Source organism: Hyperolius riggenbachi, chromosome 12 (assembly GCF_040937935.1).
Source record: "Hyperolius riggenbachi isolate aHypRig1 chromosome 12, aHypRig1.pri, whole genome shotgun sequence".
NCBI lineage: Eukaryota > Metazoa > Chordata > Amphibia > Anura > Hyperoliidae > Hyperolius > Hyperolius riggenbachi.
This window is the reverse complement of record NC_090657.1, coordinates 32,643,477-32,715,565: the sequence shown is the minus strand read 5'-3', so window position 1 is coordinate 32,715,565 and position 72,089 is coordinate 32,643,477. Positions and strand designations below refer to the sequence as shown.

At 44.5% G+C, this 72,089-nt stretch overlaps 1 protein-coding gene across 1 annotated transcript; it reads left to right on the top strand.

Annotated features, from left to right (window-relative positions):
• The first annotated feature begins 18,493 nt into the window (after positions 1-18,493).
• On the top strand, positions 18,494-54,242 carry LOC137542133 (keratin, type I cytoskeletal 47 kDa-like). The gene is made up of 8 exons (XM_068263818.1): positions 18,494-18,968; positions 22,842-22,924; positions 26,152-26,308; positions 28,363-28,524; positions 37,514-37,639; positions 39,383-39,600; positions 45,943-46,082; positions 53,996-54,242. The coding sequence occupies exons 1-8, from the start codon at positions 18,534-18,536 to the stop codon at positions 54,088-54,090; spliced, it is 1,416 nt and encodes a 471-aa protein (XP_068119919.1). The 5' UTR covers positions 18,494-18,533; the 3' UTR covers positions 54,091-54,242.
• Positions 54,243-72,089: the final 17,847 nt, after the last annotated feature.

Here is a 72,089-nt window from a genome sequence, read left to right as displayed (position 1 = left end):
CCTCCTCTTTCTCCTCCTCCTATCCATCCATCCATTTGTATCACCCTGTAGGGAATTGCAGTTTTTCAAAACAGCTTACATACCTTAGCCAGGATTTGAACCCAGGTCTCAGTGTGTAGTAGACCCCCTAGACCACCAACCACACTACATGCTAAAGCTGGCCTAGCATGTACCATTATGATCAATTCAATAGAAAAAGTAGCATGATTAAGGATTTGTAGTTTTTTTTAAAAGCCAGCTTATATACCTTAGCCAGGATTTGAACCCAGGTCTCAGTGTGTAGTAGGTATCTGTCTTACCCCCTAGATCACCAACCACACTACATGCAAAAGCTGGCCTAGCATGTACCATTATGACCAATCCAATAGAAAAAGTAGCATGAATGGACACTTTGCTAAGAGGTTGGTAAAGTCAGCTGTTTTGAGCATTACTGCATGGGAATGCTTTAGGAATAGAGGCCAATGGGCTCGATTCACAGCTAACTTAGTTAGCACGCCTAAAAGCTTTGGGCATGCTAACTACAGTGCTAAGTAGTTAGCACAGCCAAAGGTTTTAGTTAGCGTGCACAAAGTTTAGCGGGAGACCGCTAAAGACCTGGGTTTAAATCCTGGCTAAGGTATGCAAGCTGTTTTGAAAAACTGCAATTCCCTACAGGGTGATACAAATGGATGGATGGATGGATGAATGGATGGATGGGGGGGAGGAGGAGGAGGAGGAGGAGGAGGAGGAGGAGAAGGAGAAGGAGGAGGAGGAGGAGGAGGAGGAGGAGAAGGAGGAGAGAGAGAGAGAGAGAGAGATTTTTCTGGGTGTTATTCCGGAAAATTCCGCGGAAATAATAGAATTTCTGCGGAATTCCGTTTGAGAGGTTTAGCAATTCCGTTCCGACTACCGGAATCGGAAATGACCTAATTCCGGCCGGAATCACGTAATTAACAATTCCGCGGAATTTACCGAGCATCCCTACTCCTCACGCTGCCTGCTGTTGTATTTCCTCCTGCTGTCTGTGTCTCCAGTGCCAGAAAACACATTACAAGGTGGTGCTGCCCATGCACCACCAGCTATTACGCTCAAAAATAGCTGCATCAATTTAAAAAAAAAATTGTAATTAATTTAGAGGTGTCCGGGTTGAAAACTGTGCTGTCCCAATTGTGCATTGGACACAATGTGGGCTTCACGACCGCTGTCTGGAACCTCATGCTGTTTATTTACGGCCCTGGTACCACCGCTCGGAACCAGGGCCTATTATGTCAGTCACATCACACTGCCTGACACACACTACTCCTCCTCCTGTAGCTGCATTGAGCTTCTGCTGTCTGTGTGCTGCTACCACTGCCAGGGAGAACAGAAGAAGAACTATTTTCTGCTGCCACCCACTCTCCTACCAGCTATTACCACACTACAACTTGCAACTACTTCCTCCTCCTGCTGATGTCTGTGTTTTACCACCGCCAGGGTACACAGAAAAAGGCGCTGTGGCTTGCAATGTGCCACTACCTATTATGCCATCAACACAAATATAACTATGGTGTTGTTATTAAAATAAAATATTTCCACAAACGAAGTAAAAAAAAAAATATTACAAAAGAAAGGAAAACCCAGACACATAATATAATGATAGAGAAGAAGATGAAGAAGAAGAAGAAGAAGATGAAGAAGATGAAGAAGATGAAGATGAAGAAGATGAAGATGAAGAAGATGAAGAAGATGAAGATGAAGAAGATGAAGAAGAAGAAGATGAAGAAGATGAAGAAGATGAAGAAGATGAAGAAGATGAAGAAGAAGAAGAAGAAGAAGAAGAAGAAGAAGAAGAAGAAGAAGAAGAAGAAGAAGAAGAAGAAGAAGAAGAAGAAGAAGAAGAAGAAGAAGAAGAAGAAGAAGAAGAAGAAGAAGAAGATGAAGAAGATGAAGAAGATGAAGAAGAAGAAGAAGAAGATGAAGAAGAAGAAGAAGATGAAGAAGAAGAAGAAGAAGAAGATGAAGAAGAAGAAGATGAAGAAGAAGATGAAGAAGATGAAGAAGAAGAAGAAGAAGAAGAAGAAGAAGATGAAGAAGAAGAAGAAGAAGAAGAAGATGAAGAAGAAGAAGAAGAAGAAGAAGAAGAAGAAGAAGAAGAAGAAGAAGAAGAAGAAGAAGAAGAAGAAGAAGAAGAAGAAGAAGAAGAAGAAGAAGAAGATGAGAAGATGATGATGATGAAGAAGAAGATGATGAAGAAGAAGATGATAAAGAAGAAGAAGATGAGAAGATGATGAAGAAGAAGAAGAAGAAGAAGATGAAGATGAAGAAGAAGAAGAAGAAGATGAAGAAGAAGAAGAAGAAGATGAAGAAGATGAAGAAGAAGAAGATGATGAAGAAGAAGATGATGAAGAAGAAGATGATGAAGAAGAAGAAGAAGATGAGAAGATGATGATGATGAAGAAGAAGATGATGAAGAAGAAGATGATAAAGAAGAAGAAGATGATAAAGAAGAAGAAGAAGAAGAAGAAGAAGAAGAAGAAGAAGAAGATATAGAAGAAGAAGAAGAAGAAGATATAGAAGAAGAAGAAGAAGAAGAAGATATAGAAGAAGAAGATATAGAAGAAGAAGAAGAAGATGATATAGAACTGGGGTCTCAAACTCAATTTACCTGGGGGCCACAGGAGGCAAAGTCAGAATGAGACTGGGCCGCATAAGGGATTTCACTAAAAAAAGTCCTCAAATGTCATTATTAACAGTTTTAATTATTTCTTCTGAACATGAAGTGTCCTACCTTACAGTTCGCTTCAGTGCTCCCATTAAAAGTAATCCGCTGTTTTCCCGCCGCAAAACGAGGGCTGCAGAGCCCCCTAATCGTCTGGGGGGCAATCCACCGGCATTTCCTGGAAGGGGCAGAGCTTTCAGGTTCAGCTTTGCCCCTCCTGACGTCAATCGCGGCGGATCGCCGCCTCTGCCTGCCCCTCTCACTCTTCCTTCACAGAGAGGGGCGGGGAGAGGCGGCGATCCGTGCAGCGATTGACGTCAGGAGGGGCAGAGCTACAGCTGGAAGCTCTGCCCCTCAGCGCAGTCATAGATGTTTGCCCGGGGGATTTGGGGCTCTGAAGCCCTCGTTTAGCGGCGGGGATGCGGCGGATTACTTGAGAGCACTGAAGCGAACTATAAGGTAAACTAGTTAGCTTCCGTGTCTCTTTTGCTTTTGCCAGCGCGGGCCACAAAATATTGTACCAAGGGCCGCAAATGGCCCGCGGGCCCCGAGTTTAAAACCCCTGATATAGAAGAAGAAGAAGAAGATATAGAAGAAGAAGAAGATATAGAAGAAGTATAGAAGAAGAAGAAGAAGAAGAAGAAGAAGATATAGAAGAAGAAAAAGATAATTGAAGAAGATGAAGAAGATTCGAGTAGAAGAAGATATAGAAGAAGAAGAAAAAGAAGAAGAAGAAGATGAAGACGACGTAAATGAAGACTTCCAACTTACAACCATTTTGGACACACCTTCTCATGCAAACACTTTTCATGAAGTTAATTTACTATTTTTGATACCTTTTTATAACTACTACATCACCACATAATCACTTGATGTTTTTCTTCATAAAAAAGGTGGTTTCATGCATCATTGACCTCCAATACAAGTTTTACAAGCTATTTAAGGCCAGCTCGAATATTTTACTCGAATACAGACTCGGATAGTGACGTCGGATATCCGAGGTCGAATCAGATTTTTGATTAATTTGAATATCGAACTTCGAGTGAATTCGGATAGTTTACTATCCGAATTCGACCAAACTCGAATAGGATAATGAGGTATCCGATCAACATTGCACGTAGGTAGGTAGGTGCACTGAACAGGTGGGTATGCAGTGATTGGTATTACAAATGTGCAGCTGTCACACACACAGGTACCGTCAAACAGGTGCAGCGACTGGTGGTATATAAAACTGCGTACGCTCACGTAGGTAGGTAGGTGCACTGAACAGGTGGGTATGCAGTGATTGGTATTAGAAATGTGCAGCTGTCACACACACAGGTAGTCACTGAATGTGCTGGGCCTGGCAGTGGCACAGTAGGAATTACCAAGGGGCCAAGGTCCAGCAGCTGCGACTGACTGACAGGGCTGTATATGCAACACAAGTGTCTGTGGGACACACACACACAAAAATCACAAGAACAACATTAGTTCTCAAAAGAGTTGTTGAGGATGAGGAGTGCTTTTTAGCAAGAAGTATCAGCAAGAAGGAGCAACCTAATAAGCCTAACTAAGCTTTCCCTACGTCAGAAGGTTCTCTCTCTTCACTAATTACTGCAGCGACACGAGTGAGTGAAAAGGCTGATGCTTCCTGTATTTTATAAGGGGGGTTGGGGGGGGGGGGGGTTCCAGGAGGGAGTGTAGCCTGATTGGCTACCCTGTGTCTGCTGACTGTGATGTAGAGGGTCAAAGTTGACCCTAATGATGCAGTATAGAGGGGGCGGGTTGAACTCGCATATAGTTCGCGGTTCACCGCAAATGCGAACCACTGAAGTTCGCGTACAAACCGTTCTGGCCATTTCTAACTGGGGACAGCCGTGTGACACGGAGAGCGATCGGCTCTCATACACTGAAGCCTATGACAGCCGATCGCCGTCATTGGCTGGCTGGGGGGAGGGAGTAAGTGAAGTGGGGAGAAAATGGGGGGGGATCACTTGTGTGCTGCAGTGAGGCCTTAAAGTTGCAGGGGCCTATTTAGAAAAAATGGCCTGGTCTTTAGGGGGGTTTAACACTCCTCAAGTGGTTAACATACCCATCAAATGTGATGATTCTTTGTCAAATTTGTACAGGTTTGTCGGGTTTATCTGAACGGAATTTTATTTATAGACTTGGCTGGTTGATGCAGTGGCTGACAGGTCTACATCAGTTGCCTTGAAAAAATTGTAATAAGCCCCCTTTCAGATGTCATGAATGATTTGGTAATTTATGGGAGATCTGCACATACAGTAGATGCATTCATTGGATGACCTTGGTCAAGTTGACAGAAAGCGTGTTCAGGTCTTTAGCTCATAAATCTCTGTTGATTCGATTTCTCAAGACAAAGGAGCTTCGAAAGATGCCTATGCCTAGAGCTAGGCATTGATGCCTATGAGCCAGGCATTGATGCCATTGATGCCTATGCCTAGAGCTAGCCAGCCAGTGATTAACTTAAGTTATTTGTAGTCAGTGTAGTCGTCAGTGACAGTCTGCTAAAATGATTTATGGATAGCATGCTGCAGTTTCCCACAGCATGCATCTGAGTCACATAGCGGTAGTATTGAGCCGTGCCGCCAGGGCCGGATTTAGGCCAAGGCCGCCTAGGCCATGGCCTAGGGCACCACAGGAGCAAGGGCACCAAAGCAGCAGGCTAAACTGGTGCAGCATTTGCAAGCTTGCAAATGCTGCAATGCACGGAGATCAGGCAAGCGCCTGACTGCTGTACTCTGCTGCTAGCTGCCTGCCCATAGCCGCTAGCCACAATGCAAGGTGCAGCAGCCACCTTGCCCTCTGTGCACGTTTGCATTGTGGCCGGCGGCTATGGACATGGGCAGCATTGGAGATGGAAAGGAAGAGGAAGCTTCTGCACTGGAGACGAGCATAGAAATGAGCGACACTGATGGCTGTTGTGGTGTGAAGGAAAGATGGCTACCTATACTTAAAAGGGGGGTTGGAAAAGGAAGGATTAAGGGAGTCATCTGGCTACCGATACTGGAGGGAAAGGGGGAGGAATCATCTCGCTTCCTATACTGGAGGGAAAGGGGGAGGGGTCATGTCGCTACCTATACTGAAGGGGGGCGGATGGTGACAGTGGCTTTGGGCAGTAAAGAGTACAAATCCGGCCTTGCCGGTGCCGCATTACACCGTGAACAGATGCAGCGCGATGCAATGATTGCAATGCGGCCAGTGGAAATGGGCCCTAAGGCTTCAAAGTACTGCATAAAAATATTCATAAATAAATGCTGGTTAGCAATTTGTTTGTGACAGTAGTGTAACTGACAGTAACCGAGCACATGCTCTAATATATCATCTGAAGGTCAAAAGATAGCCGTGTTTAACATGACAGGATTGTTTGTAAGACATCTAGCACAGCTGTGTGTTATGAACATGTGACTGCAGAACAGCTCATCTGCGACAGCAATGTAGACAGTCTGTGAAAACTAGATAGCTCTTTATAGAAGCATTGGAGAATGGGTTACACTGACCTGGCACCAGCAGAACTCCCATTACAATAAGTATCAATATAATATCGTGGGTTAGTCAACTGCAGATTTACACTTTGCACTTGCCTACGCCAAGTCGCCAACTTTCTTGTAGCGCTAGGGGATGGCATAACCTCAAATAAATATTAAATGAATACTTGTTCCAACCACAAATCAAACAAACACAGAACATTTATATTGTGCTTTTCTTCTGGCGGACTCAAAGCGCCAGAGCTGCAGCCACTAGGGCGCGCTCTATAGGCAGTAGCAGTGTTAGGCTCCCTGCACACTGCATGCGATTCCAATTTTTAATCGTTACTGCATGCTGCATTTTTTACTCCGTTTTTTTTCTGTTGATTGCATTCAGGGAAAATCGGAATCGCGAATCGGAATTGGAAAACGGGTTTGCAGTGTGCAGGGAGCCTTAGGGAGACTTGTCCAAGGTGCTGGCTTACTGAACAGGCAGAGCTGAGATTTGAACCCAGGTCGCCTGTGTCAGAGGCAGAGCCCTTAACCAGTGCACTATTCAGCCACCACCAATGGCCAGCCACAAAAAGTTGGATTCAGTTTTTAAAAAGATCTTGGGCCTATTAATTATTAAGTATTTATATAGCGCAGACATATTACGCAGCGCTGTACAGAGTATATATTGTCTTGTCACTAACTGTCCCTCAGAGAGGCTCACACTCTAGTCCCTACCATAGTCGTATGTCTATGTATGTATCGTGTAGTATATGCATTGTAGTGTAGTCAAGGGCCAATTTAAGGGGAAGCCAATTAACTTGTTTTGTATGGTTTTGGGATGTGGGAGGAAACCAGAGCGCCCAGAGGAAGCCCACGCATACATGCAGAGAATATACAAACTCCTTGCAGATGTTGACCTGGCTGGGATTTGAACCAGGGACCCAGCGCCGCAAGGTGAGAGCAGTAACCACCAGGCTTGCCCAAATGCTTTTCACTGCTAAATTTGGCACGAAATTATGCAAATATTACGCGAAAATGTACGGAAAATTAAGAATGATTGTAATGAAATCTATTAAAATTTTAAATAAAAATTACATATAGGTGTAATTGTGAAAATTTACACACAATTTTGCATAATCGTAATTAGCTGATTTCGATCATCACTACACATTAGGACCAGAGGTTTCCCTCTTTAGATAAGTAGTGGTTGGTAATTCGGGAGATACCCGGATAGTTTTATCTAGAGATGAGCGTAATGACTTAATTACGATTTCGCGAAATTTCGCGTAATTACGATTATGGCCGTAAGTACATAATCGTAATGAAGAAGGATTTCGCGAAATTCCGCGTAAGTGTAATTTTCGCGTAATTTTCGCATTACAGTGGGTATCCAAAAGCAAAGCCCCTATACATGCTACTAACACCCAAATGGCTACCTACGTTAGGGAGAATAGTGGGTACAGTTCTAAAATAATTTTTGAAAAAGCCCTTGTAGTTTTTGATAAAAATGTTTCTGCGGTTATGGTTTGGAATTATCGCATACCTTAGGAGCACTAGCTTTTTAATTGCCATTGCCAAACAGTTGCATGCTGGGGGATCTTTTTATCTATAATATACTCCTCCTCTTCCCTTTATTTACCCCTCTTTCTAAAGACACAAGACAGTGCACTTCCTAGAATAGACCTCAGTGGGAGTGTCTGAAGACTCTGGGAGGTGGGCGGGTTATGATACAAATGAACAATTAGCAAGAGGAGAACAAAAAAGAGTGAGAGAGGAAATGATGTCAGGATTAGCTTCATTCAAAGGTAACCAAGGTGGCAACTGTCTAGAACAGGATACTCGGCTTTTCCCTTATAAAATTCACAGTAATAATAACGTGGACAATACAAATACAGCGCAATACATCTGTTATGTAAGTAGAGCTAGTATTTATCTACTTATATATATGTTTTTTATTTCTAGGTTCGCATGGGTGTTACTTGCTCTTTAACTCTTCCTGTACTGGAAACAATATGAAGCTTAGCTGTACTACACATACAAATCATTAAATCATAAGTTTATTTTTACTTCAGATTCCCTTTAAACAACATTTTTCATTTGCAATTTTTAAATCAATTTTCTCAAAAACTAAAAGGTATTTTTGAAAAATTCATTTTTTGACTTGTTCCCAGCATTCCCCTAACACACATAGCCATTTTGGAAATGATAGCATATATGGGGGCTTTGTTATTAACCGCCAAATTCGTCACAAAATGCCATGTAATTACACAAAATTACGGATGGATTATGTTTATTTGCGAAATGAATTTTTTGCATCATACTTGCGAATTACAATGCAAAATGATGATTGTGAAATTTGTGCTCATCGCTACTACTGAAGCTTCACTCACTGTCCTCTGGTCCCCCGTTGCTGCTCAAGGACCTTCCGGCTGATCGGGGGCCGTACTCCTCTTCTGACAGGCGCGGGGCCATGCTGCACAGCAGGTCTACAAGCGGCTCTAGCTAACTGCGCAGGCGTGGCCATACTCACACAGGAGCAATACAGACATGCTTATGATTAAAGAGGTGCGCTGCCCTGACTCCCCCCATGACTCAGTGCCATTGGGATTTTATGCAGTGGCAGCACCAGCTTTAGATTTTTGGGGGCACACGGAAGTCCAATGCCCTGTAAGGTAGCAGCTGGTGGCCTGGGGCGTGGTAGTGAAACATTTATCTCCTCTCTGACTGTGGGCCAAAGACAAAGCTGGATTAAGACCACACAAGACCTATTTAGAGCAATGGATTTGGGGCCCCCTTTCCGCCTCCCATTTTTTGGGGTTAAGTGAGAGCTCAAGCAAGTTGAAAGATCTTAGGCTAATGGGCAATGGGAGGCCACAATTCATTATAATGATGCAGAGGCAGCTTGGATTTTATTAGACAGCTGTGTGTTCCCCAAATACCATTATGCAGTTGGAAGGGCATAACTAGAAATCACTGGACCCTCTGTGGAACTTTGAATGCCCCCCCCCCCAGCTGTCGTTGCTGGAGGGGGAGCGCTGATGGTAGCCTGAGGTGAGGGAGGGGGGAGTAGGGTCCCCCTCCCTGCTGCTGTTTGTGCCTGCTGCTCCCCCTCCTGCGCTGTGCCCCCTCCTGCCCCTAAAAATAGCCCTGGAGGGCCCTAGAGCCCGTGTGCAGTTGGTTTCCCCAGACAAGCAGTTGCCACACAGATTCATAAATGAAATAAATATGCCTCCAAGTATTAGGTAGCCAAAGATGCCACCCAGTATTAGATAACTGGACGTGTCTTTCCCCCGGTATTAGGTAAACATAGGTGACTTCCAAGTATTAGGTCAGAGGTAGCCCCCCATCTCCCAGTATTTGGTAGCCAGGGGTAGCCTCAAGTATTTGGCTTTCTCCCAGTATTTGGTAGTCTCCCCTCGGTGTCAATTTCCATGGCTCTTTCCATAGCGCCATCATTCAGTCATGAGTCACATGATGTGAGATGCTACTACAGCATACATGTCAAACTCTGACCAAATCTGGCCTTAAGAGCCATTCAATTTGGCCCTCAAGTGTTTTCACCAATCTGCATTGTTTTTGGCCTACTCTAGACCACGAATGAAGCTATATTGGAGGTAAAGCCCTAGAACACCAGGGAAGCCTTATGGGGGAGGGAGGGGGAAGGCATTAAACACCAGGGAGCTATTTAGGGAAGGGAGAGGGGCCCACCTGGGAACTTCATAAGGGAGAAAGGTGACCAGTAGACATTGAGGTTGGCCCGTGACATGGTCTCAGTGTACAATTTGGTCCCACTTTGTATTTGAGTTTGCCACCCCTGCACTAGAGCCTTGGAAACCGGAACGCTGGATGAGGCTGAAGGGAGATTGTGTCGCAGGAGCATAGAGAGGTGTGCTACTTCTACACTCCATTTGCAACTCAGGGCACCCACTTTAGGCCTTCATGAAGCCTGCGGCAAACCCCTTTTTTACCAGATGGTCCAGCCCTGACCATGCCAGGGGAAAGGGCATTCGGGGAGCACAGTAATACCCACTGTGGCCCATGCCCTAGCTGGGCCCAAAACAGCACCACCACTTATTTTAGGTCATCTCCTAAATGGAAATGTTCAGCTTAGAGGAACTCGGCATGCAAGGGACAAGGACTTACTAGATGTGATAAGTGCAGCTGTCACAATAAAACATTACGCAGATAACCTTCACAAAAGCATTTCTGCTCTTCCCCAAGACAAACATCAAAGTAAAATATTCGGAGAGTCAGGAGGCTGGGTGTGTGCGAATAACAGCTGCTGGCACCTGTCAATGTAATCATCATACAACCAGGCTCTAGGCAAAGTAACAGACATTTTTAATTATTTTTCGTACTTCTTAACAGGTTCAATCTCTTAGCTTTATAAGGCACTGTAAACCCATTGGAGTAAAGGTGCACGTAATGTAGATAGACCAAGAGACTGAAAGCTCAGTGATGGAATCTGATCAGAGAGAGATTTGTCAGCTGCCTCTACACCGCAGACCGATTCCCGATCATTGTTCTCAGCATGAAATCTCTTAGGAATCGGCCTTTTGACGCTGCCCCCCCCCCCCCCCCCCCCACAAATGTTAATGACCCCCTCTACCTGTTCCTATGCGTTAAAATTTGTCACCTGTTCAGCTTCCACGAGTGTCCAGCTGCTCCTGCTTTCACATTTGCTCCCCACGTGGCTACTGCACAATCAGGGCCGGCTCTAGACTTTTTGCTGCCTGAGGCTAACTTGTGAGGATGCGGCCCCTCGCCGGTAGTAGAATTGCCCCCAGGCCCCAACACACACACCCTATATATTAGTGCTTTGCCCAGTGCATAGTGATTAATGCTTAGGCTTGTAGAAGGTAGCAGCACCCCCTTTATACTTACTGCTTACTGCCAGCTTGCAGAGCAGGGCATTGTCTTCTCCCACTAGAGGCTTCTCTCCAATAGATGTTGATGCTCCCCTCACTTAATGTGAACAGCTCCCTCCTGGCCAGAATGGGGGGGGGGGGGGCACGACAATGACAGATGTTTAGTGCCAGGTGGGGTGGCCTGGGAGGTGAGTTTACAACTAATACATTTATTACATTACCTAGAAGTTGCCTGACGCCAGCTTCCCTTGGCTACAGGCCCCACAGAAGCCAGTGCCAAAAATCAATCAAACTGATAATCAGGCCAGCATTTTGGGGTATCGATTTGCAGCAGATCTGTTTGATCCAATCTGCTAAGAACATCAGTGCGTGTGGCTATGTTTAGCCAGCTGGCTAAAGAGTGTGTTATACAGCTAATTGGCTAGCATTGGAAGAGCAAAATAAAATAAAAAAGTAAGTCAAACTACAAAGATCATTTTTATTGTATGCCCAATCCAAAAACAAATAAGGTGCCCATCTACTTTACAATCTTGATCGTATAACCTTGTCCAGTTTTACCAAATCTATGCAGCAGAAAGTTAAATCGGCTGAGTATGTATTGAAGCAATAGCAATACTTTAGTAGAGATGAGACACAAATCATTTAGTCAATGAGATGCCAATATTTTCAAGTTGATGCAAGATTATGCAATTGTTGAACGCAAATTTACTTCAAAACAGACCAAATCTCAGAGCTGGGTTTTGATTGGTCCATATTCACTTCTTACTAGTAATTTTTATACTTTAGGTAGTTCCCCATGTTGCACAGCTGTAGTAAAATTGAACAATCAACAAGATTGTGCTGTTGGGGCTTCTGTGACTACCTGTCTCCTCTATTAGGGAGGAGGGGTCGCATCTGTCTGCCTAATACTAGGGGCTCCTCTGCAGGGGCGTATCTGGGTAATATAGCGCCTATGGTAAACACTGAAATTGTCCCCCCAGTAAAAGTCGCTAGAGTTAGCCCCCCAGTATAAGTACCCAGAAGTAGTACCCTAGTATAGGTAGCTAGAGGCTGTTTACCCAGTATAGGTAGCCTCCCAGTTTTGGTTGCCCTCCCAGTATTGGTGGTTAGAGGTGTCTCCCCAGTATAAATAGCCCCCTTTAGCATAGGGAGGGCAGCCAATAAGCAAAAAACCCCTCCCTTTTCACTCACAAAAACCATTTGCTGGCTGTCGATCACATGACCCACATGGGGTTTGGAGACCAAGGGGGCCCCATGCTATCATTTTTTCAAGGGGTCCTATTAAGTCTAGTTATGCCCCTGCCCCAGTATAAGTAGTTGTCCCCCAGTATAGATAGTGAGAGGCATCCCCCAGTATTGCAGTGCAGCACGAGGGAGGAGGGGGCAGGCATGGCACCCATGGCATGATCCACACCTGCACTCCTTTAGATATGCCACTGATCCTCTAGCTACCCATACTAGGAAGAGGGGGCTGTTTCTGATTACCTAATACTGCAGGCTCCTCTGGCTACCTGTACTGAGAGTCCTGTCTGGTCCCCGACACCAGGGGTCACATCTGGCTCCTTATTATGGGAGGCTACCTCTAGCTGCCTACTTCTTGAGGGCTACTCCTGTCTACCTATATTCTAGGCTACCCAATACTGGAAGGCCTCTCTGGCTACTGCATTGCAACAGTGTGCTCGAGTCTGCAGGGGTAGAGAATTTTACACACTTTCCCGGAGAACTATGTAGCTTAGAAACAGCCCTGTTCCCTGTGCTATAGCCTTTAAAGCAAACCTAAAGCCAAAATAAAAAATTACACACTCCGCGCTGACCTGGGAGCACACTGAGTGACCCCGCACTGGCTCGCCCCTCTGTTTGCAATAGTAGTTAACACATAAATCAGAGGTTGGCGCTCACAATGCCACCTACCCTCCCACCTCAATTCAATAACAAGCCCTGTTTCCCCTTTAGAAAACAAACATATGCTCAAAGTCCACTTGGCAGTTATAAAATAGGCTAAGATTTAAACCAATTCCAGTTCCAACATTAACAGTCTGTGTGTATAAGAGAGTCCTATCACAATCAATTTTTCACCAGGGATTATTTCTTAAGTTGCTAGCAGATTCAAGATTCCAAAAGACAATAGCCCGTCACCACACCTCTGTGAGATACACTCACCAGATGTTTAGACCTGCTGATAGGTCAAATGGCACTTTGGGACAGTCACAGGGTCGTCCCTCACCCCCTCTGGCAAGATCCACCCGACTTCCGAAAGTCCAATATGTTCTATTTCCTCCTCAATGCACCTCAATAAAAATACTCCACATAGCGTAATACTGTTACTTTAATTAAAATTTTAAAATCAGTTGCACTTACAATTTCCACAGTGATAGTTCGCACAGAGTAATTTATCCTGCGGGCTCTCCCCCGCCAGGGTGGCCGGCTGGCTTGGGTCTCCCTTCGCCTCTGGTGGACTTCCGACCGCCGCGCGCTCGGTCAGCTTTGCCCTCCTATAGCGTCCCGGGTCCCGCCGTAGCCTCGTGTGTCCAGCTGTCTCTTCCGCGTTAGGCCCCGCCCTACATGTTTCGTCACACCGTGACTCATCAGAAGCTGGGGCCCAACGCGACTGACAGCCATTTATGGTTAAATGGCTGTCAGTCGCGTTGGGCCCCAGCTTCTGATGAGTCACGGTGTGACGAAACATGTAGGGCGGGGCCTAACGCGGAAGAGACAGCTGGACACACGAGGCTACGGCGGGACCCGGGACGCTATAGGAGGGCAAAGCTGACCGAGCGCGCGGCGGTCGGAAGTCCACCAGAGGCGAAGGGAGACCCAAGCCAGCCGGCCACCCTGGCGGGGGAGAGCCCGCAGGATAAATTACTCTGTGCGAACTATCACTGTGGAAATTGTAAGTGCAACTGATTTTAAAATTTTAATTAAAGTAACAGTATTACGCTATGTGGAGTATTTTTATTGAGGTGCATTGAGGAGGAAATAGAACATATTGGACTTTCGGAAGTCGGGTGGATCTTGCCAGAGGGGGTGAGGGACGACCCTGTGACTGTCCCAAAGTGCCATTTGACCTATCAGCAGGTCTAAACATCTGGTGAGTGTATCTCACAGAGGTGTGGTGACGGGCTATTGTCTTTTGGAATCTTGAATCTGCTAGCAACTTAAGAAATAATCCCTGGTGAAAAATTGATTGTGATAGGACTCTCTTATACACACAGACTGTTAATGTTGGAACTGGAATTGGTTTAAATCTTAGCCTATTTTATAACTGCCAAGTGGACTTTGAGCATATGTTTGTTTTCTAAAGGAGAAACAGGGCTTGTTATTGAATTGAGGTGGGAGGGTAGGTGGCATTGTGAGCGCCAACCTCTGATTTATGTGTTAAAGCCAAAATAAACGTATGAGATAATGAATTGTATGTGTAGTACAGGGTCTACTTGAAAAGGGCGCCTGGAAAAAAGGGCGCCTGGTGGAGCCCATATATGCCAAATTCGGCTACAAAAAAGGCGCCTGGTGTAGCCCATATACCAACTTCGGCTACAAAGGGCGCCTGATGTAGCCCATACATTACAAATTCGGCTACAAAGGGCGCCCGGTGTAGCCCATATATGCCAAATTCGGCTACAAAGGGCGCCTGTTGTAGCCCATATATGCCATATAGTTTTAGTTTATAAAAAGGATGCGGTTATAGGCAAAATTAGTTGGGCTATAAAAGGGCTCTAGATATAGCTGAGAAAAGTGATTGCTATGACCTAACTTCTCCCTACTCTCACACAGAACCCTCCCCTGATGGCGCCTAACCCTAACCCCCTGGTGGTGCGTAACCCTAACCCCTCCCTGGTGGTGCCTAACCCTAAGACAGCCCCTGGTGATTACTATGACCTAACTTCTCCCTACTCCCACACAGAACCCTCCTCTAACCCCCCTGTTGCTGCCTAACCCTAAGACCCCCCTGGTGGTGCCTAACCCTAAGACTCCCCAGGTGGTGCCTGACCCTAAGACTCCCCAGATGGTGCCTAACCCTAAGACCCCCCCAGGTGGTGCCTAACCCTAAGACCCCCCCAGGTGGTGCCTAACCCTAAGACCCCCCCAGGTGGTGCCTAACCCTAAGACCCCCCCCCCAGGTGGTGCCTAACGCTAAGACCCCCCCCCCCAGGTGGTGGCTAACCCTTAGACTCCCATGGTGGTGCCTAACCCTAAGACCCCCCAGGTGGTGCCTAACCCTAAGACTCCCGTGTTGGTGCCTAATCCTAAGACCCTCCAGAATCAAAAATCTTGTAGTCAAAAATTTTGTAGCTGAATAAAAAATATGGGCTACAAAGGGGCGCCCTTCTGTAGCAGAATCAAAAACCTCCTAGCCGAATAAAAAATATGGCTTACAAAGGGGTGCCCTACTGTAGCCGAAAACCGTGTAGCCGAAAAAAATATGGGCTACAAAGGAGTGCCCTTCTGTAGCCGAAAACCTTGTAGACGAAAAAATATGGGCTACAACGGAGTGCCCTTCTGTAGCCGAAAACCTTGTAGCCGAAAAAAATATAGGCTACAAAGGGACACCCTACTGTAGCCGAAAACCCCATAGCTGGAAAAAATTATGGGCTACAGAGGGGTGCCCTACTGTAGCCGAAAACCTTGTAGCTGAAAAAAATATGGGCTACAAAGGGCTGCCCGCTTGTAGCCTATATCAAAACTCGGGCGCTCTTTTCACCACCTTGTAGCCCATATTTCCAGAAATAACATTGATGTCTATGGAGGCGCCCTTTTCATACAGGCAGCTCAGGCGCCCTTTTCAACTGATCCCGTAGTACAGCTAAGAAATGGAACATTAGTAGCAAATAATTGACCCATGTTTTTTTCCAGTACAGGAAGAGTTAAGGCACTTCAGTTGTTAGCTATGCAAAAGAGCTATTCCCGCTCTCCTCCACCGCATTTGGGGGCACCTACCTAGCTAACCTATACTGGAGGAACCTACCTAGCTAACTTATACTGGAGGAACCTACCTAGCTAACTTATACTGGGGGCACCTACCTATCTAACCTATACTGGAGGAACCTACCTAGCTAACCTATACTGGGGGCACCTACCTATCTAACCTATACTGGAGGCACCTACCCATCTAACCTATACTGGAGGCACCTACCTATCTAACCTATACTGGAGGCACCTACCTATCTAACCTATACTGGGGGCACCTACCTATCTAACCTATACTGGAGGAACCTACCTAGCTAACCTATACTGGAGGAACCTACCTAGCTAACTTATACTGGGGGCACCTACCTATCTAACCTATACTGGAGGAACCTACCTAGCTAACCTATACTGGGGCACCTACCTATCTAACCTATACTGGAGGCACCTACCTATCTAACCTATACTGGAGGCACCTACCTATCTAACCTATACTGGAGGCACCTACCCATCCAACCTATACTGGAGGCACCTACCCATCTAACCTATACTGGAGGCACCTACCTATCTAACCTATACTGGGGGCACCTACCTATCTAACCTATACTGGAGGAACCTACCTAGCTAACCTATACTGGAGGAACCTACCTAGCTAACTTATACTGGGGGAACCTACATATCTAACCTATACTGGAGGAACCTACCTAGCTAACCTATACTGGGGGCACCTACCTATCTAACCTATACTGGAGGCACCTACCTATCTAACCTATACTGGAGGCACCTACCTATCTAACCTATACTGGGGGCACCTACCTATCTAACCTATACTGGAGGAACCTACCTAGCTAACTTATACTGGAGGAACCTACCTAGTTAACCTATACTGGGGGTACCTCCCTATCTAATCTATACTGGAGGCATCTACCTAGCTAACCTATATTGGGGGCACCAACCTATCTAACCTATACTGGAGGCATCTACCTATCTAACCTATGGGGCACGCCTACCTATCTAATCTATACTGGGGCAACTACACTGGCTACATGTATTGGAGGCACCTACCTAGCTAACCTATACTGGGGGCAACTATACTGGCTACCTATACTGGGGGCACCTATGCCTGGCTACCTATATTGGCGGCACCTACCTATCTAATCTATACTGGGGGAAACTATACTGGCTACCTGTAATGGAGGCACCTACCTAGCTACCCTATACTGGGGGCAACCAGACCTGGCCAACCTATACTGCGGGCACCTATTCCTGGCTCCACCGGGGGGGGGGGGGCATTTTTTACACCTTTGCCCTGGGTGCAATGTAGCCTGGAAACTGCCATGCTCCAACCCAACTTGGGTCGGCTACAGTGCTGTTTTCTGAAGCAATTAAACGTCAAAGAAAGAGTCAGAGACGGGTTTAAATAAGGTATTACTGCAGGGAAGTTCAAAGGGTCATTGGCTCTGCTCTGTTTTATAGTTTAAAATGCAGAGTGTGGCAGGTAATCGCAAATATGACAGAATTATGTTATTAAAAAAATAAAAAGGCTATATATCTGAAAACAAAAATATGAGACTCTTTCTTTGCTACTAATGTTCTCTTAAAGGGGCACTACAGCGAAAAACTGTAAAATGTACAATATGTGCAAACATAGACAAATAAGAAGTACATTTTTTCCAGCGTAAAATGAGCCATAAATTACTTTTCTCCTATGTTGCTGTCACTTACAGTAGGTAGTAGAAGTCTGACAGAAGTGACAGGTCTTGGACTAGTCCATCTCTTCATAGGGGATTCTCAGAAATATATTTATTTTCAAAAGCACTTAATGAATGGCAGTTGCTCTGTCCAACTGCCAAAAACTGGGTAGGGAGCAGGGAAGCTGGCCAGCATCATTGTTTAAATCCTAAAGGATAAAAGCCTTGCTGAGAATCCCCTATGAAGAGATGGACTAGTCCAAAACGTGTCAATTCTGTCAGATTTCTACTATCTACTGTAAGTGACAGCAAGGAGAAAAGTAATTTATGGCTCATTTTACTCTGGAAAAAAATGTACTTCTTATTTGTATACGTTTGCATGTGCAAATTTTAAATTTTACTGTCTTTCGCTGTAGTGCCCCTTTAATTATCCATAATACGCATACAATTCACATTATCTCACGGGGATTTTTTTTCTGCTTCAGTGTCCCTTTAAAGTGAATAGTATTATGGTTACACATCTCTGCAGCTAAGATGACATAAAGGATTCAGTGGAAAATGCTCCCTTTGCATGGGACCTGAAATTGATAGCGGATTGTAAACATGTGCCGTGACTACTAAAGCAAAATCTGACAGAGAGAGAGAGAGAGAGACAGACTGCAGAGCAAGTTTCCAGAGATAAGAATGTACCTCTCCCTAGCCATCTTGTAATAAACAGCCCACGGGCTGCATAATTTCTGGAGGACAGACAAAATCTGTCAGACCAGGTGACAAACAGGTGTTGTCTGGGCAGTTATTAAAAAAATGCTAGCGAAACACCCATTGCTGTCTATATGTGTACATATAAATAGATGTTGTGGACCACAGTCTGCATCCACAAACTCTGCATCACAGACATTGTCTAGGTCAGAGAAAACCTACCAGCACATCCACCATGTCTCGCCTTGGCTCTTCATCGTCCTATCAAGTTTCAAGTTCAAGCAGTGCCTATGGAGGTGGTTTTGGCGCTAGCTATGGAAGTGGAAGCAGCAGCTATGGAGGGGGCTTTGGTGGAGGAAGCTATGGAGGAGGCTTTGGTGGAAGCAGCTTTGGAGGTGGCTTTGGTGGAAGTGCTGGAGGTTTTAGTAGTGGTGGATCCGGTGGTGGCTTTGGATCGGGAAGCTTCGGTGGAAGTGAGAAGCAGACCATGCAGAACCTCAATGACCGTCTGGCTTCCTACTTGGAAAGCGTGAGGGCCCTGGAAGCAGCCAATCATGATCTGGAGGTCAAGATCCACGAGTGGTATGAGAAGCAAGGTGCATCTGGCCCTGGAGCTGGTGCCAAAGACTACAGTAAATACTTTGAAATCATCAACGACTTGAGAGGCAAGGTACTGTGTCTTTCTCTATGCATTGCTAAAACTGTATACATTAAACTTACTGTATATACTCGCATATAAGCCTAATTTTTCAGCACAAAAAATGTGCTGAAAAGTTACCCCCTCGGCTTATATGTGAGTCAGTGGATCAGAATAGATGGTGGAGAAAGTTTTGTTACTGGCAGAGGAGCATAAGGATCGTGCATTAGTGATCCTGCTCTCAACAGCTGGCTCCCTGCTGTGCTCATGCCTTGCATCTCTTGCAACATGCTCAAGACTACCTGTGTACCCTGGCTTGTGGAGCAAAGTGTGCAAGCAACATGTCAGCAGTGTAGTGATCAGGGATTATTCCTGTATGGCAATTGCTGTGTCTCATATCTATGACGCCATCTATTGTCAGAGAAACAGCTGTATCATCCTGGGGCACATCTGGCTAAGGGGAGAGGGATTTACTTCTACTGGGAGCACATCTGGCTACTATGGCAAGGGGTTATACTGTGGAGAGGGCTTATATGCGAGTCAATCACTTTTTCCTGGTTTCTGAGGAAAAGGTGGGTACCTCGGCTTATACGCAGGTCGGCTTATATGCGCATATATACGGTATAAAACAAATCATTACATTAAAGGCGCAACTACAAATGATAGGGCCCCCCAGCAATACTTTGATGGGGCCCACAGGGTTCACACCATTTCCCTCATCTACCCTTGGTGCCCTCTTGGGGGCCCTTCATTCAAGGTGCATAGAACAAGTGTGGCCATCATAATCTTTACACCCATAACAAGTGTAGCCACAAAACACCAGATTTGAAGGATGGGCCCCTTTTTTGGAGGAAGGGGAGGTGAGTATGGACCCCCTCACAGCTCTGCCCCGCCCTGGGGTTGCAGAGTCTGCTTCCCTGTAGTTACACCCTCTGAATTATATCACTAGCAATAACAAGTAAATGAAACTCTGTGGAACAAGTTTAAAAAAAGGCTGCTGTAGAGTTATGTTATTTAAAGGGGCACTACAGCGAAAAACTGTAAAATTTAAAGTATCTGCAAACATATACAAATAAGAAGTACATTTCTCCCAGAGTAAAATGAGCCATAAATGACTTTTGTCCTAAGTTGCAGTCACTTACAGTAGGTAGTAGAAATCTGACAGAAATGACAGGTTTTGGACTAGTCCATCTCTTCATAGGTGATTCTCAGCAAGGCTCTTATTCTTTATAAAGATATTCCCTAAAAAAGGATTTAAACAATGATGCTAGCCAGCTTCCCTGCCCCCTACACAGTTTTTTGGCAGTTGGGCAGAGCAAGTGCTTTTGAAAATAAATATATCCCTGAGAATCCCTTATAAAGAGATGGATTAGTCCAAAACGTGTCACTTCTGTCAGATTTCTACTACCTACTGTAAGTGACAGCAACATAGGAGAAAACTAATTTATGGCTCATTTTACTCTGGAAAAAATTTACTTCTTATTTGTATATTTTGCACATATTTTAAATGTTAGTTTTTCGCTGTAGTGCCTTTTTAAGAGTTGGATGGTTATTCATTATAGGCCAAGGAACAATGACGACACATGCAAATATATCAACAAGGAACAAACACTCATGTTTCTAAGCCATGACCTTATGGTGTATTTTAACTAAGCAAACATTTACGGTATCTGTCTACCTGTGCGGGTTCTCATGTATCCAGGTCATGCCAGAAAAAATAAGCAACTTTCTGTATTCCAGTTTTGACATATTTATTTGCAAAGCGAACTATGAACAGAGTCAATTAGCTAGACCGTTGGCTAGATGGAGTGGATTACCTGTACATCTAAGTGTTTGTGCATTTCCTTAACCTCATTTGAACTGTAGTAGTTGCTTTATAGAGTGCTGAAATGTCTTCTACACAAAAATGTGTCCATTTGAAGCTGCCTTATTTTTCCTTTGGATATTTATAAGTCTGTTCAGTAAGCCTGCACCTATTCAGTGAAAAGACACCTTGGGCAAGACTCCCTAACACTGCTACTGCCTATAGAGTGCATCCTAGTGGCTGCAGCTCTGGCGCTTTGAGTCCGCCAGGAGAAAAGAGCAATATAAATGTTCTGTGACTTGTCTGGTCAAGGAAACACAGAGGACTGGGTACTAGCCAGAGGCCGGTTTACTGGTAAAACTATTGGCAATGTACTGAACACTTGATGTCATAAGGCTATACGAGTGTGGCTGGTGAGTCTCTAGGTGGGTGCAGGTGAGTCCAATGCGGCACAACAGCAGTTTTGCATCGTTCGATGCTTGTTTATGTGCTTGTCTGGGTCATGCATGTGAACAAGTGTCCAACACCGCAAAACGGCTTGATGCAAGTCTTTTTGGAAGTTGGCCAGTTTCTTCGACTGTAAACTCATTCTGTGGAGAAGCACAGGGACTGACGTCATGGGAGGTGTGAGTCGCATACATTTGCATTTGCTGCTTGCGTCTTTTGCACATAGACTGTGAATCCCGAGTGCCAACTCTCCTACCTTCATTTACATATGTATAAGGCTGTTTTCAGCATCTTGAACAGGGCCGGCGCTACCATAGGGGCAAAGGGGGCAATTGCCCCAGGACCCCAGCATCCATAGGGGACCACAAGTGTCCCCATCATCCACTTAATCATGTGGCCGAGCCCCACGCGCTCCCTCCTCCCTCCGCAGCATTAGGGAGGCAGTGAGGACAGGAACACACTCACCTTGTCCAAGTTCAAGGGCATAGAGTTCCTATAATAAAGCCTCCAGGAGGTTTGGGCACAAGGTAAAGCCGAAAAATGGCTCACCTTGCTCCTGCGTCCCGGTGGCATTAATTAATATCCCCCTTAAAGGTCGATGTGGATTGTGGGAAAGATGTAATTTGGATGCCAGCTATTGCCACCAGTTTTTAAAGTTATTTGGGCACCGTCTTTTGAGGTGCATAAATTACTGTCTGAGCACCGCTATAGCCGTAATACCTTTTACGGCCTATAGTGGCGCCGGCTGTGCAAAAATTTCCACCACTGTTCTTACAGCGCTCCAGTTCAGGGGGGCCCCAGGTTACTTTTGCCCCAGAGCCTCATTGTAGCTAGAACCGGCCCTGGTCTTGTAGGACTGTTGTACATTGCACCAGGGCCGGCCTTAGGTTTCACAGCGTCCTGAGCGAAACCTGATTTTTGTGCCCCCCCCCTTCATCCTCTTCCCACGTGCATATACACACACGCATGCACACACACAGGCCCATATGCAATTCACCTTTTCTCCTGAGATATCTCCTAGGACAGTGGTTCCCAACCTTTTTGATGTTGTGACACATCACGCCAAATGCTCAGATCTCTGTGACACGTCACATATGTCTAATAGAAAAAATGCTATTAATAGCCACGAATGGATGGAAAGAGTGCATTATCCTGAATATACTTAAAAATGAAGGCTAGAACCTTTCAGGAATATTAATAACAACAATCAGTGGGACAGTTAGCCCCCCCCCCCCCTCATTTAGAATGATAGCACAGCACCGACAATTTGCACCACAGGTTATAGCCACAGTGCGCCCCCCCAAAAAAACGCCTCGGTATAGGTAGGTAGCCAGGTATAGGTGCCCCTAGTATAGGATCTCATGTGTAGGTGCCCTCAATATAGGTTGCCAAGCACAGGTACCACCAGTATAGGAAGTCAGTTTAAGGTCTCCATACCCCCATAGGTAGCCAGGCGTAGGTGCGTAGGTGCCTCTAGTATAGGTAGCCAGGTGTTGGAGCCCTCAGTAAAGGTAGCCAGCTATATGTGCCACCAGTATAGGAAATCAGGTGTAGGTGCCCTCAGTATAGGCAACCAGCTATAGGCGCCCCCTTGGAAGCCAGCGCCCTGAGCAACCGTACAAGCAAAGTGAAATGAATGTCTTTGTTTTTCTTAGATCTTGGCTGCCACCATTGACAATTCCCGCATTGTCTTGCAAGTTGACAATGCTAGACTGGCTGCTGATGACTTCAGACTGAAGTAGGTCATTTATATTATTTTTTTGTCTTTTACTGTAGTGTAGAAATGGTATAAAAATACTATAAAGAAATTCTGGCCATAGATACATATGAGGTGTGATCCTTATTGCTTTGCTGAGAATCCGTAAAAGTAAAAGGGTACAGGGAATTTACAGGGTACATATTTCTGACTAAGACTAGTGATAGTCATGTCTAGGAGAAACTCATAGAGAAGCATGTGAGCAGTTTGGTCAGGTGATAGATATGCAAGTCTGTGATTTGCTAGTTATGATCATTTGCTAAGGCAGGATCACAGCAAGTCACAGCCTTGCAAATCTATCAGCTGACCAAACACATCACATGCTTCTCCATGGGATCTCCTAGACATGACCATCACTAGCTAATACAGTAGATAGAAAGATTATTATAGGTAATTCATTTGATAATGGCAGAGAGATTTTATATATGCTAGACTGAACTCAGTTGAGTTGGACCTTTGGGACTTTCTCAGATGAGAATTTCACCTTAGTACAGATGTCCCCATAGATCACTTTAAGCTCGGGCATGCTGGATTTTTAAGCAACATTAACAGCCAATCGCATTGTTCCCCTCCTTACTCCACCAGGCGGAAGTTGGTCCATCAGATGCCCCTTTGTCATCCCTCCTACCCATAGCAACGGTACACATCACTCAGCTGAAGCTGAGGCATACATCCATATAAACTCTGACCAGAACTATCAACCGAGGGATAGAGTCCCCCAATTTCTATGGGCCTTAATTATAGAACATGTGTATGCAACTTTACAGTTGTCATCTCTTTCTCCCTATGTCCCTCAATGATACAGCCTTATACAGCCCCTAAATATGCACCTCAATTGCCTTCAGTCAGGCTGGTACAATCTCAGAATTCACAGGGCACTGTCACTGATTGTCCATAGTCATGTCACTGACTGTCCATGGTCATGTCACTGACTGTCCATAGTCATGTCACTGACTGTCCATAGTCATGTCACTGACTGTCCATAGTCATGTCACTGACTGTCCATAGTCATGTCACTGACTGTCCATAGTCATGTCACTGACTGTCCATAGTCATGTCACTGACTGTCCATAGTCATGTCACTGACTCTCCATAGTCATGTCACTGACTGTCCATAGTCATGTCACTGACTGTCCAGAGTCTATAGTCATGTCACTGACTGTCCAGAGTCCATAATCATGTCACTGACTGTCCATAGTCCATAGTCATGTCACTGACTGCCCTTTTAAGGAGATGATAATCTTATTCCTACCATAGTCATAGTTTCAAGTGCTAACTCTCAATTATAGTCTAAAGGTAGTCATGCATCTAGTGATTTTGCATTCCAACAACGATCACACGACACCACGCAAGCAAGTGGTCAATCCAGTCCGACTTCAGAAACATCTGTTCTTTATGCTTCTTCAGGGTCTACAACTGAAAGTATTATAGAAGCAGAAAATCAGCAGGGTAGCCCGGCAATTTGTATCATTTAAAAGGAATGTTTTTGGAATGTGGGTAAAAACAGAAGTGCATGGAGAAAACCCACAAAAATAAAGAGAGAGTGAGTACACAAAGCCATGCAGACTGGGTCATGGATGAGATTAGACTCTGGAACGCCTAGTGCTGCTGCTGCAGAATCTAACTAAAAGACCTGCTGATTTTTCTGGTACATAATGCTGACTGACTGAAACTTAATTGTTAAAGGGCATTAAAAACAACATTATGTTTTTTTTTTTTTTTTTTTTTTTAAAGACAGAGTAATGACTTGATAAGGGGCATCATTTATTGCTTTCCCAGATCCAACCAACACACAAAAATCCCAACACCCCATTACCCCAAAATAAGACACAAAGGGCTTGATTCACAAAGCGGTGCTAACTGTTAGCACACCTGTGAAAACCCCCTTAGCACGTCTAAACAAGCTTTTCGCGCATAAAACTTTACGCGCGCAAAACTTTATGCGCGCAAAACTTTGCGCGCGTACTGCACAGAGCGCAGGGCACACCGCGCGAAGTGCCCATTAAAGCCTATAGGACTTAGTGCGCGTAAAACTTTGCGCGCGTAAAACTTTGCGCGCGCAAAGTTAGCACGCGATTTGATTGAGAAATCCGGTGCTAACCTACTTAGCACCCTGGTTAGCGCGTCTAAAGCCTATAGGACTTAGTGCGCGTAAAACTTTGCGCGCGTAAAACTTTACGCGCGCAAAGTTAGCGCGCGATTTGATTGAGAAATCCGGTGCTAACCTACTTAGCACCCTGGTTAGCGCGTCTAAAGGCTTTAGACGTGCTAAGTAGGTTAGCACCGCTTTGTGAATCAAGCCCAAAGTGCTCTGCATTTTGGATAAATAGGCCAAAGCAGCCATAATAATTTTAAAAAATCATGTAAACATCAGAATTGAAGTAAGGGATCCTGAGGCCAACTCCAGCACCAATAGGCATGCAGCCTATAATCGGCCCCCAACTGTGGTCACCGGTTCAGAGAGAACTGCAGCCTTCTGCTATTGCAGATCAATACAGCCGAGGTATTTGCACCAAGACAAACTCTCACCAAAATCTTACTATCACCGACCTCTGGAGACCGCACTCTGCCATGCTATAATGTCAGCTTGTGACATCACCCTCCCATCCCTGTTCCCTTTTCCATAAATTACCATTCAGCCACATTTTCTTTTTGTAAGCACAACTCTACTTAAGAGAGGCCTCTTAAACAAGCCTTTAGTGGACATAACTTTATGCACATCTGACGGAGGCGAATCCGTCACACAGCTCCCTGAGGATCGACCCAACAATCAACACCTAAACCCCTAGCATAAAACAAAAGACAAAGATAGGGCAAGTGGGAACTTCCTAACCTATGGCTTCAGATAATTACTGACCACTCTGGACTTCAAATACCATCCTGACTTCTCCACCCCTCACCAATCCCGAGGTTTCTAGGTACACCAATGCTCTTCATACCTCACTGACCCTTTTAACATAACCCCTTTCCTGCCAAGCTCGGCCAGCCCTAGCAGCCAACTCATAGCAGCCAAATTTTGACTGGTGTCAGTTTGCTTGAAACTTAAGTAAAGTAACATATGATTGGTTGCAATGAGTTATTGGCCATCATGACTACCTGGCCCTGCATTCTAGAAACTAAATTGCATACATCAATACATTTAGTCATATAAATCAAATTACGGCATTTGACATTTTTCAGATTACTTTTATTTATTTCTTTTACCCGAGGTATGAGAATGAGCTGGGTCTTCGCCAGAGCGTGGAGGCTGACATCCATGGTCTCCGTAAAGTCCTGGATGAGCTGACTCTGTCCAGAGGAGACCTTGAGCTCCAGATTGAAGGCCTGACTGAAGAGCTGGCCTACCTCAAGAAGAACCATGAGGAGGTAAGCAACATGGAGAACGTGGAGTAATTCAGTTATCACTGATGGTGTGTTCCCCCAAGTCATACACATAGACTTAAGGCTCGTACACACGCTTGACTAAAGTCAGCTGAGGCGGCCGATAATAATCGCCTCAGCCGATAATCAGGCTTGTGTACAGTGGCTACCGAACCCTGACCTCCAACCACAACCGATCTGTCAGGTGGATCAACTTACCCCTGCAATGGCCGATCCCATTGAGTACACCACTACCCCTGCCCACTGCATTTATTATTATTATTATTATTATTATTATTATTATTATTATTATTGATTTATAAAGCGCCAACATATTCCGTGGCGCTGTACAAAGCAAGAAACAAACATGGGGTACATAATAATACAGACAATGGTGTACACCAATATACAAGATACATAATTAGTGGCAAAATACTAAGAATGATACAAAATACAAATTATAGAATTGGTAATGACAGTGATAAAATTAACATGATGAATAAAATGTATAATGGTTACCAAGACACAAAAGGGGGAGAGAGCCCTGCCCTTGCGAGCTTACAATCTAAAGGGAATGGGGGGGGGGGGGAAACAGGAGGAGGGGTAGTATGCAGCAAATATATAGAGGCTTTGTGTTTTAGGATACCTAGTAGGAGTGCAATTTGGTCTTAGTACAAAGGGAAGTGGCCTAAGGTAGAGCATATACTTGCATGATGTCACACACTGCTCCGTCCTCCCTCTGCCTCCCCGCATAGCAGCACAGCGCGTCTGTGCAGCCTGGCCCAGCAATGTTGCCCAAGAGGCTTAGGTCCTGATCCACGACGGGTGTCATTCATCAAAGGCGTGTACGCACTTTAAACACCTTTTCAGAGTGCAATCTGACTAGTACCATTTATTGTTACGGACTGCACTGATATAACTTATTGCAATGACTGCCCTGATATAACTGAAGACTCACTTTCAAAGAAAAGATTAGGTTGACATTGTTCAACTGGTCCCATGTAGCCAAGGTCCCCATATTTTGCATATGCACTATTGTGTTGACAACTGGATAATTACCATATGTCAAACAGCCTCACCAGGGCATAAAGGCAGATAGTTCATGGTGAATATTTGCTGATCGCATTTAACAGGGCAGCGAATTAAGCACTTTTAAAGTATAACTGTCGGGCATAAAATCAATTCATTATTTGTATCTGGTAAACAAGTAATAAGGATGCTAACCAGGCAATCCAAAAGTTAAAATCTCTATTACTTTTCTTGTTGATAAATGATCATTCCCCAGTTCACCTGACTCTTATTTGGTACACACAAAATTTGGTACGCACAAAGGAAGTTGCAGGGCATGCTGGGTTGTCCTTTTTTTGCTTCTCTACTTTCCCCTCAGACTTAACTAATGCAGCCTGATTGGCTGAAGCCTCTTTCCTTCCCGGTATCCCCTCCCACAGCTCTGTTCCTCTCTGATTGGCCAATATTTCACATGCTGATACAATGCACTTTCTATAGTGGAGGGTGCGCAATGCTTTCACAATCTGGCAAAGGAGAGTAAGGGAGGAAATGACATCAGGATTAGCTTAAAAATAGCCACAGTTAAAATGGGAAATGCTATGAAGGATTTTCTCTTTTTTTACTGTAGAAAAATCACTAAAATCAAAACGTGGACAGTGCAATACATGTTATGTAAGTAGCGCAAGTATTTATCTTCTTATATATATATTTTTCTGAGATAGTATAGCTGACAGCTCCTCTTTAGCACACAGGCCCTCCACCATACAATAAATGAGCCTGGCAGCCATTTTATAGTCTGCCTGGAGTCCGTGTAGGTAGATCTATGCTGCTGATTGAGGGACAGATAGATTGCAGACACTGTTCTGTGTTATCCAGTGTTGTGTAGCTGCTTCCATATATGTTCTGCATCTTGAAGTTCCCCAATCAGGGACCCCAAAAGTCATTTTGAGGACCGATACTGCTTTTTTCTTTTTTTCTTTTGTGGTGTGTAACTAGCTGTATGTAAGTTTTAATTCTTTACAGTTCTAATTGCATTTTCTCCTAATAATTAGGAATTGCAAGTTGCCAAGGGCAGTGCTGCCGGTCAAGTCAGTGTGGAGATGGATGCAGCACCAGGAACCGATCTTACTAAGATTCTGGATGACATGAGAGCTGACTATGAAGCCCTGGCTGATAAGAACCGCAGAGAAGCCGAGGCGTGGTTTGCCCAGAAAGTAAGGTGGAGCTTTGACAGCTGAACAAGTACTTGGAGGTCGTATATGAAATGTTTGCTCAAGTTGAGGCTCAAGCCAAGTGTTTAGATTATCTAAGTATCTTAATGCTCCATTTCTCATGATATCAAGTTATTGTATTTTCAATCATCACTAATCCCCATCTTAGTTACATAGTTACATAGTTATTTGGGTTGAAAAAAGACATACGTCCATCGAGTTCAACCAGTACAAAGTACAACTTCAGCCTGTCCCCCACATACCCCTGTTGATCCAGAGGAAGGCGAAAAAACCCCCACAAGGCATGGTCCAATTAGCCCGTAAAGGGAAAAATTCCTTCCTGACTCCAGATGGTAATCAGATAAAATCCCTGGATCAACATCATTAGGCATTACCTAGTAATTGTAGCCATGGATGTCATTCAACCCAAGGAAAGCATCTAAGCCCCCTTTAAATGCAGGTATAGAGTTTGCCATAACGACTTCCTGTGGCAATGCATTCCACATCTTGATCACTCTTACTGTAAAGAACCCTTTCCTAAATAAGTGGCTAAAACGTTTTTCCTCCATGCGCAGATCATGTCCTCTAGTCCTTTGAGAAGGCCTAGGGACAAAAAGCTCATCCGCCAAGCTATTATATTGCCCTCTGATGTATTTATACATGTTAATTAGATCCCCTCTAAGGCGTCTTTTCTCTAGACTAAATAAACCCAGTTTATCTAACCTTTCTTGGTAAGTGAGACCTTCCATCCCACATATCAATTTTGTTGCTCGTCTCTGCACCTGCTCTAAAACTGCAATATCTTTTTTGTAATGTGGTGCCCAGAACTGAATTCCATATTCCAGATGTGGCCTTACTAGAGAGTTAAACGGGCAATATTATGCTCGCATCTCGAGTTTTTATTTTCCTTTTAATGCATCCCAAAATTTTGTTAGCTTTAGCTGCAGCGGCTTGGCATTGAGTACGATTATTTAACTTGTTGTCGATGAGTACTCCTAAGTCCTTCTCCAAGTTTGATGTCCCCAACTGTCTCCCATTTATGTTGTATGGTGCTAGACCATTGGTACGACCAAAATGCATGACTTTACATTTTTCAACATTGAATTTCATCTGCCATTTATGTGCCCATATAGCCATACTATCCAGATCCTGTTGCAATATGACACTATCTTCCTGAGAGTTGATGATTCTGCACAATTTTGTATCATCTGCAAAAATAGCAACTTTGCTCACTACTGCATCCACTAGGTCATTAATAAATAAATTGAAGAGCACTGAACCCAGTACAGACCCCTGTGGGACCCCACTGCTAACAGTCTCCCATTTTGAGTATGATTCATTGACCACAACTCTGTTTTCTGTCCATTAGCCAGTTCCCTATCCAAGCACACAGACTCTTCCCCAGTCCTTGCATCCTCAACTTTTGCACCAGACTTTTGTGGGGAACAGTGTCGAAGGCCTTAGCAGAGTCCAAGTATATCACATCTACAGCATTCCCAATATCCATATTAGCATTCACTACCTCATAAAAGCTGAGCATGTTAGTCAAACAGGACCTGTCTTTAGTAAACCCATGTTGATGCGGAGAAATAAGATTATTTTCTACTATGAAGTCATGTATAATATCTCTTAGTAACCCCTCAAATAGTTTGTATACAACTGATGTTAAGCTTACAGGTCTATAATTTCCTGGATCTGATTTTTTGCCCTTCTTAAATAATGGGAAAACGTGGGCTGTACGCCAATCCACTGGGACTCTGCCAGTTGAAAGAGAGTCACAAAAGATAAGATAAATGGGGTTTATCTATAACTGAACTTAATTCCCTTAGGACCCGAGGATACATGCCATCCAGGCCAGGTGCCTTGTCTATTTTTAATTTATTTAGTCTTGCCTTTACTTCTTCCTGTGTTAAGTATTTAATATTACAGTTTGAAAATTGAGACTCTTCTGCCTCTGTAATTTGCAACAGTGATGTTTCCTTTGTGAAGACAGAAGCAAAGAAAGCATTTAATAACTCTGCCTTACCTTGGTCATCCACCATTGAGTTCCCACCCTCATCCTTTAGGAGTCCTATACAGTCAACCTTTCTTTTTTTAGAGTTGATGTACTTGTAAAACTTTTTTGGGTTAGATTTGATATCCCTAGCGACTTGATTTTCAGCTTCGATCTTTGCCAGCCTAATTTCTTTTTTACAATTTTAATTGCACTCCTTATAATTGCTGAGTGCAGCCTCGGTCCCTTCCTGTTTTAGGACCTTATAGAAATTTTTTCCTCTTCATTTTATCTCTAACCTTTCTATTCACCCATAGAGGCCTTTTTTTATTCCTAGACATTTTGTTTCCATATGGGATATACATACTACACTATTGATTGAGAATACGTTTAAAAGCTTGCCATTTCCCTTCAGTGTCCTCCCCTTGTAGTACATTATCCCAGTCCACCAAACTTAGTGCCTGCCTAATTTGATTGAACTTTGCTTTTCTAAAATTCATAGTTTTAGTGGTCCCGCTGCCCCGTGGCCCATCAGTCACCAGATCAAACGTTATCATGTTGTGATCACTATTTCCCAAATGTTCTTGAACCTGCACATTTGATACATTATCTGGTCTATTAGAAATGATCAGATCCAGTAACGCATTTCCCCTAGTTGGTTCCGTTACCATTTGAGTCAAGTAATTGTCCTGTAGTGCTGCCAGAAATCTGCTGCTTTTACCAGAATGGGTAGCCTCAATACCCCAGTCAATGTCTGGAAAGTTGAAGTCGCCCATAACTATGACCTCATTTTTACTTGCAGCTTTTTCAATTTGCTGTAGTAATCGCAGTTCTGCAGCTTCATTAACCACTTAACGACCGCCCCCAGCCGATGGGCGGCGGCAAAGACCGGGCCCAAACGACCGCAATACGCCCATCGGCGGGGGCGGCTGCGGGAGTGGCTATGCGGCGATCGCGTCATTCGTGACGCGATCAGCCGCGGGGACTGGCTCCGCCCACCGCTCGTAGTAACCCGCCGGCCGTTCGGAAGCGCCGGCGGGTTACTAGCACCCGGATCGCCGCTGAAACAATGTATAATAGGCTTTGTAATGTATACAAAGCCTATTATACTGGCTGCCTCCTGCCCTGGTGGTCCCAGTGTCCGAGGGACCACCAGGGCAGGCTGCAGCCACCCTAGTCTGCACCCAAGCACACTGATTTCCCCCCCCCCTGCCCCCTGATCGCCCACAGCACCCCTCAGACCCCCCCCTGCCCACCCCCCAGACCACTGTTTGCACCCAGTCACCCCCCTAATCACCCATCAATCACTCCCTGTCACTATCTGTCAACGCTATTTTTTTTTATCCCCCCCCCCCTGCCCACTGCCCCCTCCTGATCACCCCCCACCCCTCAGATTCTCCCCAGACCCCCCCCCAGACCCCCCCCCGTGTACTATATGCATCTATCCCCCCTGATCACCTGTCAATCACCTGTCAATCACCTGTCAATCACCCGTCAATCACCCGTCAATCACCCCCTGTCACTGCCACCCATCAATCAGCCCCTAACCTGCCCCTTGCGGGCAATCTGATCACCCCCCCACACCAATAGATCGCCCGCAGATCCGACATCAGATCACCTCCCAAATCCATTGTTTACATCTATTCTCTCCTCTAAACACCCACTAATTACCCATCAATCTCCCATCAATCACCCCCTATCACCACCTGTCACTGTTACCCATCAGATTAGACCCTAATCTACCCCTTGCGGGCACCCAATCACCCGCCCACACGCTCAGATTGCCCTCAGACCCCCCCTTATCAATTCGCCAGTGCAATATTTACATCTGTTATTCCCTGTAATAACCCACTGATCACCTGTCAATCACCTATCAATCACCCCCTGTCACTGCCACCCATCAATCACCCCCTGTCACTGCCACCCATCAATCAGCCCCTAACCTGCCCCTTGCGGGCAATCTGATCACCCACCCACACCAATAGATCGCCCGCAGATCCGACATCAGATCACCTCCCAAGTGCAGTGTTTACCTCTCTTCTCTCCTCTAAACACCCACTAATTACCCATCAATCACCCCCTATCACCACCTGTCACTGTTACCCATCAGATTAGACCCTAATCTGCCCCTTGCGGGCACCCAATCACCCGCCCACACGCTCAGATTGCCCTCAGACCCCCCTTATCAATTCGCCAGTGCAATATTTACATCTGTTATTCCCTGTAATAACCCACTTATCACCTGTCAATCACCTATCAATCACCCCCTGTCACTGCCACCCATCAATCACCCCCTGTCACTGCCACCCATCAATCACCCCCTGTCACTGCCACCCATCAATCACCCCCTGTCACTGCCACCCATCAATCAGCCCCTAACCTGCCCCTTGCGGGCAATCTGATCACCCACCCACACCAATAGATCGCCCGCAGATCCGACATCAGATCACCTCCCAAGTGCAGTGTTTACATCTCTTCTCTCCTCTAAACACCCACTAGATACCCATCAATCACCCCCTATCACCACCTGTCACGGTTACCCATCAGATTAGACCCTAATCTGCCCCTTGCGGGCACCCAATCACCCGCCCACACCTCAGAACGTCCTCAGACCCCAGCCCTGATCACCTCGCTAGTGCATTGCTTGCATCTATTTCCCCCCTCTAATCACACCTTGAGACACCCATCAATCACCTCCTGTCACCCCCTAGCACACCTACCCATCAGATCAGGCCCTAATTTGCCCTGTGTGGGCTCCTGATCACTCGGCCAAACCCTCAGATCCCCCTCAGACCCCCTTCCGATCACCTCCCCAGTGCATTGATTGCATCTATTTTCCCCTCTAACCGCCCCCTGAGACACCCATCAATCACCTCCTGTCACCCCCCTAGCACTCCTATCCATCAGATCAGGCCCAAAACATCCTGTCATCTAAGAGGCCACCCTGCTTATGACCGGTTCCACAAAATTTGCCCCCTCATAGACCACCTGTCATCAAAATTTGCAGATGCTTATACCCCTGAACAGTCATTTTGAGAAATTTGGTTTCCAGACTACTCACAGTTTTGGGCCCGTAAAATGCCAGGGCAGTATAGGAACCCCACAAGTGACCCCATTTTAGAAAGAAGACACCCCAAGGTATTCTGTTAGGTGTATGATGAGTTCATAGAAGATTTTATTTTTTGTCAAAAGTTAGCGGAAATTGGATTTTTATTGTTTTTTTCACAAAGTGTCATTTTTCACTAACTTGTGACAAAAAATAAAATCTTCTATGAACTCACCATACCCCTAACGGAATACCTTGGGGTGTCTTCTTTCTAAAATGGGGTCACTTGTGGGGTTCCTATACTGCCCTGGCATTTTAGGGGCCCTAAACCGTGAGGAGTAGTCTAGAAAACAAATGCCTCAAAATGACCTGTGAATAGGACGTTGGGCCCCTTAGCGCACCTAGGCTGCAAAAAAGTGTCACACATGTGGTATCGCCATACTCAGGAGAAGTAGTATAATGTGTTTTGTGGTGTATTTTTACACATACCCATGCTGGGTGGGAGAAATCTCTCTGTAAATGGACAATTGTGTGTAAAAAAAATCAAAAATGTGTCATTTACAGAGATATTTCTCCCACCCAGCATGGTTATATGTAAAAATACACCACAAAACACATTATACTACTTCTTCTGAGTACGGCGATACCACATGTGTGACACTTTTTTGCAGCCTAACTGTGCTAAGGGGCCCAAAGTCCAATGAGTACCTTTAGGATTTCACAGGTCATTTTGAGACATTTGGGTTCAAGACTACTCCTCACGGTTTAGGGACCCTAAAATGCCAGGGCAGTATAGGAACCCCACAAGTGACCCCATTTTAGAAAGAAGACACCCAAGGTATTCTGTTAGGTGTATGATGAGTTCATAGAAGATTTTATTTTTTGTCACAAGTTAGCGGAAATTGATATGTATTGTTTTTTTTTTTCACAAAGTGTCATTTTCCGCTAACTTGTGACAAAAAAAAAAATCTTCTATGAACTCACCATACTCCTAACAGAATACCTTTTGGTGTCTTCTTTCTAAAATGGGGTCACTTGTGGGGTTCCTATACTGCCCTGGCATTTTAGGAGCCCTAAACCGTGAGCAGTAGTCTAGAATCCAAATGCCTCAAAATGACCTGTGAATAGGACGTGAGGCCCCTTAGCGCACCTAGGTTGCAAAAAAGTGTCACACATGTGGTATCGCCGTACTCAGAAGAAGTAGTATATTGTGTTTTGGGGTGTATTTTTACACATACCCATGCTGGGTGGGAGAAATCTCTCTGTAAATGGACAATTGTGTGTAAAAAAAATCAAACAATTGTCATTTACAGAGATATTTCTCCCACCCAGCATGGGTATGTGTAAAAATACACCCCAAAACACATTATACTACTTCTCCTGAGTACGGCGGTACCACATGTGTGCCACTTTTTTGCACCCTAAGTGCGCTAAGAGGCCCAAAGTCCAATGAGTACCTTTAGGATTTCACAGGTCATTTTGCGACATTTGGTTTCAAGACTACTCCTCACGGTTTAGGGCCCCTAAAATGCCAGGGCAGTATAGGAACCCCACAAATGACCCCATTTTAGAAAGAAGACACCCCAAGGTATTCCGTTAGGAGTATGGTGAGTTCATAGAAGATTTTATTTTTTGTCACAAGTTAGCGGAAAATGACACTTTGTGAAAAAAAAACAATTAAAATCAATTTCCGCTAACTTGTGACAAAAAAAAAAAATCTTCTATAAACTCACCATCCTCCTAACGGAATACCTTGGGGTGTCTTCTTTCTAAAATGGGGTAATTTGTGGGGTTCCTATACTGTCCTGGCATTTTAGGGGCCCTAAACCGTGAGGAGTAGTCTTGAAACGAAATTTCTCAAAATGACCTGTGAAATCCTAAAGGTACTCATTGAACTTTGGGCCCCTTAGCGCAGTTAGGGTGCAAAAAAGTGCCACACATGTGGTATCGCCGTACTCAGGAGAAGTAGTATAATGTGTTTTGGGGTGTATTTTTACACATACCCATGCTGAGTGGGAGAAATATCTCTATAAATAGACAATTGTGTGTAAAAAAAATTAAACAATTGTCATTTACGGAGATATTTCTCCCACCCAGCATGGGTATGTGTAAAAATACACCCCAAAACACATTATACTACTTCTCCTGAGTACGGCAATACCACATGTGTGGCACTTTTTTGCAGCCTAACTGCGCTAAGGGGCCAAAAGTCCAATGAGCATCTTTAGGCTTTACAGGGGTGCTTACAATTAGGCACCCCCCAAAATGCCAGGACAGTGAACACACCCCACAAATGACCCCATTTTGGAAAGTAGACACTTCAAGGTATTCAGAGAGGAGCATAGTGAGTCTGTGGCAGATTTCATTTTTTTTTGTCGCAAGTTAGAAGAAATGGAAACTTTTTTTTTTCTTTTTTTTGTCAGAAAGTGTCATTTTCCGCTAACTTGTGACAAAAAATAAAATCTTCTATGAACTCACCATGCCTCTCACTGAATACTTTGGGATGTCTTCTTTCCAAAATGGGGTCATTTGGGGGGTATTTGTACTATCCTGGAATTTTAGCCCCTCATGAAACCTGACAGGTGCGCAGAAAAGTCAGAGATGCTTGAAAATGGGAAAATTCACTTTTGGCACCATAGTTTGTAAACGCTATAACTTTTACCCAATCCAATAAATATACACTGAATGTTTTTTTTTTTATCAAAGACATGTAGCAGAATAACTTTCGCGCTCAAATGTATAGGAAATTTTACTTTATTTGAAAAATGTCAGCACAGCAAGTTAAAAAAGTCATTTTTTTGCCAAAATTCATGTCTTTTTTGATGAATATAATAAAAACTGAAACTCGCAGCAGCAATCAAATAGCAGCAAAAGAAAGCTGTATTAGTGACAAGAAAAGGAGGTAAAATTCATTTAGGTGGTAGGTTGTATGACCGAGCAATAAACCGTGAAAGCTGCAGTGGTCTGAATGGAGAAAAAGGCTCTGGTCCTTAAGGGGCGAAAAGACTGTGGTCCTGAAGTGGTTAATATGAGGTGGTCTGTAGCATACTCCAATAAGCAATTGGCAACTTTTATTTCCACCATGAATATTTACCCAAACGGACTTCACATCTTCGCAATCTTCCTCCATCTCATCGTTGAGGACAGTTGTAAAAGAATTCTTAACAAAGACACACCCCTCCACCTTTTTTCCCTGTTCTATCCCTCCTAAACACATTGTATCCTTTTAAATTAGCTATCCAGTCATGGCTTTCATCCATCCATGTCTCGGTTATTCCCACAATGTCATAGCCTTTGTCATTCAGAATGAACTCTAGTTCGTCTATTTTATTTGCAAGGCTCCGAGCATTGGTTACCATGCACTTTATATTTTTACCACCACATTTACCAATTTTGTTTACCTGAAATGGGCTACTTGAAGTTTTACCAACCTCCTTAATCTTTACACTGTCCCCACCCCCCTCTCCACCCCCATAATGTTAGGCTCCCACTGTCTTTTTACCCTATCTTGTCTACATATTGAGACTTTATCCTCCCACCTCCCATATCTTGATGAGATATTGTTCACCACGGAGAAGTTTCCTCTTCATAAACATGTTAATGATGATTAGCAAGTTAGTCCTACTAGGAAACAATGTTCTGTTGTGTAGTTCTGCAAATAGGTAAAAAAATGTAGTCGTATTAGGCCTCTTGCACACTGCATGCATTTCAGATTCCGATTCCGCTTTTTAATCTGTTTTTACATCCGATTCCGATTCCGATTTTTAATCTTAACTGCATGCTGCGTTTTTTGATCCGTTTTTCTGTTGAATGTATTCAAGGAAAATCGGAAACGGAATCGGAATCGGAAACGGAATCGGAATCGGAATCGGAAAACGGATTTGCAGTGTGCAGGGAGCCCTTGAGTGGAGAAGATCAGATGAAACCAACTTATGATGTTTTTATCATTTTAGAGTGGTGAAATCAAGAAGGAGATCTCAGCTGGTGTTGAACAGGTGCAAACAAGCAAGAGTGAAATCTCCGACCTCAGAAGAACCCTCCAAGCTTTAGAGATTGAGCTCCAGTCACAGCTGGCAATGGTAAGCAAAGTGCATAATTCTATAAAATAAAAAAAATCTACATTCAAAACAATATACAATCCACTTAATGGTCAGAATGACTAAATTACTAATCTGGCCAAGTTTCAAAATTTTGCATGGAATTCCAAACAAATTCCAAATTTCACAGATTTCCGATTTTTTTTATTTATTGCAAATATATTTTTGTACAAACCATACGTTTAATTTATTACATGAAAGGACCAAGTAGAAGGTCTGGCAAGTAGTAGAGGTGTGGGCAAGCTCAAAGTTCCAGGAAAAGCAGTAATTTTCATTAACCTCCTTGGCGGTAACCCCGTGTGTGACACGGGGTAAGCCGCCGGAAAGTGCCGCTCAGGCCCTGCTGGGCCGATTTCCATAATTTTTTTTTCAAACACGCAGCTAGCACTTTGCTAGCTGCGTGTTTGGTCTGATCGCTGCCGCCCACCGCCGATGCGCAGCTACCCGCCGCGATACAGGCCCCCCTCGCCCGCATACCCCTTGCTCAGCCTGGCCAATCGCCGCCAGGCTGTGCTATGGGGTGGATCGGGATTCCCGGCGACGTCGATGACATCACTCCGTTCGTCGCCATCCCTCAAGGAAATCCCGTTCAGAACGGGATTTCCTTATGGGCAAGCGGCGCCGCCGGCGATCGGTGGGTACGGGAGGGACGCCGCAGGGAGGGGGGGGAAGCATGTAGCTAGCGTTAGGCTAGCTACATGCAAAAAAAAAATTGATAAAAACCCTTTCGCGGCCGCGCATCCGCACTTATCATACCGCCAGGGAGGTTAATTAAGATGAATCTACTAGTAGATCTTTAGTGGTTAACATTGTGTGTGCAATCATGGGTGTAACGACAAATGATGCCCCCCCCCCCCCTTCCTGGAAAAAGTTCCTGCCCCAAACATTTACACCACTCTGCTTCCACAACTTGGGATCATCTGCTAGCAGTCACATATCAGATGTGGCTCTCATGCACCCCACCCTCACCCATAACAAGCATAGCCACATGATTTGGAGGACAGATCTCTGTATCAGATGGAAAGATAAGAAGTTGAGCCCCAACAGCTCTGGCCCCAATACGATATCAGGGGTCCCCCCCTTCCTTTAGTTACACCCCTGCATGTACCTTGGGAGTAGTGTTGGGCGAACACCTGGATGTTCGGGTTCGGGCTGAACAGGCCGAACATGGGCCAGATGTTCGGCATGTTCGGCCAGAACCCCGAACTCAATGCAAGTCAATGGGGACCCGAACAGCCAGCCACTGCAGCAGCCACCACCGGTACTATTTAACTTTACGCAAACTTTTTTATGGGGAAGCGGGCAGAGGGGGGAGCGCTAGCGGAGGGGGTGGGGGGAATTTCGGACCCCCCCCCCGCGATCGGGGCATGTTCCCCCCTTATGCCTGCGACCCCATAGGGGGGCCGTATTCGGCCGAACAGGGCCCTGTTCGGCCGAACAGGGGCCCTGTTCGGCCGGGCATTGAGCAGTTCGGGCGAACCCGAACTAAAAGGCCGAACACCATCAGGTGTTCGGCCGAACTCGAACATCACCCGAACAGGGCGATGTTCTGCAGAACCCGAACAGTGGCGAACACTGTTCGCCCAACACTACTTGGGAGGTCCCATTCCCAAAAACCTGGTTTCGCACTCAATACCATTTGTTTCTTTTACAAATATTGATAGTGTGTTGGCTTTTTATATAAAACATTCTTTCATTATATAGCTGATTTGTGTAAATGTTTAGAAAAAATCCCTTGAAGAGACCCTGGCTGAGACAGAAGCCAACTTCAGAGCACAACTCCAGAACATCCAGCATTCCATCGGTGGGCTAGAGGAGCAGATCATGCAGCTCAGGTCAGACATGGAGCGCCAGGGTCATGAGTACAGAGAGCTGCTCGACATCAAGGCCAGACTGGAGATGGAAATCGAAACATACCGCCGCCTGCTGGAAGGAGAATTCGAGTAAGCACAAAAATACAGTATAAAACTTTGAGGGTTTTTTCAAGTTTCACAATGGAGTGTAGTATGCAGGTATATAGTTATGTTGTGAGATCTCTAGTGAAATTTACAATACAGTCCGATTATAAGGGAAATGTTTCTGGTGAAACCTGTGCTACCCAGAATCAGAAGCAATAACAAAAACCATACATTAAGCTCAAAAGTCCTTTATAAATATTTGTAGATGTTTGACCAGTGACCACAAGCCCAACTAGATTCCTGAGACGGCCAAATTCATTCTGTAACTTTTGTTGCCCAAGTTCAAGTTGTATCATATTAATGTATGCCTTGACCGACGAGGACCAACCAGTCCAAAACAGTTGCATGCATGTGGCGCTGTAAAATTAATAGGCTATAGGCACACGTGTACAGGAGCCAATACGTGTGTGTCATTGCCTTTAAAGCAAGAGGGAAAGCCATACTATCCCAGGGAAAAAAACAAATATATAAGTAGATAAATACTTCTTCTATTTACATAACACATGTATTGTACTGTCCACGTTTTTATTTGATATATGACATTTATGGAAATCAAGAGAAAACCGTTCCTAGCATTTTCCATTTTTACTCCCTCTGACTGAAGTCAGTCTTCCTGATGTAATTTCCTTCCTGGCTGGATCCACACTATAAGCGCTGTCGTGAGCGCCTGTGATTGCCGATAGCTTGCGGAGCGCTTTTTTCCATTAATGTTTATTAAAATCATGGTAAAAATCTTTATATCATGTATTTTGTGTATTTTATTTGATTTTTACCGAGATTTTCACCAGTTTAGCCTATCTGGACGACTATGTTCGTCCAGATAGGCACTGCTGCTGTTGCTGCGTGGTGCGCGCGATCCCGCCGCCTGCCGTTAGCACCCCGATCAGTGAATGGGAATATAATTCCCATTCACCAATCTAACTTCCCCGCAGAAAAAAACAACGCTTTCTATTCAGAGAGCGCGGTATTTCTGCCCCCAGGAAACTTCACCTTCTTCTCGCATCCAGGACTTTTTTGACTGTGGCCATCTTGAGGCCAAATAGTAAACTGCACTCAGACACATTTTTTATTAAACAATTACATTATTTTTCATTTAATATTAGCTGTTTCCCTCCCACACCCAAAATTACCCAAATACATTTTTTTATAAAAAAAATAATAAAAAAAATTACAATAAAAAAAACAAAAACAACATACATAGTTACCTAGGGTCTGAACTTTTTAAATATGCATGTCAAGAGAGTATATTATTATATTATTTTAAATTATAAGCTTTTAAATAGTGATGGACGCAAATTGAAAAATGCACCTTTATTTCTAAATAAAATATCGGCTCCATAAATTGTGATAGGGACATAATTTAAATGGTATAATAAGCGGGACAAATGGGCAAATAAAATACATTAGTTTTAATTAGGGTGGCATATATTAATTTCAAGCTATAAATGGCCAAAAACTGAGAAAAAATGATTTTTTTTTTCATTTTTTTCTTAATCTTCCTGTTAAAATGGATTTTGAAAAACATAATTCTTAGAAAAATGTACCACCCAAAGAAAGCCTAATTAGTGGCGGTAAAAACGAGATCTAGATCAATTCATTGTGATAAGTAGTGATAAAGTTATTGGCGAATGAATGGGAGGTGAACGTGGCTCGGATGCATGAGGTTTTCGACACTGTGGTGCTGAACCAGTTAATGAAAGCGAATGGGAAAAAAGCGCTCAGCAATCACAAGCGCTCACAAAACCACTTATAGTGTGGATCCAGCCTTCGTCTTTTTTTTTCCCTGCGAGAAACTGCACTGTCATATCTAGCTTACTTTGTAAACACACGTGAACACTGCACAGATCATATTTCAGCAGCTCACTGAACCGCCCTCAGCCAATCAGTGTGGAGTAGGAATGTGGGAAGGGCGATGACAAGCTTCCTTCTCCTCGGCAATGTATCAAATAGAGCCAGGCTGACTGAGATAAGATTTATTACAGCAAAAACATTTATGATTATATTGAGATGCTTGCAATGCAGGGTCAGGTTGCAGGCTGCATAATAAACACAGAGCAGTGGGTAAATGGAATTTTATTTTATGGCTGACAATCCCATGTTAAGGGACATAAAGGAATGTTTTGCATGTTCAATAGTGATGCATTATTGGAGAGCGTTTTTACTCACATAATTCTGAATAATTACAAATACCTTTTCTTTTAAGAAGGCCAATTTATATTAAAGGATACCTGAAGTGACATGTGACATGATGAGATAGACATGGGTATGTACAGTGCCTAGCACACAAATAACTATGCTGTGTTCCTTTTTTCTGTCTCTGCCTGAAAGAGTTAAATATCAGGTATGTAAGTGGCTGACTCAGTCCTGACTCAGACAGGAAGTGACTACAGTGTGACCCTCACTGATAAGAAATTCCCCTTTTCACATCTTCCCTACTCTCAGAAGCCATTTTCTGTTAGGAAAGTGGTTTATAGTTGGAATTTCTTATCAGTGAGGGTCACGCTGTAGTCACTTCTCAGTCAGGACTGAGTCAGCCACTTACATACCTGATATTTAACTCTTTCAGGCAGAGAAAGAAAAAAAGAACACAGCATAGTTATTTGTGTGCTAGGCACTGTACATACACATGTCTATCCCATTATGTCACATGTCAGTTCGGGTATCCTTTAAGCAATGGTAAACAATCTGAGAAGTAGTCTCCTTCTTACCTCCAGTTGTGGACATTGCATCAGCCTCAGTTTAGGTTAAGACATGAGGGAGTATTGCATATAACCTGGTGTAACAGCCAGGTCAATAACAGACCCGATCTAATAATACAACACCGCCAATGCCACCACACATACACACACACCTAATCCCAAAATATTCAATATAACTGGCTGCGCCACTCAACTAATTAGTACAAGAAAATTCACAAATACCGATACTGTCAAAAGTCCTTATAGAATTGCCTGTGGACGCTGTGAGTTCGCTGTGGAAATGTCCTTTAAGGTTGGCAATAAATTTAAACTGTTCCACTGCGCTCTCTTAGGAAACCTGAAGCAGAAAAAAAAAACATATTGCACATAGCGTAATCCTGCCTCTAATATTGACACCACTCCAAATTGTGCTGCATGGACATGAGTGCACCCTCCACTGACATAAAAGGGGCTCACCAGATTCTGACCACCTCTTTCTTCAGGTGGGGCTCAGGCTCAAATCTGTGTATTCACCAGGACCTTCAGTGAATCACACCATCCAGTGCAGTAGAAAATGTATTTATTCTTCATAAAACTTTTAAAACAAACAGAACAAACTCCTCATGGCGTAGTATGACAAAACCACCATATATCACACTTGCGCTTCTCGCGCCAATGGGCTACTTACAAGCTAAAAGAAGATAAAAAGCACATCTGAGCGGTGAGGCTGAAGATCATCTGGGTCTACCTGCGACTATCCGGCGGAGCCAGTGCGTGTGACGTAATTCCGTACGGAAATCCGGAACGGGGAACTGGAGCATCACGGGGACCTACTATAGTGCGAGACGCCGCCGGATAGTCGCAGGTAGACCCAGATGATCTTCAGCCTCACCACTCAGATGTGCTTTTTATCTTCTTTTAGCTTGTAAGTAGCCCATTGGCGCGAGAAGCGCAAGTGTGATATATGGTGGTTTTGTCATACTACGCCATGAGGAGTTTGTTCTGTTTGTTTTAAAAGTTTTATGAAGAATAAATACATTTTCTACTGCACTGGATGGTGTGATTCACTGAAGGTCCTGGTGAATACACAGATTTGAGCCTGAGCCCCACCTGAAGAAAGAGGTGGTCAGAATCTGGTGAGCCCCTTTTATGTCGGTGGAGGGTGCACTCATGTCCATGCAGCACATTTTGGAGTGGTGTCAATATTAGAGGCAGGATTACGCTATGTGCAATATGTTTTTTCTGCTTCAGGTTTCCTAAGAGAGCGCAGTGGAACAGTTTAAATTTAATCCCAAAATAACCACAGGGTCTGTCAGAGTAGGTTACAGGTAGGTCATGCCAGGTCCTACCCACCACAGAGCCCATAGTCTGCCCATGGCGCTAGCTATTCTCATGCTATTCTCATGTAAAAACTACTATACTAGTAATACGAACAAGTACAGAAACTTGTAAATGTTTTATTATTACATTAGTAGCTAATATGATGTCATTAGTATTATTGTGTGCCAAGAAATGTCAGTAGTTTCAGATGACTCACTTTGAAATCATCATTGAAAGTTATACTGTACTTATACTTAAAGTGGTATAAAATCCTGACATAATATTCAATAAAAACATGTTTTCCTACTTTTTTATATGCCATACGGTTATCATATTTGCTTTTGTGCATAAGTATTATTCATTTAGAAATTACATGTTCCCAAAGTACACTTTTTTTGCTCGAAAGCTGACTTTGCATTTTATTCATAACTGCTTTATTCATCTTCTAATGTAAGCAGAAATGCTTTCTGATGCTTTCTGATTGTCTCACTGTCTTCAGGAGGGTTTGCAGTGTCAGAGAAGGGTTTGTTTACCATTTCAGTTCAGATTCCTCCAGCTTTCCCTGCAGTGGAGCTTCTAAGGCCTGTGTTTAACCCTTTGAATGCTTTTCTAGTAAAAAAAAATGCTGGTTGTATATAATATGCTGTAAATAATCTATTAGAGCAAAGAAGAAATGCTGGGTTTCATTCCACTTTAAGTGTGCCTAAACATTTTTAAAACAGTATTTTATTTAATGCAGCATACTTGCATAATTCAATTTAGCCATAAATAAACCCCTTCCTCGGGGTGTTGAAGTGTTCATATATATGCACTGTATATATATTACGGCCAGAACTCAGAGTCTGGCCACTTCTGGACCTGGCAAATATTCAAAGTGGCCGACTGATGCCAACACAGAAAGAACGGACTTTTCACATTTTGGCCTGCTAGAATGCAACCACAAGAACCGGTCGGCAAAGTCCTTGGAGCTGCAACTTGCCTTACCCTGCTGTGATTTGCCCTAAGTCCCAAAGCTGTTCCCTTTACGCTGCCTGAAATCCTGAAGCTTTAGCTTACCACTGCCATGTCTGCCTGTAGAGTTAAGTGGAGCTGCCCCGATGGAGGGCGGTGGTAACGCTGCCTTACCTTGCCATGCACAGCTACCGGCCAAGTTTTATTAATTCGTGTATTCATGTATCCCATTTATTATTCCTTTGATGATTTTATTTAGTACACATAGGTCATCGCCATTTTAGGATAAATTTTTATATAAACACACATCCAAGCATCAGTGAAGAACCGTTGCAGCACTGCGGCTAAGCGAAGCACGGAGGGTGTAAGAGGAAGGGGAGGATCCCTGGATTAGATCTGTGTGTCTGTCAGCATTGCAAGCGTGCTCTGACCAGCATGAAAGCAGTAGTGATGCATATGGAGAAGGGAAGGTCGGCACAGCTAACCAATAGCTGTATATCACAGATCATCATTCACAATCCGTGGTGACAAATAGCATGCAAGCAAAGTGATGGTCACATACCGATACAGTTCAAAACACACTGGTTGGTGCACAAGGAAGGCTGAGAGCCTGACGAGTGAGAGCCTAGAAGCCTCCAGCAGCGAAACAGCCGTCAGTCTCTCACCCTTCCCTGAGCACCCACCAGTGTGTTCTGAACTGCATCGGTATGTGGCCATCACTTTGTTACATGCCATTTATCACTACGGATTGTGAAGGACAGGCCTGGATTTACATCAGAGGAGCCACAGATGTCCTGGCACCCTAGACTTCGCCCTCCATTAACCTCCACTCCATTCTATTCCCCCGAACCGCACCGCAAGTGTGCTGGCTGGAACAGTTGTAGCTTCCCCCTTACTTCCCTTGCCCATCATAGGCAGGCAGGTGTCCCTTAGTATTAGATAGCCAGAAGTACCCTCAATATTACCGTAGGTGGCTAGAAGAATCCTCAAGTATGAAGTAGCTAAAGGTGCCTCCGACTAAGGGGGAGATCTCATCAGTGGAATGCTGAGATCAGGGTGAGTAACCTCTGATTTACACTCTGCTTAGGACTCTGCATAGGGAAGGAGGCAGGCACTGGGGGAGAGGAGTGAGCCGCATTTCCATCATCAGCCGCCTATAGGCACGTGCCTACAGAGTCTTATGGTAGATCCAGCCCTGGTGAATGATGATCTATGAATAAAACTATGGCTTAGCTATGCCAACCTTCCCTTCTCCATATGCAACACTTTAAAGCATATAAACTCGGACAAAATTATCTGATGCCTGAAAACTAGCAAATTTATTAAAAGTTTAATAATTGTATAGTCATGTAGTAATCATGAACCTTTCCTCTTACAGCCATTCCTCTGGAGGTAGCAAACAAAGCGCATCGCTTTCCTCATCCTCCACCAAAGTGTCACAGGTATCATCGAATGCTTCTTCATCCTCCACCAAAGTGTCACAGGCATCATCTGCATCATCTACAGAATCCAAGAAAGGTAACATGATATAATAATGCTTGCTCAAGCAAAGGTATAAATGTGGTCACAGGTGTGGGGCAAGCTCTGCCATATCAATAATAATATAATGATTTAACCACTTCAGCCTACAGGGTTGAGATTTTTTTTTACATCTGAGCAACTTTCACCTCCCGTTCATTTGCCAATAACTTTATCACTACTCATCACAATGAATTGATCTATATCTTGTTTTTTCCGCCACCCATTAGGCTTTCTGTGGGTGATACATTTTGCTGAGAATTAATTTATTCTAAATTCATTTTAACAGGAATATTAAGAAATAAATGGAAAAAAAAATCATTATTGCTCAGCTTTTGGCCATTATAGTTTGAAATTAATACATGCCACCATAATTAAAACCTATGTAGTTTATTTACCAATTTCTCCCGCTCATTACACCATTTAAATTATGTCCCTATCACAATGTATGGCGCCGATATTTAATATGGAAATAAAAGGTGCATTTTTTTCAATTTGCGTCCATCACTATTTAGAAGCCAATAATTTAATAAATCATATTGATATACTCCTTTGAAATGCATATTTAAAAAGTTCAGACCCTTAGGTAACTATTTATGTTTTTTTTATTATTATTGTAATTTTTTAAAATGTGTAAAAATGTATTTGTTTAATAAAATGTGGTTTGGGGTGTAGTTTTACTATCAAAAAGTCCTGGGAGCGATCAATCTCGCTCCCAGGAAGAAGAAAGAAGACCAGAGCTCAGAAAAGCCGCAGCGTCTGAAGAGACGCTGTCGGCTTTTCTCCGGGGGGGGTCCGATCAATGACAGGGATCTATAATCCCTTTCATTGATCGCTGGGCTGATGGGCAGCGGTGGGAGTGCACACGGGGGGGCCCTAGGGAGCGCGTGCGACCCGCAGGAGTGCGCGCAGCCTAACTGGATGAAAATTTTCGTCCAGTTAGGCTGAAGTAGAAGGGATGAGAAATCAAATTACAAGGAATTCCAAATTTCGTGTTTAGCATCAGAATTCAGTATTCTCAGAAAATGTGGAATTTATTGGGCTACAAAGTTTTGCCCGGTCATAAGCCCAAGCTCAGGCAGTGAGAGAGCTGGATACAGTATTGCTTGCAAATTTTCGGCAAAGTCATACCTGCATCCAAAATGCTATTTTCGATTTAGAGAAAATATTCGCAAAAAAACCTGGAAATTCGATACTGTAACACAGAGAGTGCAAAAACAATACTTTTGCCATGATTATTTTTATTGCAAAAAATTATATTTTTGCCAAATAACACTTATTTTCCATGGCATTTTCACTCAAAAATCGAATGTAACATTATTTTTGTGAAAGTCAATGCGAAAAGAATATTGTCTTTTTCGTCTATCACTGGAATCCAAGGCCCTAGAAACCAAACAGTGGCAACTTATCACAGGCTATCCAACCCCTCTTGTTAATAAGATGGGTGGGTTTAGCTAGGAGACAGTAGGGGATGAGCACTCCGAATCCAAACGCTATTCCAAATGATTGGGAACAGAACACAAGTTTCAGTGGACCAGGACCACAGCAGGGGGGTTAACCACTTAACGACCAGCCAACGCCGATAGGCGGTGGCTGGTCGTTGGTGGATTTCCATGGATATCCACAAACGACAAGCCGTCAGTTCACGGCAGGGGAGCTCCGTGAAAAGCCTGTGGGCCTCTGATCGCGGCTCGCAGGCGAAATGTAATTACGAGGGAAAGAAATCCCCGGTGTTTACAGCATATGGCGCTGCTGCCACAGCAGCGCCGTAAAGGAGATCGGCAATCCCCGGCTTCTGATTTGCCGGGGATCGCCGCCGTCTGATAGGCTGAAGCCTATCAGAGGCGGTACAAGATGGCTTGTCGTCCTGTGCCACCCGTAGTAAGGAGGAGAGGGAGGGAAGGAGAGGGAGGGGGGAATAGTGCTGTGGAGGGGGCTTTGTGGAGCCCCCCCCCCCCCGCTAACCACAAGCAGCCAGCGGCGATCAGACCCCCCCAGCAGGACATCCCCCTAGTGAGGAAAAGGGGGGGGGGACTCTGATTGCCCTGCCTGTTATCTGATCTGTGCTGCGGGCTGAGGAGCCCACGCAGCACAGATCATTGCAAAATCATGCGGTTCTTAAGTGGTTATCACCCTTGATGTTGCCTCTGTATGCTGCCCTCCAAGGTGTGTTCCAGCTCTTCACCTACTTCCTCCTTCTGGATGTGATTTTCTCAAAACTTGCCAGACTTTTTGGTAATTTTTTTGTTTTGTTCTGACTATTCTCTCGAATATATCGAATTCGACAACAGCATGTAGGGGAGCTTTGCATATAACAGTGATATTCGTTACCATTGACTTTAACATCAGAATTTCATGAAACTTGGAACAAAACTTTGAGTTAGGCTTGGGCCACACTATATCCAGTTGCAGATCGCAGTCCGCGGTCCGGGCTCCGTGGAAACAAAAAACGGAACGCAAACGGATCCGTTTGCGAAAAAAGTGCAATCCGTTTCCGTACCGTTTTTCAAGCAAAAAACATGGACAAACGACAAGCCGTCAGTTCACGGCAGGGGAGCTCCGTGAAAAGCCTGTGGGCCTCTGATCGCGGCTCGCAGGCGAAATGTAATTACGAGGGAAAGAAATCCCCGGTGTTTACAGCATATGGCGCTGCTGCCACAGTACCTGCCCCAATGCAATTGTTATTGACCAATAGGAAGCCAGTTGGAGGGGCTTTCTTTAGAAAAAAAACAGTGTTTTGACCATTTAAAAGGCATATGGAATGTCCTGGGGAGTTTTTTGTGAGTGCCTGTACCAATGGCAAGTGATTGGGAGTGGTTTTGCTCTCGTCTCTCCCAGCTTGTGGTCAACAGGAAGCTGTCAGAGATGATGTTGAGGGGAGGAGAAGGAAGTTCTGGCCATCCGTGTTGGCATACGTTTTGTGTGCAATTTTCTTTGTGAAGAGGGAGGTCCGTTTTTTTGGGGGGGGGGAAGAGTGTAGAGATGAGCGTAATGACCTATTTACGATTTCGCGAAATTTCGCGTAATTAGTGTAATTACGATTATGGCCGTAAGTACATAATCGTAATGAAGAAGGATTTCGCGAAATTTCGCCTAAGCGTAATTTTCGCGTAATTTTCGCATTACAATGGGTATTTGTTCATGCCGTAATTTCGCATTAAACGCTACCGTAATTTCGCGTTAATCCGTAACGCTCCGTATAATATAAAAAAGCCGCCGACTTTAAGGGTTAATAGCAAAGCCCCCTTAAATGCTAAGAGCCTCAAATTTGGAGAATATATTAAGGAGATCAGGAGGAATAAGAGGAAAATTTTTTTTTCAAAAAGACCTTATAGTTTTTGAGAAAATCGATGTTAAAGTTTCAAAGTAAAAATGTATACATTTAAAAACCCGCCGGCTTTAACGGTTAATAGCAAAGCCTGCTTAAAGTTTAGGAACACCAAATTCCTAGGGTATATTAAGGGGATCAGTGGGAATAAGAGGAACATTTTTTTTTCAAAAAGACCTTATAGTTTTTGAGAAAATCGATTTTTAAGTTTCAAGGGCAAAAATGTCTTTTAAATGCGGAAAATGTCAGTTTTTTTTGCACAGGTAACAATAGTGTATTATTTTCATAGATTCCCCCAAGTGGGAAGAGTTTTACTTACTTCGTTCTGAGTGTGGAAAAACGACGTGGGGTCCCCCCTCCCAGACCTCTTTAACCCCTTGTCCCCCATGCAGGCTGGGATAGCCAGAATGCGGAGCACCGGCCGCGTGGGGCTCCGCACCCTGACTATACCAGCCCGCATGGTCCATGGATTGGGGGGTCTCGGAAGGGGAGGGGCAGCCAAGCTTTCCCCTCCCCCTCCGAGCCCTTGTCCAATACAAGGACAAGGGGCTCTTCTCCACCTCCGATGGGCGGTGGAGGTGGAGGCCGCGATTTCCTGGGTGGGGGGGGTTCATGGTGAAATCTGGGAGTCCCCTTTAAAAAGGGGTCCCCCAGATGCCCACCCCCCCTCCCAGGAGAAATGAGTATAGAGGTACTTGTACCCCTTACCCATTTCCTTTAAGAGTTAAGAGTAAATAAACACACAAACACATAGAAAAAGTATTTTAATTGAACAAAAAACATAACCACGAAAAAAGTCCTTTAATATTCTTAATTAACCATTAATACTTACCTGTCCCTTTAAATAAATGATCCCACGCAATATCCTCGGAAATGTTCTATCAGTTACAATGTAACAAAGTTATTACAATGTAACAACTTTGTTACATTGTAACTACGCCGCACCCGACGTCACTCGCCGCTCACCCGCCGCACGGACCCGACAGAGCTCTGAGCTATATAGCTCAGAGCTCTCTAAGCATCTTTGTATTTGGGCTCCAAGGAGCCCCATTGGTCCTTAGCAGACCAATGGGGTTCCGTCTGATTTGAAGGAACCCCATTGGTCTGCTAAGGACCAATGGGGCTCCTTGGAGCCAAAATACAAAGATGCTTCTAGGAGCTCTGAGCTATATAGCTCAAAGCTCTGTCGGGTCCGTGCAGGACGCTAAGTCCCTGCCGGCTCCGCTGCCCTCCCCGCCTCTCCCACATGTCACCCACATGTCACCCACATGTGGGTGACATGTGGGTGACAGATGTGGGCGGGGTGGACAGCGGGAGCCGGCGGGGACTTAGCGTCCTGCAAGGACGCGTAAGTGTATGCGGCGGCTGAGCGGCGAGTGACGTCGGGTGCGGCGTAGTTACAATGTAACAAAGTTGTTACATTGTAATAACTTTGTTACATTGTAACTGATAGAACATTTCCGAGGATATTGCGTGGGATCATTTATTTAAAGGGACAGGTAAGTATTAATGGTTAATTAAGAATATTAAAGGACTTTTTTCGTGGTTATGTTTTTTGTTCAATTAAAATACTTTTTCTATGTGTTTGTGTGTTTATTTACTTTTAACTCTTAAAGGAAATGGGTAAGGGGTACAAGTACCTCTATACTCATTTCTCCTGGGAGGGGGGGTGGGCATCTGGGGGACCCCTTGTTAAAGGGGACTCCCAGATTCCACCATGAACCCCCCACCCAGGAAATCGCGGCCTCCACCTCCACCGCCCATCGGAGGTGGAGAAGAGCCCCTTGTCCTTGGATTGGACAAGGGCTCGGAGGGGGAGGGGAAAGCTTGGCTGCCCCTCCCCTTCCTAGACCCCCCAATCCATGGACCATGCGGGCTGGTATAGTCAGGGTGCGGAGCCCCACGCGGCCGGTGCTCCGTATTCTGGCTATCCCAGCCTGCATGGGGGACAAGGGGTTAAAGAGGTCTGGGAGGGGGGACCCCACGTTTTTTTTTATATTTCCCACACTCAGAACGAAGTAAGTAAAACTCTTCCCACTTGGGGGAATCTATGAAAATAATACACTATTGTTACCTGTGCAAAAAAAACTGACATTTTCCGCATTTAAAAGACATTTTTGCCCTTGAAACTTAAAAATCGATTTTCTCAAAAACTATAAGGTCTTTTTGAAAAAAAATTTTTTCCTCTTATTCCCACTGATCCCCTTAATATACCCTAGGAATTTGGTGTTCCTAAACTTTAAGCAGGCTTTGCTATTAACCGTTAAAGTTGGCGGGTTTTTAAATGTATACATTTTTACTTAGAAACTTTAACATCGATTTTCTCAAAAACTATAAGGTCTTTTTGAAAAAAAAAAATTCCTCTTATTCCTCCTGATTTCCTTAATATATTCTCCAAATTTGAGGCTCTTAGCATTTAAGGGGGCTTTGCTATTAACCCTTAAAGTCGGCGGCTTTTTTATATTATACGGAGCGTTACGGTTTAATGCGAAATTACGGTAGCGTTTAATGCGAAATTACGGCATGAACGAAACACGAAATTTCGCGTTGAAAATTACGCTTACGGTATTTTCAATTACGATTTTAATGGCAATTTCGCTACGCTAATTTCGCATCGTAATCGCAAATTTCGCATGCGTAATTATAGTAATGCGAAATTACGAAAATTTCGGCTCAACTCTAGGAGAGTGCACAGCCGCTATTTTTCACATTGGTATCCATTGCTCTGTCTTTTGTCCGGGACAAAAAAACGTAGCTACGGATACGTTTTTAAAAAAAGTGTGAACTAGCCCTTACCTGGCTATTTGTTTGGTTCTGATTAATTTACATGGTGAGGCTAATTTACTAAGCTAGAGGATCGCAAATTGTGATCTTTCTGCTTAGAACACTATGGGCCATGCAAATGAGCGAGCTTACGTGATGTGTTAGGTTAGAAGGGGAGTTCGGGAAGATGACAACAATTTTTTAAATATCTGTTCAATTCAAGAATAGCAATCAATTTACCAATGTAACCCACACTTATGTTCAATTTTTTTCCCAATCATGAATAAAAAAATTGAAAGCTCAGAAAAAATTGATTGGAACTGTACATCAAGTAATTGACAATCCATCACACACCATACAATTCTTGATAAAATTGGTCTGAAATTTCCAACATGTCCAATCTCCAAAAATCTAAAAAAATTAACATTGATCAGATTTATCAATCAAAAACAAAAAAAAAGCTCTCGATTTTTTGGGACAACCAATCAAAATTATTGAATTGGTATGAAGAATGTGGATTTTTTCCTCTTAAAATAATACTAGTTGCCTGACTCTCCTGCTGATCCTGTGTCTCTAATACTTTTAGCCACAGCCCCTCAACAAGCATGCAGATCAGGTGCTCTGACTGAAGTCAGACTGGATTAACTGCATGCTTGTTTCAGGTCTGTGATTCAGCCACTACTGCAGCCAAAGAGATCAGCAGGATGCCAGGCAATTGGTATTGTTTCAAAGGAAACATCCATATCCCTCTCAGTTAAGGTTCCCATTAAGGCCTGAGGAGCTCTTGACCCATCTCACCTACAACAAAGCCAGGGGAGTGAAGAATTGGGTGAGCTGAAGCTGCTACATTGTCCAGAGGCAGAGCCTCATTTTACCTAAATCTATCTCTGCTGGTAACAGAGTCAGAGTTTAAGGGGCATATTCACGGAACGCTGGTAAGATGTGTATCTTGGCCGGTGAAAAGCTGTGAAGTTCGGTTCATTTTGCAGTGATGTATTCGCCTTTGCCATGGGGATATGTCACTTTCAGAAAGGAAGAAGGGAACAGTGGAGGGAGGTGGGGCAGAGGGCTTCCACCTGTCTGGAAAATTGCTCGTGTGTGTGTGTGTGTGTGTGTGTGTGTGTGTGTGTGTGTGTGTGTGTGTGTGTGTGTGTGTGTGTATGTGTATGTATACGTGTGTGTGTGTGTGTGTGTGTGTGTGTGTGTGTGTGTGTGTGTGTGTGTGTGTGTGTGTGTGTGTGTGTACGTGTGTGTGTGTGTGTGTGTGTGTGTGTGTACGTGTGTGTGTGTGTGTACGTGTGTGTGTGTGTGTGTGTGTGTGTGTGTGTGTGTGTGTGTGTGTGTGTACGTGTGTGTGTGTGTGTGTGTGTGTGTGTGTGTGTGTGTGTGTGTACGTGTGTGTGTGTGTGTGTGTGTGTGTGTGTGTGTGTGTGTAGGTGTGTGTGTGTGTGTGTGTGTGTGTAGGTGTGTGTGTGTGTGGTGTGTGTGTGTGTATGGTGTGTGTGTGTGTATGGTGTGTGTGTGTGTGTATGGTGTGTGTGTGTGTGTAGGTGTGTGTGTGTGTGTGTGTGTAGGTAGGTGTGTGTGTAGGTGTGTGTGTGTGTGTAGGTGTGTGTGTGTGTGTGTGTAGGTGTGTGTGTGTGTGTAGGTGTGTGTGTGTGTGTAGGTGTGTGTGTGTGGGAGAGTGTGTGTGTGTGTGTGTGTGTGTGTGTGCCTGCCTGCCTGCCTGTGTTTGCACTTTAACCTGGACAACTTTATTTTAAGTCTACGCAGCTAATGTGATGTTGAAAATTGTTATTGACGTAGCTGTTCTTCATTTCAGAACCAGTCAAAAAGAGAGTGGTGAGGGTCATCACTGAGGACATAGAAGACGGGAAAGTTATCTCATCTTCTGAGAAAGTTCAAGAAAATGCATAATAGGAATGGAGAACACAGAAAGACCAAGCCATGGACCAGAAATAGTGCTGCAAGCTTGTGGTCGGGTTCTTAAGCCATTCTGATACTTTAAATTAGGATCCATGAAGACATATGCTTTATCAATCAATAAATAAAGCTTTATCTGCATTTTACTTATTTGTTGTTGTTTTTTTTATCTTTATTATCTGTAGAAAACAAAACACTTTTCAAATAATAGATGTGAGTTTTCACCCTAAATCGCTTTTAAACAGAAAAGATAAAAATGTTGATAGAATATCAATAGTTTTCTGCTATGAATCAATTTATAGTTAAAGGGTACCCAAGGTAAGAGTGATATGGAGGCTGCCATATTATTTTACTTTTAACCTCTTGAGGACCACAGTGCTAGCCCCCCTAAAGACCAGGCTATTTTTGTATAATTGGCCACTGCAGCTTTAAGGCCAAGCTACAGGGCCGCACAACAGAGCACACAAGTGATCCCCCCCCCCTTTTCCCTCCACCAACAGAGCTCTCTACTGGTGGCGTCTGATCGCTCCCCCTATGTTTGTTTGTTTGTTTGTTTTTGTAAATATAAGGCCCGGTTCACATTAGCGGTTGTTTGCCAAACGGACCGGATGACCTGACCGGATCCGGACCGGATCCGGATCGGAACCGTACGGTTCTGATCCGGATCCGGTCAGGTTGCATCAGGTGGCAATCAGGATGCGATCCGGATCCGTTTGGCAAAATATACGTAAAAAAAAAAAAAAATGTTGGGGTCTGGGAGGTCAGCAGAAGGGGGACCTGTGGAATCAGGCCCTCTGCTGTTTAGCACTCACCTCCACCTCCGACATGCTGCCAACATCCTGCCAACACCTCCAGCTCGTGCTGCTCCACTCCAAAATGCTTGCCCATGTGTCCCCAGCCAATATCGCCGCAAAAATCCGCATAGGAAGTGGGGTAGAAGATCCGGATTTCTCAGCCAGTGTGTTGTGCGGCCTCCGGTTCCCATTTGTTTGTATTGGCCGGATGGTGCAGTCCGGCTCCGCCCCGGATACGGCTGCCGGAGGGGCCGGATGAAAAAATAGCGCATGTTGGAACGGAGGCCGGAGTCCGGATCCGGCCCGGATCCGGTCCGGCTCCGGTTCTGCAGAACGGACCCATGTGAACGGACGCATAGGCTTTAATTGCTATGCCGTGCGTCCGTTCCGTCCGTTCTGCAGGCGGTGCGGCTCCGGCACGGCGATTCCGGAGGGCCACCGCAAGTGTGAACCGGGCCTTAATGCTATTTTTTTTAATTAAATTTGCTTATGTATTTATTATTTTTTTTTACCTGTGATCAGCTGTCATAGGCTTCAGCCTATGAGAGCAGATCGCCGCCGACAGTCAGGAGGGGACAGCCGTGTCTCACGGCTGTCCCCAGTGCTGCTGATGATCGCAGTGCTGTACTTAGAAGAAAGACGGCAGTTTCTACGTCTAAGTCTCCCAAGCGGCAATCGCCGCTCGGAGACTGAAGACGGAGCTCGGCTCCGCCTACCAACAGTAGATGCACGCGCAGCTTGCGAATGATCTCCTGCAAACTGCCACCCCAGGACTTTACACCGATTGGCATTAGGCAGTCCTGGGGCTGCCGCCGCTGCCACGCCCATCGGCGTGACACGGTCTGCAAGCAGTTAAACAATGCAAGTTGCCCGGCTGTCACCTTGACCCTGAGTCTCTAATACTTTTAGCCATAGACCCTGAACAAGTATTCAGATCGGGTGCTCTGACTCAAGTCTGACTGCTATGCTTGTTTCAGGGTTGTGATTCAGACACTACTGATGCCAGAAGATCAAGACTGCCAGGTACTGGTATTGTTTAAAAGGAAATAAACTATGGCAGCCTCCATACCACTCTCACCTTGGGTTCACTTTTAGAGGGAGTTTGGGTTAAAAAGTAAAACCGCCTAAAAGTTTATTCCAGCTTTAGACAATTTGGTGGACTGAGTCAGCCATTGGCTTCTTCAAATTCTGAAGCCTTAAGGCTCATACACACATCAGACCATAGTCTTTGGAAAATGAAAGATCACAGACCAATCTTACCACCCTTCTTGTAGTATGAGAGCCATACTCTACACAGTCTTTTCTATGGAGCTGAACTCCACATCAGAAAAAAAATCTTTGCAAGATGCTGCACACACAGATGGTGTACAGACACAAAAGATCAGTATCTGCAAAAGATCTGTTCCTGCCAAAGATCCATTCCTGCAAACTGCAATGATAGTCTATGGGATCTGCAGATCATCATACACACATGATTTAACTGACATTCATCTGCAGATCAAGCAATCATCCGCAGATCTGAAAATCCATCCTGGTGGATCTGATCTGCAGATGAATGTCAGTTAAATCATGTGTGTATGATGATCTGCAGATCTCAGACTATCATTGCAATTTGCAGGAATGGATTCTTGGCAGGAACAGATATTTTGCAGATACTGATCTTTTGTGTCTGTACAGCATGTGTGTGTGCAGCATCTTGCAAAGATTTCTGTCTGATGGGGAGCTTAGCTCAATAGAATAGACTGTGTAGGTATGGCTCTCATACTACATGGAAGGGGGTAAACTTGGTCTGTGATCTTTCATTTTCCAAAGACTATGGTCTGATGTGTGTATGTGGCCTTAGAGTGCACTTGGGAATGCAAGTAGACATAAAGTAGATATATACTTGTGAGACTGGGTAAATGATTGTTCTATACCTGATGTTGATCACTTGCCCCCTTTCCCACAATGCCCCATACTATATATTAGAACTGACCTTGGCAAAGTTTGATCTAATGGCCCCTGTTCAGTTAACTTTCTCCTAAGTTTTCCCCTGGGAGATAAGTTTTCATCTTCTATCTAAAATAACTTTCCAGAACTCTGCAATTAAAAAAGTATTTAAAAAAGTGGAAAATAACTCAAAATTATTTTCTTGCTTGCTGGAGGCTTAAAGGGCAATTTATTGTTAAAGTGCAAAAATATAACCTAGGAGAAAACTTAGGAAAAAGTGATTTAAATAAGGGCCAATGGCCTCAATTCACTAAGCTTATCTCCTGTCTTTAATAACTCTTCTAGAGTTATCACCATGGTGATAAGTCATGTAGTATTCAGGAAACATTTTACCTTAGGCAAACCTAAAGTTAACTCTTCAATCCTTAAAATAACTCCAGAGTTAAAGACAGGCTGTTTATTAACTGCGTGTGAAAATAACTACAGAGGAGGTAACTTAAGGAATGAAGAGATAAGTTAATTCTCTCTTATGTGGAGGTAAGTTTTCTCTTGCCTTATTATCTCCAGCATGATCTTAGTGAATTGAGGCCATTATCTTCCTATCTTCCTATTGCAGCAGGGCCCATATGCAATTCACTTTTTCTCCTAAGTTTTCTCCTAGGTGACATCTTCACAACCTGCAAATAAAATGCCTTTAAAAACCACCAGCAAGCAACCAAATACTGTGAAATGAGTTTAACAGTACTTTTTCTCCTACTGTTTGGTACTTTTTCCATTGCAAATTGTTAAAAAGTTATTTTAAATCCAAGATGAAAAATTAGCTTCTAGGAGAAATCTCTGGGGAAAAAGTGAATTGCATACGGGCCCATGTCTTCTTCAGAATTTTCTAAGGAGTAAAGATGGCAAGGGGTACACTTTCCTGTGAAAAACTGGGCAAGCAAATAGTTCTACAATATAAGAATAATGTTCGTTGACATACAGTTGTAAAGAATGTGGTGATTTCATTATCTACAGTCATCGAAAGATTCAGAAAACCTGTAGAAATCTCTGTACACTAGGGACAAGGCTGAAAGCCAGTAGTGGATGGCTGTGATCTTCATGCTCTCAGTCAACACTTAAAGTGTAACAGTCAGGCATCAAATAAAAAATCAATTCTTTATCTTTATCTGGTAAACAAGTAATTAGGATGCTAATCAGGCAATCCAAAAGTTAAAATCTCTATTACTTTGGGTGTTTATAAATGACCATTCCCCAGTTCACCTGACTCTTGGTACGTTGCCGCACAAAGGAAGTTGCAGGGCATGCTGGGTTGTCTTTTTTTGCTTCTTAATTTCCCCTCAGACTTAACTAATCTACAGAAGCAAAAAAGGACAACCCAGCATGCCCTGCAACTTCCTTTGTGCGGCAACGTACCAAATAAGGGTCAGGTACACTGGGGAATGATCATTTATAAACAAGAAAAGTAATAGAGATTTTAACTTTTGGATTGCCTGATTAGCATCCTTATTACTTGTTTACCAGATAAAAATAAAGAATTTTTGATTTTATACCCAACAGTTACACTTTAAAGAGACTCCGTAACAAAAATTGCATCCTGTTTTTGATCATCCTACAAGTTCCAAAAGCTATTATAATGTGTTCTGGCTTACTGCAGCACTTTCTACTATCACAGTCTCTGTAATAAATCAATGTATCTTTCCCCTGTCAGACTTGTCGGCCTGTGTCTGGAAGGCTGCCAAGTTCTTCAGTGTTGTGGTTCTGCTATGAACTCCCCCTTCCAGGCCCCTCTATGCACACTGCCTGTGTATTATTTAGATTAGGGCAGCTTCTCTCTTCTCTCTTCTACGTGGGACCTCGATGGGGGTGTCGTGCGCTCCAATGTACGCCTGCCTCCATCTTGGTCTGTGGGAACGGCAAGTGGTATACCTTGATCCAGCATTCCTTGAAGGAGTAGCATTGTGGATTAGGTATATAGATGATGTGCTGGTGGTATGGAGGAAAGGTGCAGATGAACTTGATCAATTTGTGAGACGAATTAATAATGATGAGCGCAATATAAAACTCACTTACAATTATAGTCGGGAGAATCTCCCATTTTTGGATTTGTTACTGACTATAGAGGGCGATCGAATTTGTACGTCGTCATACCGTAAACCCACTGCAGGGAATAGCCTCCTCCATGCCACCAGCCATTACCCCGAACATCTCATTAAGGGGATCCCATATGGACAGTTCCTTCGTCTACGAAGGAAATGTTCCACGGATGCCAGTTTCCGGAGTGAGGCTAGAGAAATGTACACGAGGTTCCGCAAGCGAGGATATCCACATAAAACTCTTAGAAGAGCACTGCGAAAGGCTTGGGACAAAAATAGAGGAGATCTGTTATCTAGTGATAGGGGAGAAGTCCAACGGGGGGACACCGTACTAGATGGAGGACCTGGCATACTGCCTGAGAGTAGGGTCAGGTTGATCACCACCTATGGAGCCCACTGGGACAAGCTACACCAACTATTAGGTCGCCACTGGCACATACTCACGGGCTCAGCAGAGATTGCGGAAATGATAGACCCATATCCAAAGGTTGTGGCACGGAGAGCCAACAACCTGAAAGACATGCTAGTTAGCAGTGAATATAAGAAAAGCCCACCCCCGACAACATGGCCAAATAAAACCCCAATTCAGAGGATGTACAGGTGTGGGAAATGCAAGGCATGTCCCTATGTACATAAGGCCAAGACATTCTGGGATAGTGGAGGCTCTAACGAGTTTCAAATAAGATCTTTTATTAACTGTGATACTGAAGGCGTCGTTTATATGGTGTCCTGCCCCTGTGGCCTTATGTACATAGGGATGACTGAGAGAGCCTTGAAAGTCCGCATTCTTGAGCATATGTGTAATATTGTGAATGGAAACATGGATACGACATTGGGTAAGCACTATGCCCAATACCGTGGGTGCAAACTACAGGGCACACTATTCAAGTGTATCTATAAACTGAATATGTCAAGGCGGAGGGGGGATATGACCAATGAACTTTTATGTAAAGAGGGAATGTGGATCTTCCGGTTGCAGACCCTAAGCCCCTATGGCCTTAACAACGACTTTAGTTTAAAGCCATATCTGAAGAAACAGATTTACACTAGAAGGAAAAAGGTGTATTAAAAGTCCCATCACTTACCAGTCATTGATAGGTGAATGAATGTGCTATTTTCTGTCTGTACGCAAGCGAATGCATGGCGAATAATAAGCATGCGCAACTGCTGCACAAAACAGGAGGACTTGAATGTAGTTATTATCACCTCTGAGAAGCTCCTAATGGAGGTCTGCTCACTTCCTGTGTATAGCGGAATTTTGTATACATACTTGCTGTGAAAAATGAAAAGTAATCAACTATATCATATATGAGAACATGGATAAATTGATCAAGAAAGGATGTATAAGAGATTGTGTTGTTATGATCACTCCTATATCTTAACCAATAATGATTGCAATGATGCGGAATTACGTAACTCTCGCTGTCACTTCCTGGAACTTTGTGTATAGTGGCAACAGTTGCCAAGTGGGAGGCGTAGAGAAAACAGGAGTAGTGTATATAAGGAGGAATGTACACGCCCAGTTTTACATCCTGACGAATCGCCTGTGAGGGGCGGGAAACGCGTCGATGGGCGGAGTCCAAGTGTCATGGTGACGTCACACCCGCGCCAACCGATGATCTAGCTCTGCTACACTAGCGCTGCTGTTCCGGCGTTGTGCCGCTGTTTGGGCTGTGTGGTTGATACAAGAAACCAGCAGGAAACGGGTGTTGTGCGCAGTACTGAGACGCTGATCCGGCGAGGTGCAGCCTGCTCCGCCGTTACAGTGAGCTGGAAAGGACCTGTTGAGCGCAACTGTACTCTAATTCCGGAAGCTGGACTGTTTCTCCCTATGGTGGGACTTTATTGGACCAAGGCTTCACAGTGGGTACCCACTCAAGACGTCACAGCGGAGGTGGTAAGATTGACTCCTTTGTGCTGAGAATATATCTATTCCTGAGGTGATAGTCCAGCACCTCCATCACTGCTGTGCAGGTGGACCTACTACCCCCTATGGGGAGTGTATCCCCAGTTACCACGCTACATAGAAGACCAAGGCAGCGCTTTTGAGTGCATGGGCGCCTTTGTGTGTGCGTGGGTGGACGAATGATGCCAGCTTAGGTCAGATAGCAATAGGACTTAAGTTATGAGCTTGAATTCATGGTACTTGGATCTCCAGCAAGTTTTTACTGGTTTTAGTGAAGCTGATTTTTGCATGCAGTCAAGCTAGTCTGTGTCATTTGTGTTTTTGCTAATACATTTTCTATTATCTGACTTAATATATCATGAACACTAGCCTCTGTTTGTATATTATTCAGCTTCTCTCTTCTCTCTTATCTTTTACAAGCTGGATAAATCGTCCTCTGAGCTGGCTGGGCTTTCACATACTGAAGAATTACAGACAAGGGCAAAGCTGTTTGCAGGAAGAAACGAGCAGCCTGAAACTTCAGTGCATGAGAACTGCAGGGGGAAAGAAACACACAAATGATCTCTTGAGATTCAACAGGAAGGGTGTATACAGCCTGCTTGTGTATGATGTATTTTCTATGTGTGGACATACTGTACATCAACCTACTTCCTGTTTTGGTGGCCATTTGTTTTTTTTATAAACAAACTTTTTAAAACTGTTTTTAACCACTTTTAATGCGGCGAGGAGCGGCGAAATTGTGACAGAGGGTAATAGGAGATGTCCCCTAACGCACTGGTATGTTTACTTTTGTGCGATTTTAACAATACAGATTCTCATTAAATAACAGACTCAGACTCGTGCACTGAAACACGTCCAAGAGCCATTGTCTGAACATAGTCTGCTATAAGTTAAAAGTCTACTATGTAAAAAATAAGTTTTGAATTTGGATGATGCAATTTATAGGCCAACTTAGAGGTAAAAAAAATAAGCTTTTGGCTAATAAGCCTTCTTTAGACTTTGCTTCTGTATACTGACAAGATGTTAGAAAACACAGCTTATTTACACTAGACATTCTAAAAGAAACATTCTTTTGCAAGTATAAATAAATGTTGTTAGATTCCTTAATTACAAAATCAGAAGGGTCTCACAGGAATGCTAGCTAATTTATGCCGAATAGATAAAACCACATTTTCACATTACATACCACAGACTTCGGGTGATGAAGAGACATTGTAAAACAAGAGTTCAAACATCACTTAGGACGAGTACATACACTTTTTGTAATAGGCTAAAAAATAAACCATATAGTAACATGATCCATAAACACTGCCACTGTTTCTAGGAAAGAGCTAATTTAAGACTGAATAATACTAAGTGAAAAACAGTCATGTGATCTGATTTATCACAATTTGAAATAATTTTTGTAAACCCTGGATTTGTAGTTCTTCAGGCTTAAAGGGACCCTGAACAGGTAAAAAACAAACAAACAGCATTTACACTTACCTGGGGCTTCCTCCAGCCCACTACAGGCCGAGGCCGCGAGGTCCCCCGGCGTCCTCCTGGCTACTTCCTTCCAGGGAAGGAGCCAGAAGGACGCCGGGGAACCTCGCGGCCTACGGTGGGCTGGAGGAAGCCCCAGGTAAGTGTAAATGATGTTTTTTTTAACCTGTTCACGGTCCCTTTAATGAGGAGAAGGACCATCCTGCTTTTCCAGTGCACAGTTCAAAAGCTAGCATCCATGATGGCATAGGGGTTGCCTTTATTTCTTCAGAAAGACAGTGATAAATTGCATTACCCGTATTACAACAGGATGACTTTCTAGTAAAAGAGATCTGGTGCTACTATGACTGGCCTGTAGTCCAGACCTGTCAGTCATTTACAATGTCAGGTGGCCTCTTCGCTTTCTATCAGGTCTTTGGCTCTGGCAGAGCTATAAGCTGGGAAATGTAAGAATACTCACTTTATGGAGGATGGATAGGCAGTACCCGGTCACCCTGGAAGTGAAAGCGGACCCGATTTCGATGGTATTGGGGAACCCCTGTTATCCAGAAGAGGGGCATACAACAGTGGGATCTTCCAGCCCCCTTGTGTACAGTGCTTGGCTTCTGCTGAAGGCTCGGTTCACATTGGAGCGGATGTAGAACGGAAACAGAAAGCGTTCCGTCCATTCTGCATACACATGCAACAAATACGGCCTTCGCTTCCATGCCCACATGTCCACAGCGTGGATCAGGTCGGCCTGTACGCATTGCCACTCACCTGCCCCCCCCCCCCCCCCAAATAAAAAATTGAATATTTGGCCATTATACAGTGGCTTGCAAAAGTATTCGGCCCCCTTGAAGTTTTCCACGTTTTGTCACATTACTGCCACAAACATGCATCAATTTTATTGGAATTCCATGTGAAAGACCAATACAAAGTGGTGTACACATGAGAAGTGGAACGAAAATCATACATGATTCCAAACATTTTTTCCACATAACTGCAAAGTGGGGTGTGCGTAATTATTCAGCCCCCCGAGTCAATACTTTGTAGAACCACCTTTTGCTGCAATTACAGCTGCCAGTCTTTTAGGGTATGTCTCTACCAGCTTTGCACATCTAGAGACTGAAATCCTTGCCCATTCTTCTTTGTAAAACAGCTCCAGCTTGTAACGATTGCGGAATCGTCTCCGTGGTCAGCGCACCAGACGTGCGCTGACGCGGCGGATTTCCTCCACAAGCGTATAATTGCGGACACCCAGGCTAGGTGCTATGCACCCGCAGAGGGCAATTCCCACCGGCAGATGGCGCTGTGGAGTGCAGGCGAACACAGCCGCTGCACAGCCACAGATGCCAAATGGGAATTGTACAGATCCGGGACAAGGTACAATCAGGCAGGGCTGGATAGCCCACAGGGAACAGAGCAAAAGGACAGAACCAATGTGTGCCCACCAAATTAGTCGCCACCCAGTGACGGTGAACACACAACGGCGGAAACGAAGTCGGAAACGCAATCGCAAGAATGGCGATTGCCAATAGCGACACAAGACTGAGCAGGACAGAGCACAAGGGTAGCAAAGGCACAGCAAATCATACAAAGAGAAAGATAAAGAAAATAACAAATGCTAGCTGAACGCGAACACCGCACTCATTCGCAACAGTGCACGCGTTCGTGCGCGGTCTTCGCGTGTTACGCACAACAGAGACAAGCACGCCTAACTAACCAAAGACAGACAAACACGAAACAGAGAACGCGAGCGCTTGCTTAACGGTTACCTCACCGAGCCTCCAGCAAGCGCAGCAGACAAGACAGGCACACGAAAACAGGGACAAGCGACAGAAGGATCCCCAGCGCTAGCGAAAAGTGGCTAGCGCGATCCCAGAAGACAGAACAGAAGGATCCCCAGCGCTAGCGAAAAGTAGCTAGCGCGATCCCAGGAGACAGAGTAGCAAAACAGAAGGATCCCCAGCGCTAGCGAAAAGTGGCTAGCGCGATCCCAGAAGACAGAACAGAAGGATCCCCAGCGCTAGCGAAAAGTGGCTAGCGCGATCCCAGGAGACAGAACAGAAGGATCCCCAGCACTAGCGAAAAGTGGCTAGCGCGATCCCAGGAGACAGAACAGAAGGATCCCCAGCACTAGCGCTAGGGCGAGTGCGATCCAAACACACGGCAGACAGAACAGATGAGGTAGGCAGAAACAACCGCTGTTCCAACCTACACTCCAGACTCAATCAGAAGGATCCACAGCCGCTAACGCTAGGGCTTGTACGATCCAAACACAAGACAGACGGAACAGGCAAAACAGATAATACAACCTGACTGGACTAGAAGGGGAGCCTAAAGCACCCCCCAGGAATTAACTATACTAGATAGCAATGGCTGACACTCCAGCAGTGTCCATCAGGAACAGACCATGGAAGGGAAATGTCCAGCAAAGCATTCTTGGAGCAGAATGCTTTTATAGTGCCAGTCATCAAAAGAAGGCAGGTAACGGATTTGCATGACTAATGTATGCAAATCCCTCAGCAACACAAGCTGCACAACTGACAGAAGGTCTCCTTTCCAGAGTCCTGCAGCAAGCAAACCTAAACAATGGTCAAAAGGCTGCCTGCCTGCGCAGGCAGCTGAGCGGATTCTCACACAGCTCAGTCAGATTAGATGGACAGCGTTTGTGAACAGCAGTTTTCAGATCTTGTCACAGATTCTCGATTGGATTTAGATCTGGACTTTGACTGGGCCATTCTAACACATGGATATGTTTTGTTTTAAACCATTCCATTGTTGCCCTGGCTTTATGTTTAGGGTCGTTGTCCTGCTGGAAGGTGAACCTCCGCCCCAGTCTCAAGTCTTTTGCAGTCTCCAAGAGGTTTTTTTCCAAGTTTGCCCTGTATTTGGCTCCATCCATCTTCCCATCAACTCTGACCAGCTTCCCTGTCCCTGCTGAAGAGATGCACCCCCCGAGCATGATGCTGCCACCACCATATTTGACGATGGGGATGGTGTGTTCTGAGTGATATGCAGTGTTAGTTTTCTGCCACACATAGCGTTTTGCATTTTGGCCAAAAAGTTCCATTTTGGTCTCACCTGACCAGAGAGCCTTCTTCCGCATGTTTGCTGTGTCCCCCACATGGCTTGTGGCAAACTGCAAACTGGACTTCTTATGCTTTCTGTTAACAATGCCTTTCTTCTTGCCACTCTTCCATAAAGGCCAACTTTGTACAGTGCATGACTAATAGTTGTCCTATGGACAGAGTCTCCCACCTGAGCTGTAGATCTCTGCAGCTCGTCCAGAGTCACCATGGGCCTCTTGAGTGCATTTCTGATCAGCACTCTCCTTGTTTGGCCTTTGAATTTAGGTGGATGACCTTGTCTTGGTAGGTTTACAGTTGTGCCATACTCTTTCCATTTCTGAATGATCGCTTGAACAGTGCTCCTTGGGATGTTCAAGGCTTTGGAAATCTTTTTGTAGCCTAAGCCTGCTTTAAATTTCTCAATAACTTGATCCCTGATCTGTCTTGTGTGTTCTTTGGACTTCACGGTGTTGTTGCTCCCAATATTCTTAGACAACCTCCGAGGCCCTCACAGAGCAGCTGTATTTGTACTGACATTAGATTAAACATAGGTGCACTCTATTTAGTCAGTAGCACTCAGCAGGCAATGTCTATAGGCAACTGACTGCACTCAGATCAAAGGGGGCCGAATAATTATGCACACACCACTTTGCAGTTATTTATTTGTAAAAAATATTTGGACTCATGTATGATTTTCGTTCCACTTCTCATGTGTACACCACTTTGTGTTGGTCTTTCATGTGGAATTCCAATAAAATTGATTCATGTTTGTGGCAGTAATGTGACAAAATGTGGAAAGCTTCAAGGGGGCCGAATACTTTTGCAACCCACTGTACACAAACAATACACTTAAGAATACCCTGAACTTTTGAGCAGCTATAATCCTCCATCAGGAAATAGGACAGAATTTCACTTTACAAACTACAGCAACTGATTGTTGGGAAAAGAAAAGGTGATGCAATACAGTCCAGATATAGACGGTAATATACCGGTAGTTTAACCTGATCCGTTGAAGAAGTATGTGTGAGGACTATCAAACACTATTTGGCAACAAAGTGCTAAACACGTCTCTATCCCGACTTAATGGAAAGATGTTGCTAGCATCAAATTCAAAAATGGGCATATAAGTAAAAAAACAAAACAAAAAAGGTAAAAAACAAAACAAACCTATTTCTTAATTTCAATATTTACTGTGTAGTCTTAGGTAAGGGTTAAGGGTTAGTGGAACTGTAAATAAATCAAAGTAACAAATAAATGACAGTGTTTATGTAAGTTAGGCAAAGGCCACTGCATGTAATCTGATGGTGATACTGTCCAAGAGAAGAAAGCCTGGCCCTTTGGTAACTCTTAAAGGACTTACGAGGCCAGATTTGCAAAAAAAACATAAAAAAAAGTTAGATACCTGTGCGTGTTTGCAAGGCACGGAGGACGCAGTCCGCGCCCTCCGTGCCGTTCCGCCTGGTCCCCGCTGCTTAATATGCCCCCGAACGACCCCCGACCGCACGGCCCGGGTCGGGCTCTCTAGCCTTCACAAAGATGGCGGCCGGTGCTGGCCGCGGCTGCGCAGTCCGCATAGCCGCGAGTGCGGCTGCGCAGCTCTAAGGCCACCTCCCCGATCCACGCTACTGTTACGTGGATCGGGGGGTTGGCCTTAGAGCTGCGCAGCCGCACTCGCGGCAATGCGGACTGCGCAGCCGCGGCCAGCTCCGGCGGCCATCTTGGTACAGGCTGGGGAGCACGACCCGGGCCGCGCAGTCGGGGACCGTTCGGGGGCATATTAAGCAGCCAGGACCAGGCGGAACGGCACGGAGGGCGCGGACGGCGTCCTCCGTGCCTTGCAAACACGCACAGGTATCTAACTTTTTTTATGTTTTTTTTTGCAAATCTGGCCTCGTAAGTCCTTTAAAAGTTATCCACAGAAATAACTGCCAAAAAGAGTGTCAACAGGGAATAGCAATAGCTAGTGATGCTCATCACAACCTCGTGATCACGGAATAGTCGTAATTCACAAGCAATTTTTCACTATCCGACATCGTGATCCGAATTCATGACCACCTCTCGATCACGGATTCAGTTCCAAATGCACTCGTGATCACGGATTTAGCTGGATTATATTTAGTAAGGAGTACAGCTTGGGAAGAGGTTGAAAGTGAATGGCCAAAGTAAGAACATACATTTGTCTAAAAAATTGAGTTTTAAGGGAGTGCTTAAAGATTTCAAAGGTTGAAGACTGGATGCGTTTTGGAAGGGGAAAAAAATGAGTTCCAACTGATTGGAAAGTTTGCGAACAGGCGAATCTGGCAAACCGCCATAGACTTCAATGGGCAGGCGAATTTGAAAACCTATAGAAACGGTTTCTGGCCACAAAAGTGATGGAAAAGTTATTTCAATGGGCCTACCGACCGTGGCATGCCAGAGGGGGATCCATGGCAAAAGTCCCACCAAAAATGACATAGTTGATGCAGAGTCATGTTTCAATCTTTAACCGCTTCAGCCTTCAGTCGTTTTCGCTTTATGCATCCGAGCAATGTTCACCTCCCATTCATTAGCCTATAACTTTATCACTACTTATCACAATGAACTGATCTATGTCTCGTTTTTTCCGCCACCAATTAGGCTTTCTTTGGGGGGGGGGGGGGGGGGTACATTTTGCTAAGATCCACTTTACTGTAAATGCATTTTAACAGGAAGAATAATGAAAAAAACGGAAAAAATGCATTATTTCTCAGTTTTCGGCCATTATAGTTTTAAAATAATACATGCCTCCACAATTAAAACTCACGTATTGTATGTCCCGGTTATTACACCGTTTAAATTATGTCCCTATCACAATGTATGGCGACAATATTTTACTTGGAAATAAAAGTGCATTTTTTCCGTTTTGCATCCATCACTATTTACAAGTTTATAATTTTAAAAAATATATAAATATTTCATGTTTACATAGATATTTAAAAAGTTTAGACCCTTAGGTAAATATTTGTGTGTTTTTTTTTATTGTAATGTTTTTGTTTTTTTTATTATTAAACATTTTATGTGGGTATTTTTGGGAGGGTGGGATGCAAATCAATTTTTTTTTTAGGACATATTGGTCTATTTTTTTAAAAATTTTTTGCATTTTCATGCAGTTAGCTTTTTGGCCACAAGATGGCAGCCATGAGTTTGTTTACAATGACGTCACTCTAAGTATAACACGGACGCTTAGAGTGACGTCGGGGGAAATGGGAACAGAAAAACTTCAGCTTCCGTGCGAAGCTGACGGTTTTTCTCGGGGGAGAGCAATCAGTGATCGGGCACCATAGTCCAATTCACTGATTGCCTGGCTAGCAAACCGCGGGCCGGGAGTGCGTGTGCACGCACACTATTGGCCGCGGGGGGCGCGGCAGCGCACATGGCCTCCTGGGCGTAGCTAGTACGTCCAGGAGGCCAAAGTAGTTAAAGGGCAGAAATCACATTACATTACTAAATTTGTGTAATTAAGTGCTTTAAAACATCCGGCATACACAGCGATAAGGTAGTATAAGGGTTATGCCCACTTCACACTGAAAGACAAAAACGCTGCGTTTAATGCACCGTAAACAACCGCAAAGAGCTTTAGTCCAGGTGGGAGGGATAGCTGATTGGCCGCCATGTGTCTGCTGACTCAGGGGTGAGGGGTCAAAGCTTGGCTCCACTATAATGTATAGGAGGCGGGTCGTACACGGCAGGTGTGTGCTAGAGTTGTCCCAAACGGTTTGGACAAGAACTTATTAGCGCGAACATCGCTGGTTTGCGTTCGCGTCAAACTGCAAACTTTATGGCGAGTTCAACCCGCCCCTATACTACATCATCAGGCTAAACTTTGACCTTCTACATCACAGTCAGCAGACATATGACAGCCAATCAGGCTGCACTCCCTCCTGGAGCCCCCCCCCCCCCCTTATATAAGGCAGCAGCATCAGCCATGATCTCACTCTGTCTGCTGCTGTAGTAGTGAGAGAAGGGAGAGGTTGCTGCAGAGGCATAGGGAAAGCTTAGTTAGTCTCTTGTTAGGCTTGTTAGCTTGCTCCTTGCTGATACTTATTGCTAAAAAGCACCCCAAAACAGCTCATTTGAGAGCTAATGTTCTTGTGATGTGTTTTTTTGTGTGTGTGTGTGGCCCACTGACACTGCATATACAGCCCTGTCTGCCGCAGCTGTCCTTGCTAATTGCTATACTGTGCCAGGCCCAGCACATTCAGTGTATACCTTTCACTGCACCTGTGTGTGTGACAGCTGCACATATTATACAAGCAGTCAGTACCTTTCACTGCATCTGTGTATGACTGCATATTTGTGCCATTGACACTGCATATTACAGCCCTGTGTGTCACAGCTGGTCCTTGCTTATTCATATACTGTGGCAGGCCCAGCACAGTCCGTGCATACCTTTCACTGCACCTGTGTGACAGCACGCAGTTTTATATACCAGTCACTGCATACCTGTTCACTGTACTTGTGTGTGTGACAGCTGCACATTTGTAATATCACTCCATGCATACCTTTTCACTGCACCTGTGTGACAGCACACAGTTTTATATACTAGTCACTGCATACCTGTTCACTGTACTTGTGTGTGTGACAGCTGCACATTTGTAATATCACTCCGTGCATACCTTTCCCTGCACCTGTGTAACAGCACGCAGTTTTATATACCAGTCACTGCATACCTGTTCACTGTACCTGTGTGTGTGACAGCTGCACATTTGTAATACCAGTCCGTGCATACCTTTCACTGCACCTGTATAACAGCACACGGTTTTATACACCAGTCACTGCATACCTGTTCACTGCACCTGTGTAACCGCACATTGTTGTACCAGCAGTCACTGCAACCTTTTCACTGCACCTGTGTAGCTGCACATCATATTAGTGCATACCTTTCACTTCATCCAACCCAATATGGACAAACCAAAAGGCAGAGGCAGAGCCAGAGGCAGGCCACCCAGACGGCAGGTCTGTTTGAGGTTGTGCTGTTGTGATTTTGTGCAGCCCTCGGCCAAAGTACAGTGTTCAGAAGAAGGCATGTGCCATCAACCACTAATATTGTCAGGACGTAGTTGACTATTTAACACAGAACACCTCATCTTCCTCAGCTTCCGTACGGAAGCGTGACAGATCTTCCTCCTCCTGCTCCGATTCTGGCACCCCACTTAACACTCCGTCGGCAGCCATTACCAAAGTGCCATCATCCCAGGGCTCAGCAGTGTGGAAATTTTTGTGTGTGTCTGCCTCAGATGAGAGCAATGCCATTTGTACTCTCTGCCACTGAAAATTAAGCCGTGGAAAGACCAAGACCCGCTTAGGGACAAGTACCTTACGATGGCACATGATTACAAAGCACAAACTGCAATGGGATGACCACCTGAGGAAAAGCAGCACACAAAAGCAAAGCCACACACCGCAGTGGAAGATACCAGGCCGCAATTATTTCTCAAAAAAGGCGATACCCAAACTGTACCGTGATGTTGAAAGGCAAGTGGTGACATCTCTGGTACACAGCGTTGGGTCAAGGGTCCATCTGGCCACGGATGCCTGGTCTGCAAAGCACGGTTAGGCCTGCCCGAAGACAGTCCCCACACACAGCATCTCTGCCTGCAGGCCGCTTGACTGCCTTCTCCACCACCACCAACAGGGTCCAGGACTCCAGGTGGATTCCTGAATTTTTAAGGCAGCTGCTAGCAGCACCCACTATAATAATTTTTCTGGTGTGTGTACAATACATGCCTGCCTAATTTTTCTGGCTGCAACAGCAAAACAAAAGGCATGTACATGTGTCAATTCTCTTCGTGTTCATTACCTTGCCATGGTGAAGGGGCTTGCGTATCACAATGAAGCATTGACCAGCTAAATGAGTGTGTTGGGGCTGGGGGGCACACCTGACCCAAAAAGATAATAAGGTTGTTGCTTCATTGTGGACAGACCAAATTCGATCAGCTGGACACTCAGTCACTGTTGTGCTGTCATTCAGCTACCTCAGCCCGACCATATGGGCTTGAAAACCGACATCACCTGCACTCTCGCCATGGTGCGCACCAGTCCAGCACGACTGTCACTACACAAACAGCTGTTTGTAGTGCGTTACATAGTGAGTTTAGTCTGTCAGTGGGAAGCAATACACTAATTACACTACCTGATTGATGTATACACATGCAAGATGTTTTAAAGCACTTTAGGCCTCCAATTTAGCAATGCAATGTGATTTCTGCCCTTAAACCCTGCTGTGCATTAAATCCAGATTTTTCCCTGGGACTTTTGGCATGTATCTCACTCCGCCATGACCCCCTACAGGTGTTAGACCCCTTGAAACATCTTTTCCATCAATTTTGTGGCCACAATTAGTGTTTGTAGTTTTGAAATCTCGCCTGCCCACTGAAGTCTATGGCGGCTCAAAAAGTTTGCATGTTCGCGAACTTTTTCCGCATGTTCGCGTTCGAGGTTCGCAAACCTAAAATCGTACGTTCGAGACAACTCTAGTGTTCACCTGAGGGGGCAAATGCGAGCAAGTATTTTTCGTCGCAAACTATTCGCCAGAAGAACAGTTCAGGTCATCTTTACTAGCAACCTAATACTTGGGGGTACCTCTACCTACCTTATACTGAGGGTACCTCTGGTTACCGAATACTAAGGGGCAGATGTGGTTACCTATGCCAGGCATGGAAAGTAAGGGAGAAGTGACAGCTAGGCCAGCCAGCACACTTGGGGCGTGGTTTGGCAG

Coding starts and splice junctions, on each gene's coding strand:
- LOC137542133 (XM_068263818.1), top strand. CDS start 18,534: ATGTCTCGCCTTGGCTCTTCATCGTCCTATCAAGTTTCAAGTTCAAGC. Junction 22,925..26,151: donor GCTGATGACTTCAGACTGAA/GTAGGTCATTTA, acceptor CTTTTACCCGAG/GTATGAGAATGAGCTGGGTC. Junction 26,309..28,362: donor TCAAGAAGAACCATGAGGAG/GTAAGCAACATG, acceptor CCTAATAATTAG/GAATTGCAAGTTGCCAAGGG.